Below are 60948 nucleotides of genomic sequence, written 5' to 3'. Positions count from 1 at the left end.
CAATTGGTTAGTTGTAAATTAAAGCTGGGATCTAATCTGTTGCCATCCAGACAAATAATTCCAGGGTGGGTTTTGTTTTGTTTTTCATAATAAGCCCATTTGCATCTGGGAGCATCAAAAAATCTCTGTGGACCAGCTATAAAAAGGCAATGGTTTTACAAAGTGAAATTGTGACTTTGTTTGAGGAAGAAATGCAAATTCTGGATGTGAAAAAATATTTAAGCAAGAAAATGGATGGAGCATTTTTTAATGTGGAAATTGAAAACTTTCAATTTGACATTTTATTGAAAACAATTTCTATACATTATATTTAGCAGTTGATACAGCCTTTCATGCTTCTGAGGTCGCTAAAATGAGGACAAATTACTGGGGACAATAAGCTGACTTTGTACAGGGGTCAGAGGTAACGTCGTAAAGCATTGTGGAGTAGTATATACATCTAAGTGGAATTGCTATTTCTACATAGGTTCTCCAGAGAATGGATCCTCTTATGGTAAGTAAATCCACTGTTATCAGCAAAGGTCTTTCCACACTCCATACATTTATACGGCTTCTCCCGTGTGGATCCTGTGATGGGAAGTAAGTGAACTGCTTCGAGCAAAGGTCTTTCCACACTCCATGCATTTATACGGCTTCTCCCCTGTGTGGATTCTCTTATGGGAAGTAAGTACACTGCTATCAGCAAAGGTCTTTCCACACTCCATGCATTTATATGGCTTTTCCCCTGTGTGGATCCATTTATGGGAAGTAAGTGCACTGCTTCGAGCAAAGGTCTTTCCACACTCCATGCATTTATACGGCTTCTCCCCTGTGTGGATCCTCTTATGGGAAATAAATCCACTCCTATCAGCAAAGGCCTTTCCACACTCCATGCATTTATATGGCTTTTCCCCTGTGTGGATCCATTTATGGGAAGTAAGTGCACTGCTTCGAGCAAAGGTCTTTCCACACTCCAAGCATTTATACGGCTTCTGCCCTGTGTGGATCCAATGATGGGAAATCAATCCAGTCCTATCAGCAAAGGTCTTTCCACACTCCAAGCATTTATACGGCTTCTCCCCAGTGTGGATCCTCTGATGGGAAATAAGATTACTTCTTTGAGCAAAGGTCTTTCCACACTCCATGCATTCATATGGCTTCTCCCCTGTGTGGATCCACTTATGGGAAGTAAGTGCACTACTTTGAAAAAAGGTCTTTCCACACTCCATGCATTTATACGGCTTCTCCCCTGTGTGGATCCTCTTATGGGAATTAAGTGCACTACTTTGAAAAAAGGTCTTTCCACACTCCATGCATTTATACGGCTTCTCCCCTGTGTGGATCCTCTTATGGGAATTAAGTGCACTGCTATGAGCAAAGGTCTTTCCACACTCCAAGCAGTTATACGGCTTCTCCCCTGTGTGGATCCTCTTATGGGAAGTAAGTCCACTGCTATCAGCAAAGGTATTTCCACACTCCATGCATTTATACGGCTTCTCCCCTGTGTGGACCCACTTATGGGAAGTAAGTGCACTGCTATGAGCAAAGGTCTTTCCACACTCCAAGCATTTATACGGCTTCTCCCCCGTGTGGATCCTCTTATGGGAAGTAAGTCCACTGCTATGAGCAAAGGTCTTTCCACACTCCATGCATTTATACGGCTTCTCCCCTGTGTGGATCCTCTTATGGGAAATAAGATGACTTCCTTGAGCAAAGGTCTTTCCACACTCCATGCATTTATACGGCTTCTCCCCTGTGTGGACCCACTTATGAGAAGTAAGGGCACTGCTTCGAGCAAAGGTCTTTCCACACTCCATGCATTTATACGGCTTCTCCCCTGTGTGGATCCTCTTATGGGAAATAAATCCACTCCTATCAGCAAAGGCCTTTCCACACTCCATGCATTTATATGGCTTTTCCCCTGTGTGGATCCATTTATGGGAAGTAAGTGCACTGCTTCGAGCAAAGGTCTTTCCACACTCCAAGCATTTATACGGCTTCTCCCCTGTGTGGACCCTCTTATGGGAAATAAATCCACTCCTATTAGTAAAGGTCTTTCCACACTCCAAGCATTTATATGGCTTCTCCCCTGTGTGAATCCTCTTATGGGAAGTAAGTGCACTGCTTCGAGCAAAGGTCTTTCCACACTCCAAGCATTTATACGGCTTCTCCCCTGTGTGGACCCTCTTATGGGAAATAAATCCACTCCTATTAGTAAAGTTCTTTTCACACTCCAAGCATTTATATGGCTTCTCCCCTGTGTGGATCTTCTTATGGGAAGTAAGTTGATTTCTTCGAGCAAAGTTCTTCCCACATTCCAAGCATTTATATGGCTTCTCCCCTGTGTGGATCCTCTTATGGGAAATAAGATAACTTCCTTGAGCAAAGGTCTTTCCACACTCCAAGCATTTATACGGCTTCTCCCCTGTATGTATCTTCGTATGGGCAATAAGTGCACTGATATAAGCAAAGGTCTTTCCACACTCTATGCATTCATACGGATTCTCCCCTGTGTGGATCCTTTTGTGGATAGTAAGTTTCTCCCTTGTTCTAAAACATTTTCCACATTTCAAACATTTATATGGCTCCCCTTTTGTATCAATCGCTTTTTGAGATGTAAGGTAGTTATTTCCAAGAGAAAGAATGGATGTCCCATTGTGCTTTTGTCCATTGTGTCTTCTTATAGCATCTTCTCCTTTGTTTTGGGTGAAGTAGCTTTCATTTACTTGTATTTTAGCTTTAACTAACTTCACACTTTTCCCAATATATTTTTTCTTCATTTTCTCTTTTCGGGCAAGAATGTTTTGCATCGGAGCATCAGTGGAAGATGAGCTTTCTTGATTCCAATTCTTTGACTGGTTTCTCTCAGGGCTTTCAAATTTCATTCCAATTCCAAACTTCTCCACTCCATCTTTATCATTGATCAGTTGGAACAGTTCACAGGAATCTTGATTCTGCTGCCAGTTATGATCTTCAAAACAAAAGGGAAATGAAAATGAAAATGAAGTTAGAGAAAACCATCAAAATGTAGAAAGTCACGTGAATTTCCTTCTGAATTTGTCCAACATTCCATTGGGTTGTATGTTTGCATAATAATAATAATAATAATAATAATAATAATAATAATAATAATGATAATGATAATGATAATAATTAGTAATAATTTATTAGTTTTGTAGGAAAGATCAAAAGTAACATGAGAAAATATTATTTTACTGAAAGAGTAGTAGATCCTTGGAAGAAACTTCCATCAGATGTGCTTGGTAAATCCTCAGTAACTGAATTTAAACATGCCTGGAATAAACATATATCCATCCTAAGATAAAATACAAAAAGTAGTATAAGGGCAGACTAGATGGATCATGAGGTCTTTTTCTGCCGTCAGTCTTCTATGTTTCTATGACTGCATGCTCACAGTGTTGTGATATAGACATTATGATTTCTATACTCAGGAGTTATGAAAGCTTTGAAAATATTTAGATATCTCTTTCTTTATAATCTATCTATCCATCCATCTATCTATCTGCAAATCTCACTCAGAATCAGTTTTGAATTAAAGAATGGAATAGAAAAACAAAAGGGACCTTGGAGGTCTTCTAGTCCACCCCCCCGATTAGGCAGGAAAGCCTTCCACCACTTCAGTCAAATGGTTATCCTACATTATCTTAAAAACTTCCAGTGTTGGAGCACTCACAAGTTCTGGAGGCAAGCTGTTCCACTGATTAATTGTTTCAACTGTCAGGAAATTTCTCCTTAGTTCTAAGTTGCTTTTCTCCTTGATTAGTTTCCACCCGTGGCTTCTTGTCCTGCCCTCAGGTGCTTTGCAGAATAGTTTGACTCCCTCTTCTTTGTGGCAGCCCCTGAGATATTGGAAAACTGCCATCACTCTGGATGTGGTACAGGAGTCAGTTCGCAGAGAGCGGAGATCTAAATTACTTTAGGGATAGATCACACGAGATTAGTAGTGCAAGATCTCAGGCTACTAATATCATGTGATCTCACACCTTCAGGCATTGAAGAACTTTAAGAACTGAGGACTGCACGAGATCCAGGGCAAAAGTCTTTGAAGATAAAGAGGCCTTCTCTCTCTTGGCCAACATTTTGCCCTGGATCTTGTGCAGGCCTTGGGTAGCCGGGAACAGAGGCCTAGAGCATTATAGTGCGATATCACGTGAGATCAATAGTGCTACATTTTCTACTACTGACATCACATATCTCTCAATACTTTAGGCTTCTTCTTTCTGCAAATGCACCCAAGTAGGCAAAGGAACCGATGGAAAGTTCTGTTCTCACACAGGTTTGGACGTTTGAGACAAATGACAACACACTCCTCTCACATGAACTCCAGAGGACACACAAAAGCACACCTCGTTCTTTTCAGATTCCACAGATAAATTCAAATAGAAATGGAAAAATATAGATGTGAAATGGCACATAAATCATCTAAGCAAAGAGACATTGACTCTTTCCTTCCTTGGAGCACCAGAAGGCCAGATCCTTTCCTTCTCCTTCCCAGGAGACGATGTCTCATAATATTGGTTTTTTAAATAAAAAACTAACTATATTCTGTCTTCTTGAACTCTGATTGGTGTCATACTCTTACCCAGAAAGACCACGTTCCTATGGTTTTCCAGCATGACTTCCGAATGCAGCGCTTTCTGGTCAGGATTCAGCTGAGACCATTCCTCCTCAGAGAAAGACACAGCCACCTCCTCGAAGGACACAGGACTCACCTGAACACGTGGAAAAGAACAGAACGGGAGGATTCACAAGATCTGTTTATCTTCATCATTCATTGAGACAAGAGGATAGAAGGGGAACTCATCACATTTATAGACAAGACCAAATTGACAGGTATAACAAGACTCCAGGATATAAGATCGAGATATAGAAGGATCAACAGATATGGGCCCCATCTGACAAAGCAAAATCAACAGTGAAAAATGTAACCACGTTCATTTAGGAAAGAAAACCCAAATGCATTCGCATAAAAGAGGTGATACCTGGCTTAATAGTAGTAAGTGCAACAGGGATCTTGGAGTCCTAGTGGACAAACACTTAAATATGTGTCAGCAAATAATGTACAGTTGCCACCAAAAATCCCAAAACCCAACAAAATCAGAGGCGGCATTAAGAGGGATAGAATCAAGATGACATGAAGTGTTAGTACCACTTTATAATGCCTTGATAAGACCACACTTGGAATATTGACTCCACTACTGGTTGCCAGATGTAAGAAAGATCTCGAGACTCTAGAAAGAGTGCAGACAAGAGCAACAAAAATTACTACTGGACCAGAGGTCAAAGCATTGCTGTTTTACCGTTGCTGGAATTGAGTATGTCTACTTTCATGAAAAGAAGGACCAGGGAGTGACATGATAGCAGTGTCCCAAGAAACAATGGATGGAAATTTTTGAAGGAGAGAATCAACCCACAAGTAAAGGGAAATTTCCTGATGGGGAGAACAATTAATCAGTGGAATGACTTGCCTCCAGAAATTGTGGTTGCTCCAAAAGTGGAGGTGTTTATGAAGGAATTGGACAGCCATTTATCTGAAATGTTATAGGGCTTCCTGTCTGAGCAGGGGGTTGGACCAGAAGACCTCCAAGATCCCTACCAACTGTTACTCTGTTTCATTGTTCCCAAATTACGAAAAGCAAAGATATGCAGCAAATTAAATGGTTGTGCATCACAGAAATCCTAGGTTTAGGTGAGAGAATGGGCAAATATGAAACTTGCAAATTCAAGAAGGCGATTTACAACAAACACAAGACAAACATGAAAGACAAGGGCCAATTAGAAGGACAAAAGCTGAAGCAAGAAAATAAAAGCGACAAAAACCCACACATTTTATCACAAGAAAATGATATCCCCATATTCTCAAGTAATATTAATGGGTTGAACTCAGACAGAAAAAGAAAAAAGATTTTCCACAAACTTCTAAATCACAACTGGTCTTGACGAACTCTTTACTTCCTCAGCATCAGTTTAAAAAAGAGGAATTGCCATATATGTTAAAACCCAATACAGACCAAAACGTATCTATGAAGACACCGACGGTCAAATATTAATGGTGCAGATTATTAGAAACGAACAACTAACAATAATAGGAATCTACGCACCTACCATCAACCAATCGATATTTTTCTCACAACTACACAAAAAAATAATGGAAAGGAATTTAACAAATTTCATTATTATAGGCGACTTTAATGCGATAAAAAATAAAAACAAAGGCCACAATAATAAACAGCAACGACTAAGGAAAACTCTCCCAACTACATTCGAAGACTTAACATATGAATTTGCACTTAAAGACATATGGAGAACACACCACCCAGAGAAATCACAATACACCTTTTATTCACATCCACAGAAATCATGGTCACCTATCGATATGGCTTGGTCTAATTCTTATATCATTAATCAAATAAAAGAAATATGGATTTTACCTGGTTCTTGGGCCGACCACAACCCCATACTACTAACTGTTAACAACCAGAATAACATAATACGCCAAAGGTGGACTATGAACCAATCCACCATAAATGAAAAACAATTTAAAACCCACCTAGAAAATGAACTACCAACCTTTATAAAGACCAATAATGAAGGAGATACATCTCTTCAGATAATTTGGGATACAATGAAAGCCTATATACGTGGAATATATATTTCTTACTCAGCCTATAACAATAAACAAAGAAAACAGAAGCTCAACAATCTTAACACAAAACTCCAAGATGCAGAAACAATTCTCCAACAGCATCCGGATGACATAACAACCCTTATTAAAATAAAATCTATAAAACATGAAATAAACCTAGAAACCCAACAACAACTTACTGCTAAAATTAAAAGATTAAAACAAATAAATTTTGAATCCGCAAACAAACCCGGCCGCTGGCTGGCTTTTAAACTGGCACAACAAAAGGCGGAAAAAACAATAGAATCCCTTTACAATAATCTAGGTTCCTTGAAAACAAACACAGAGGAAACGAAAACCATAATAAAACACTTCTATCAGGAACTATATAATTCAGATACAACAGAGAACTCTGCAATTAGGGAATATCTACTTCAAAATGAAACATTAGAGCTAACAGACAAAGAAAGCACCAAATTAAATAAGACTATTACCCTCACAGAAATCAAATTGGCCATTGCAAAACAACACAACAACAAAACCCCAGGACCTGATGGAATCCCCTCGGAATTTTATAAACACCACCAGGACTTATTAGAACCCCTTATGTTAAAAGTATACAAAGAAGCCTTACTTCAAGGCAACCTTCCCAAAACATGGTCCGAAGCTTACATCACTAGCATTCCGAAAGAAAATAAAGATAAAAAATACCTAGAAAATTACCGAACAATCTCTTTACTAAATACAGACTATAAAATATTTTCGACAATACAGTGATCCCCCGGGTATTGCGACCCCGGGTATTGCGAAATGGCTATACTGTATTGCGATTTTGCAACCCGGAAGTAACAACACCATCTGCGCATGCGTGCCCTTTTTTTCTATGGGCACGCATGCGTAGATGGCGCCGGGGAGATCAGCTGCTGGGCGGCTCGCCCGCTCTTCCCTCGCCCACGCCGTTCGCTGTGGCCGCTTCCCAGCTGAGCTGGGCAGCGGCCACAGCGAACGGCTTGTCCGCAAGCCCCCGAGCGCAGCCGGCCTGGGGGGCTTGGGGGCTTGCCCCCGAGCCCCCCAGGCCGGCTGCGAAGTTTTAAAACACCCCCGCCGCTTCGCAGCTGTCTCCTGAAGTCGAACGCTAACTTCCGCGTTCGACTTCAGGAGACAGCTGCGAATCGGCGGGGGTGTTTTAAAACTTCGCAGCCGGCCTGGGGGGCTCGGGGGCAAGCCCCCGAGCCCCCCAGGCCGGCTGCGAAGTTTTAAAACACCCGCGCCTGTCTCCTGAAGTCGAACGCGGAAGTTAGCGTTCGACTTCAGGAGACAGCTGCGAAGCGGCAGGGGTGTTTTAAAACTTTGCAGCCGGCATGGGCGGCTTCCTAGCAGCCCCCCAAACCCGGGTTGGGGGTCCGGGGGGGTGCTGGCAAGCCGCCCATGCCGGCGGCGACGTTTTAAAACGAACCCCAATCTTCGGCTCCTCGCTAGCGCTGCGGGAGTAAAAACACCATCTGGGCATGCGCAGATGGTGTTTTTACTTCCGCAGCGCTACTTCGCGAAAACCCGCTCGTTGCGGGGGGTCCTGGAACTGAACCCTCGCAACGAGCGGGGGATCACTGTAATTGCAGAACGTTTTTAAAAGATTCTAAATAATATTATTCAGTCAGACCAGAAGGGATTTCTACCGGCAAGGAATATTAGTAATAACACTCGGACCATACTTAACACCGTAGAATATTACAATAAAAACCCCGACAAACCAATGGCCCTTATATTTATAGATCTAAAAAAGGCTTTTGATTCTTTATATTGGGAATCTTTAATAGCACAAATAGAACATATGGAATTTGGCAATAATTTCCTTAATTTAATTAAATCCATTTATTCACACCAATCAGCTAAAATACTCTTCAACAAATCTATTACAGAAGAAATAACAGTAATGAGAGGTGTACGTCAGGGATGTCCTCTGGCACCTCTAATATGCATACTTGCCATGGCAACATTACTAAAAAATATAAGAAATAATAGACAAATACACGGAATCGAAATAAAAAAAGAACACTTCAAACTTCAAGCCTTTGCAGACGACATGGTATTCATAATTCAAGATCCACTCGAATCAGCTCATATCTTATTGGACAAACTTCACAGATTTGGGGAAATAACTGGTCTCAAAATTAATGTAGATAAAACCAAAATTATAATCAAAAACATGACAGAAAAACAAAATTCCCTACTAGAACAAGCTCTTAATCTAAAAATTGTGGAAAAAATTAAATACCTGGGCATCTTAATTTCAGCAAATAACGACACCATAAAAAAAAAGACAATTATGACAAATTTATACAAGACAAATAAAAAGATCTAGCTAGATAGACAAACCTAAAATTATCTTTAATGGGCAAGATTGCCGCAATTAAATCAAATATCCTTCCTAGATATTTATATTTATTTCAAGTAGCCCCCACTAAACTAAACCAATCATTCTTTGAACAACTCCATAAACTAATTCGAAAATTCATTTGGACAAAAAAGAAGGCTAAAATAAAACTAAAAAACCTCCAAGACCATAGGTCTAGAGGTGGTTTTGGCCTACCCAATTTCTATCTATACTATCAAGCCACGATTATGACCAAAATCAAAGATTGGATAACTCTCCAAAATACAAGAGTGCTCACATTGGAAGGATTTCACATACAGTCAGGATGGCATCCATTTTTAAAGATGGAACCAAACAAAATACCAAAACACTTTAAAAATCACTATATAAGAAATACTCTAATATCAATATGGCACCAAATTTAAAAAAAAATACTACTTAGCAATTCCGAAATGGCTATCCCCAAATGAATTTTATACCTATTCGACTGCCTTTTCCACTCCAAAAATAATAACCTACTCTAACCTACTTGATTCCAACGACAACATCTTAACTAGACAACAGATACAAGAAAATGGAATACACATAAATTGGTTCACATACACTCAGATAAACGCTAAATACAAATACCGTAAAAACACTTTTGGGTTTCAAAATACCAACCCCCTTGATTTAATAATATTTGGACCCAACATAAAAATAATTTCCAAACTCTACACCTACCTACTAAAACAAGACACCATAGAAGAAATAGTCAAAGGATGTATGATAGCATGGACACAAAACTTTGGATATACAGTAATATCTCGTCTTACAAACCTAATTGGTTCCGGAAGTAGGTTCGTAAGGCGAAAAGTTCGTAAGACGAAACATTGTTTCCCATAGGACACAATGTAAAAGCGATTAATCCATGCAAAAAGAAAAAAAAATCGCAAAATGATGCTCCTCCAGGCGCCGCCGCCTGGCTGTCACCTTTTAAAACAGCCGGGGGGCTTCTCGGCGTTCCCCCGAACCCGAAATTTTCGGGTTCGGGAGGCCGCCAAGAAGCGCCGCTGCCCAGCTGTCACCTTCTGAAACAGCTAGGGGGCTTCTCGGTATTCTCCCGAACGCCGAACCCAGAAGATCGGGTTCGGGTTCCGGAGGCCACCGAGAAGCTCTACCGCCCGGCTGTCACCTTTTGAAACAGACGGGGGGGCTTCTAGGCGTTCTCCTGAACGCCGAACCTGGACGTTCGAGTTCGTGTTCCGGAGGCCACCGAGAAGCACCCAGCTGTTTGAGAAGGTTACAGCCGGGCGGCGGTGCTCGGCGGAGCGCCGTTTTTACGATCAGCGGCGGCGTTTTCGGCCAATCTGGAGGCTAGAAAGGAGGTGGGGAATCCCAATAGGGAATTCCATGGGCGGAGCTTTGATGTCACGAAGACGTCCAACCAGTCAGATGTCTTCGGGACATCAAAGCTGCGTCCATGGAATTCCCCATTGGGATTCCCCACCTGCTTTCTAGCCTCCACATTGGCCGAAAACGCTGCCGCAGATCGCAAAAACAGTGCTCCGCCGAGCGCCGCCGCCCGGCTGTAACCTTCTGAAACAGCCGGGCACTTCTCGTTGACCTCCAGAACCCGAACCTGAACTTCTGGGTTCGGCGTTCAGGAGAACGCCGAGAAGCCTCCTGGCTGTTTTAAAAGGTGACAGCCGGGCGGCGGCGCCCCGAGGAGTGCCATTTTGCAATCTACGGTGGGTTCGTAAGCCGAAAAAAGTTCGTAAGAAGAGGCAAAAAGTTTCGGAACCCTGGGTTCGTATCACGAGGGGTTCGTATCACGAGGTACCACTGTACAATAAACCTTACAGAATGGGAAAAAATATTCACAATTAATTATAAACTGACACCTGCGATATCCTACAAAGAAAACCTAAACAAAATTATTTACAGATGGCATCTTCCACAAGCCAGACTGTCAAAAATGTACCCAAATATATCACCCCTATGTTGGAAGTGCAAAAAGAAACAAGGAACCTATTATCACCTGTACATATGCCAAAAAAATGTGGACAGAAATTAAAAGAATAATAGACCAAGTCATATCGATAAAGATTACAACCAAACCCAAACTGTTTCTCCTAGGTGTCCTCAGACAGAAAGCTACCAAAGAAGACAGATATCTTATCGTACAAATATTGACTGCCGCCAGACTAACATACGCCCAACAACGGAAAGAAAAAAACATCCCAACAACTTTAACTAATATTAGCAAAATCATGGAATGTGCTGAACTATCCAAAATGACAATGGAAATACAAAATAGGAATGAATCCGAGTTCTACAAGGCCTGGCAGAAGTGGTAGAGATGGCTATCCAGCACTAATCACAATAAAACAGAAACCAACTGAAAACTCCTTACTCTGCACCAAAGGAAACATAGACCAAATACATAGATGTTCTGTCTGAGTTCAATTCCTCTGATACCTATCTATAAATTACTAACAATGTAACATACAACTATCCTCAATATACACACCCACAGTCAGCACCTTCAGTGCCTTTCACTAAAGTAATCCCACTTCTGGATCAACTGATCTATTGCCCTCTCTGTCTTTGATTGATCTAGTAGTCTGACCCATTGACTGAAAGGAAGAAAACAGAGAGAAAATTCCATGGGAAAATAATTTCTCAGCTTTTGCAAGGCGGGAATGTTTGATCTCCTAATCAAGGCGCAAATCAGAGGACTGGAAATTATTTTGTATTTGTTTTGTATATATTTATTCTTATTTCTTGAAGGACTTTTTAAAAATTGCTTCTTTTAAACTCAAAGTTGGAAGAATACCTAGCAGAACAAGATAACCAGAGGAAGCTATGCTGGCTAAAAGGAACTTGAACCTGCTGTTCTTCTCTCCATGTTGTGGAAAAAGACAAAAATAATCTCGACCAAACAAGGGGGGGAAATATAAGGAGAGAGCACTCTGCATACCCGCTTCACTTCCTGAAAGGAGAATAGAAATCTAATAGCTTTTCCCTTTCTTACTTGATTTGGAGGTTCAACCGTTGTTTGATCACCGTCATAATAACCAGAAAAATTGATTCTTTGTCTCTCTGTAACGAATAATTTCAAAATGCATAATTAACAAAATAGGAGGAGAAGAGAGAGAGGTAGGACAGATGGGTAATTGGAGCATCTTCCATTACCTTCTGTGGTGTCCTGACGTGGATCTTCCGAAGGGATCCTCCAGGAAATTGGTTCCTGAAGGGGATTTGATGGATTCCTCTTTCCCTCAGGATCTCTCATCTCCACAGTGCAGCACTTCAAATAAGAGGAAGGAAAAAATTAGCAGAATTAATGTACATCACACAACACAAAGCTGATTCCCAGATTCACAACACAACATCAAAGCCCCCAATATCCATCTTTGAGATTGAGAGAGAAAATGGAACAAAGTCCTACAAAAATTGGAGAATGCCACATGTGATGAACACCAGAGAAGTTTGGGAAGGAGGGGTGAAGAATTCAACCACATTCTCTACTGTTTTCTGAGCTCCCTAAAGTGTCTCACCTGCTCCTTCTGCTCCTCTGCCTGGCTCAGGAGGAGGCCTTCCACCAGGGCCACCGCCTGGGAGCTGGTCTCTGCTCCACACTCCCGCACCCAGCCCTCCATCTCTGGGGGCAGAAGGGACAAGAGCCGCTCCATAACCACCAGGTCCAGCATCTGGGCTTTGGTGTGTTTCTCTGGTCTCAGCCATTGCCTGCAAAAGTCATGGAGTCGACTGCAAAGTCCTCGGGGACCCTCAGCCTCCCATGATTGGATGGCGTTCCAGGGCTGAACTTCTGAAGGAAGGATGGATTCTTCCTCCACGATCTTCTGCGCGGGTTTTGTCCAGAGCTTCCCCCCCTTCCCAGGCTGAGCGGCTGCAGGGCCCTTTCCCCTTCCCCCCTTTGCAACAGGTGGGGTCTCCATCCTTTCTCTGTCCTGCAGAGCAACTCCAAAGGGGTCCAAGGACTCTTGTGGATCTCCAGACGCCTTTTCCTTCACGGGACCATTTCTGGGAACACAGGACGGATCCCTCCAGGTGATTCCGCTCTTTTTTTCTTCCCCCAGGAGAAAATGTGGCCTTGCAAAGACCACAAATGGCTTCCGGTTTCTGTCTCTGAGATGGAAGGAAAAACAAAGGCCCAGAATGAGAATGTAGAATTCAGCCCCTGAGCGACCTTCACCCAACCTGCCCGGAGCCCCAAGAGGCTCATCCCGGCGCAGGGCCCAGGTCCCCCGAGCAGGGCCGGGAAGGAGGCAGCTGCAGAGGCCGCCCCGCTTCTCTCCCCCTCCGGAGACAGGATCGGGCCCTCGGGGAGCCTGGGGCGAATCCCGCCTCCTCCCCTCCCCCCGCTTCTTCCGCTTCCCCTGCAGGGAGAGGGCGGCATGGGAACATGGGGACCGGGAAGGCCCCCCCTCACCTGGAACACGTCTGGAGGTTTTCCGGCCGGGCTCTAGGTCTCACGCGGCACCACGGTTGAAGGAGAGCGAGTGGGGCGTCCTAGAGTGGCAAGGCTCAGTGATGTCACTTCCTTCTCAGCCTCCTCTGCAAAAAACCCCGTGACGTTCGCCCTCCGGTGGGCCAATGGGGAGTTTCTTTCCCTTTGCAGACATCGCCCCCTGGTGGATTTGGGGAAAAGTGCCAGGATGGGAGGAATGGCGGGAAAGAGACGCGCCTGACAATTCAATCTCAGCTCTGTTTCTTTTGAAGACTTTCAATGTGAAGAGAGTGAATTTAATGGCTGGAGAAGGAAAGTGCACAAAGGTCCCAAACATCCCTTTGTGGCTGAGGGAGGGCGGGCTCCTGCCTGAGGGGATCTGCGCTGTGATTGGTTGCTGGGGGTGGGAAGGGGGCGTGGCCCTTTCCCCCGCCTTTTTCCTCTGGGCGCTGTTTGAGATTTACCTCAGGAGGCTCCCGACTGTCTTCTCTGCTGCGAACGTTCTTTTATCTTGATATAAAAGGGCAGATTTTTCTCAGTGTCTCCCTCTTCCTTTGGACAGCAGCCGCGCGTTTCCTCCACATGGACCTTTTTTCCTTCTTTCCTGCGGGGAGGAAGGATAAACTCCCTGGAATCGAGGCCAAGAGACTGGGAGCAGGGGGCCCAGTGGGAGCCCGAGAGATGGGGGCACAGGAGGTTTTGTCTCCCCCTCTGCCCATAAAGGGTACCATACAAGGAGGGAAGGCAGCACCCTGGAAGTGGAGCCTGGCTTAGGGGACGGGTCTCTCCAGAGAGGAACTGGGGTTCTTGGACCATGGTCCACAACACCCATGTGGGGGCTTTTGGCAGGGGACGAGCTGCCCCACACGAGGACCCAGAAGGTCAGCTGTGAGAACCGACCACCTCTCCTCATCCAAAGGGCTTGAAAGTGAAGCCGAAGTGAGAGGGAGACGAAGGGGAATCAACCCCATTGGAAGAAAAAAGTGCACAAAACAGCAGATGTAGAGACCAAATATGGGGTCAGTCAAAGGGGACTCTGATGCACCAATACAAGGAATAAACTGGGTGAATCCCGGAGAAAATCTGTGGAGGGAGCTGCAGGTTCGAGGTGCCAAAGGTCAGCCGAGAAACCTTCATGACTTCCAGAGGACTCATCATTTCTTTCTCAGGGGGTAAAATACTCTCCCCCTCCCCCACTGTATGTAAAGAGGTTACAACAAATGCACAACATGCTGGTGTGAACAAATATACTTCTAATGTTTCTGCTTATATTCAAAATATGAAGGTTAGGGTCTGTCTGTCTGTCCGTCCATCCATCCATCCATCCATCCATCTATCTATCCTCTCACTGTCTCTCCCTCCTAAACTCTCTCAAATGTGTATAGCCCTCCAACTGACAACAAGTGACTCTGGGTCGCAATCAGCAAAGCTAAAAATGGATATTTACATGAAAGTATTAGAAAAACATTCAAAACAATTTTTAAAAACTTTTAAAAGAAGGAATATTAGGCAAAGAGTCACTTTTTTCAGTGCCATTGAAACTTCAAGCAGTCGTTTCAGGAACCATTATAAGTCAAGGACTCTTTCCAGTGGTTCACAGGACAAAGGGGCTGCCCCACCTGGAGACTCAGCCATGGGGTGGAGGAGAAGAGTCCCTGAGCTGCCCTGATGAAGAATGGAGGCTTGTTGTCTGCTGCATCCTGGCCAGTTCCTCAGTTCCGCTTCGGAGGAGCCCAACGCTTCAGGCTGGGGAAGTGAAGCCCAAGTGCCTCTTCAGCTGTTGTGGGTTGCAGAAAGAAGAGCTGCTCTCTGTGTGTGTGTGTGTGTGTGTGTGTGTGTGTGTGTGTGTGTGTGTGTGAGTGTTAGTGGGTGTGTGTAGTGTGGGTGTCAGGAAGAACAGAGAGAAAATCAAAATCTTGCAGGGGGAAAGCCAGGAAATCCCTCCGGAGATTCCCCCCTGAAGAGGGGGAGGGCCTGGGGAGAGGATCCGGCTGGGTGAGGAGGGATTTCCGCAGATCCTCTCCGCCTCCTCCTGCCCGGACTGCCAGCGGAGGGTTTTATTTATTCATTCATTCATTTGTCCAATACACAGATACATAGGAAGGAAAATAGACATGTAGTAATACATATACAGTATAAGGGTAAAGTGAACTTAGAGGAGAGGATATATGAAAGGAAGAAAATATATATGATAAGTGAGAGAAAGGAAAGACAATTGGACAGGGGACGAAAGGCACACCAGTGCACTTATGTACGCCGGTTTTCCTGGCTTCCCTTCGGGGTGGGGGGAGGGGTGACCCTCGAGTCCTGTCAGGCTGTGGGGCGGCGCCTCCCCCCTTGGCACCCGGGGCAGCTGCTGGGGGCTCCCTCCTTCCAGGCTGAGCGGGTGGGGGGAGCCCAGAAGGATCCTTCCAGCTCTGGATCCACTCGGCCCTTCGGGAGTCTCCGCAGCTCCAGCCTGGGCGCCCTCTGAGACACTGGGGGAACCCAACTGCCCCTCCAGGCGCGCTGAGAAAGGGAAAGTGGGGGAGGATTATGGAGCCAGCATGAAAGAGCCCCGTAGAATGCAGCCCCCCAAGACTGAGAACCTCCCCACTCCCCCTCCCTCCGCTCCTCCCTCGGTTTCGGACTACAGTATCTCCTTTATTGGGCCAAGTCAAGTGAGACTCTGCCCGGAGACCGATGATGCTGAAGAAGGGAGAATCCTCATTGGTCCTCCTCTTCCTCCTGGACACGCCCAATGCCGAAGTCGGAGGAAAACTCCCCCCCCCCCCCCAATCCAGACCCACCGATTCCGCCTGTGGGGCTGGGAGCCTCCGGGTCTCTCGCCTCTCTCGGAGAGGCAACCTCCATGGCTTTGGTGGGGGTCGCCCTGGTGCTGCTGGTGGGGGCGCTGGCCCGGATCCCAGGGAGCGGAGGGGGGAAGGAGAGCCCCGGTAAGGAGGGGGATGAAGGAGTTGTGGGGAGGGGGAGGTTGGGAAGGACCCCAGCAGTGGGGGGCGGAGAGAAAGCTTAGGGGTCTCCAGAGCCTCTAGCAGCCTCGATCTCCGCGTGGTCTCCTCCCCCTTCCTCCCCAACTGAGGCATTTTGGCTATTTTCAAAACTTCCGTTTTTCTCCTGAATCTCAAAATTGAGGCTTTGGGGGTCAGGCAAGAGGGGAGCTTCGGCCCCTTCTTGGGGAGACCCTGAATTTGGAGAGGAGGCCAAGACCCCCCCCCATAACGCCCCCCACTTCTCTATGGGGAGGTGGAAGGGAGGGAGGAGGATCTGGGGGGCTCTGAATTGCTCCTCCCAAACTGACCCCCCTTTGTGAGGGGGACTAGAGACCCTTTGACAGGCTGGGGGGGCTGCAGGTGGTCTTTTGGGGGAGGGGGAGGGGAAACCGGTGGGTTCCCTAGAATCCTCCAAAGGCTGGAAGTTGGGCTGAAGTTGGGTGATCCAGGGAAGTTGGGGGTTGAAGGGCTGGGAGACTCCAGGAGGGTGAGTCTATATGTCCTTCTTGTGCCTCCGCCCCCCCATGGAAGAGTGAGAGAGGGAGGTGTGTTTTCCCAGCCCCTCCCTCATCCTTCATGCCGCTTTCGATCCAGCCTCCCCAGCAGAGAGTCGATCTCCCGGACCCGTTGGGCTTCTGCCTGACTTTTTCCCCACCTTCCTCCCCTCCCCCTCTTTCTCTCCTCCCCTCCCCCTTTCTTCCCTCCCCCCTCTGCAGACCCACACACACCACAAGTCTCCCTCCCTCTCTAGGGCTGAGAGGGTTCCCTTTCCCTCCTTCAGAGGGCGTCCCCCACCAGTCTCTCCTCCCCTTCTTCCGTGGGACTGTCCTCCTCCTCCACCAGAGGATGAGAACGATGGGCCCTGGAGTCCCTCCTGACGGCCTTCCTCCTCCTCTTCCTCCCCCTTCACAGCCCATTTCCTGGTCCAGGGGAAGTCCGAGTGCCGCTTCCTCAACGGGACGCAGCGGGTGAGATACCTGGAGAGGTTCTTCTACGACCGGCAGGAGTTCGTCAGCTTCGACAGCGACCGCGGGGAGTTTGAGGCCGTCACGGAGTTCGGGAAGGCGAATGCAGACGCGTGGAACAGAAACAAGCAGCACCTGCAGACGTACACGAAGGCTGCTGTGGATCGCTTCTGCCGGCACAATTACGGGGTTGCCCAGAGCATTTCTATGGTTGGCCGGAGAGGTGAGTCTGGGGGAGAGAGATTTTGGGGAGGGGATCCTGCCCCCCTTCCCTTCCCTTTCCAAGGGGGATCCAGGCCTCTGAGAGGAATCTCCAAAGTGAATCCACGGAAACCACTTGTGGTCTCCTTTCTCTGCCTTTTTCTTCTTCATTCCGAGTCATTTCCACCCCAATAAAGAAGCAACTAAGTAAAATAAATCAATGGATAAACTTAAATAAGCAAATTAAACCTATACATAAATAAATAAAAACTGAATAAATGATAACTGAAATAAAAAAGAATAAAATAACTTAAATTAATTTAATTTAAAATAATAAATGAAATAAATAATAAAAAAATCAACTAAAATCAGTCAATAATAAAATAATAATCTAAATAAAGAATAGAATAAATAATAAACTAAATAATTACAATAAATAAAGTATAAACAATAATAAATCAATAAATATCTAATATAATAAATAATTGATCAATAAAAATAAATAAATAACAATAAATAAATAAATAAAAATATGATGGGGGAACATAAAATTCACTTTGTACTCCTGCTGTTTAAATCAAGAGGTCTCTTATTTGTCTGATGAATTGAATTCCTAGGTACGCGGAGGGAGAAAGTTGTGTCCCTCAGTAGGTATTTAAAAAGAAAGAAAGAAATGATCTTTTTCCCATCCAATTAAAACCTCCAGCAACTCCCATCTGGCCTGATTGGAACCTCAAAATCTTCACACCGCAGTCTTGAAAATAAGGAGGTTTGGGATGGGCTATAAAAATAAAAATGTAAAAATGCCAAATTGCAGCTTTTGAATTTCCAGATTTAAAATCTGATCCTTCCGTTTTCTTGTTAAAAGACTTTTCTCATCCACAATTTGCATTTCCTGTTTTTTTTTTTTTAAAGGCTGTTTTCACTTTGTAAAGCCACTGCATTTTTTTTAGCAATTCTCACAAAGGCCTTTAAGGTTCCCAGATGCAAATGGGATCAGCCTGAAAAATGCAACAACCCTCACCTGAAATGCTGCTATTGGTCTGCAATCTGACCAGATCCCAGGTTGGAAGGACAGATCACCATTTCAAAAGTGGTTGTTCTTAAGCAGGACAGAATTTACTGTTAATCAGAAAATCTCTCAAAAGAAAAGAAAATGGTTTTCAAAGGACTCTGGGCTGGAATTATTATTATTATTATTATTATTTATTAAATAGAAACATAGAAACATAGAAGTCTGACGGCAGAAAAAGACCTCATGGTCCATCTAGTCTGCCCTTATACTATTTTCTCTATTTGTATGCCACCCCTCTCCGTAGATTTGGGGCGGCTCACAACAACAATAAAACAATCTACAACAAATCTAATAATTTTAAAGTCACTAAAAAAACCCTATTAAAAAGCAAAAACATACACACAAACATACCATGCATAAACTGTATAGGCCTCGGGGGAGATGTCTCAATTCCCCCATGCCTGATGGCAGAGGTGGGTTTTAAGAAGTTTACGAAATGCAAGGAGGGTGGGGGCAATTCTAATCTACGAGGGGAGGTGGTTCCAGAGGGTCAGGGGCTCTTCCTCTGGGTCCTGCCAAACGACATTGTTTAGTCAACGGGACACGGAGAAGGCCAACTCTCTGGGACCTAACCGGTCACTGGGATTCGTGCGGCAGAAGGCGGTCCCTGAGATATTCTGGTCGGATGCCATAAAGGGCTTTATAGGTCATAACCAACACTTTGAATTGTGACCGGAAACTGATCGACAACCAATGCAGACTGTGGAGTGTTGGTGTAACATGGGCGTAGCTAGGGAATCCCATGATTGCTCTCGCAGCTACATTCTGCACGATCTGAAGTTTCCGAACATTCTTCATTCTTCCCCATGTAGAGAGCATTACAGTAGTCAAACCTCGAGGTGATGAGGAAATGAGTGACTGTGAGCAGTGACTCCCGGTCCAGATAGGGCTGCAACTGGTGCACCAGGCGAACCTGGGCAAAAGTCCCCCTCGCCACAGCTGAAAGATGGTTCTCAAGTGTGAGCTGTGGATTGAGGAGGACACCCAAGTTGCGGACCCTCTCTGAGGGGGTCAATAATTCCCCCCCATGTAATGGACGGACAGATGGAATTGTCCCTGGGAGGCAAAACCCACAGCCACTCCATCTTATAGGTTTGAGTTTGAGTCTGTTGACACCCATCCAGACCCCAACAGCCTCTAGGCACTGGCACATCACATCCACTGCTTCGTTGACTGGACATGGAGTGGAGATGTATAACTCGGTATCATCCGCATACTGATGATACCTCACCCCATGCCCCTGGATGATCTCACCAGGGGTCTATTGTGAGCCCTCTTGGGGGCTCATCCAGACTGAACCCCCCTACCCCCAATTAATCCATCCAGCGGTTTTACCAGTTGGAGCATATGCTGAAGGAGATCAAGAGGAATCCACTCCAAGGCTCTGCTGAGGTTGGGGCACTCGCCTGACCTTCTGAACCTCCAACTCTTCCCTCTTTCCCTTTCCCCAAAAGATCCCCTCTGGATCCCTTATCTTTCCTTCCCTTCTCTCGTCTCTTCCCCTCTTCTCCCTTCTTGCTTCTTCTAGCTTTCTTTCTGCCATTTTGGTTGATCATCTTCATGGCTGCGTAGAGGAATTTGGCTCTGCCCTCTCCTCCCCTCCACAACATCTGCATTCTGCATGAAGCCACTGGGTGAGGCCATCCAACACCAGGGCTGGAGGTCTCCTCCATAAGCTGATGTCATTAGTTTACATCTCCACCTCTGGGGACACGGGTGATGCTGAGGCTGTGGTGGTGGAATCAATGGGGGATCAGAGGCTTCGGCTGAACCCTGGCAAGACCAAAGGGCTTTGGGTCCATGGAGCCCCAACATGGGGGGACTTTAACCAACTTCCTTCTGGGTGGAGTTGCATTGTCCCAGAGACCCAGCTGGCAATTCTGGAGATTCTCCTGGATTCCTGAAGAGCATCTGGCAGTCACAGTTTGGAGAGTGTTCGTAAGGCTTTGGGTCAGTCGTGGTCACTTTGGCAAATAAATTTAATAAATAGATAAATTTACTAAACAAATGAACAAATGTTGGGGTAATACACCAAAATGAAAAGTCTGGTTTCATTTTCAACAACATCCCAGGAATCCTCTGACTCGTGCTGCGTCTGTCCTTTCCATCTTCTACATTATTTCTTTCCACGTCCACCACATCTGGCAGAAGGTTCCTTCCATCTCTGGGTGTTTCCAGCATTTATCCCTGTCAGACTTGGCTATTTCTGGAATTCTTCTTTGGAGACTGCAACTGATCCCAATCACAAAGGATTTAGGAGAGGGTCTTCGGAGAGGGGCAGCATACAAATCTAATAAATTATTATTATTACAGTATTATTATTATTATTATTATTATTATTATTATTATTCCCCCCCTTTCAGGATCCCTTTTAATTTCCTGCTGCAATCTACTTTGGAAGATGACTCAAAACACAAAATACTTTTTTCAGGCATGAAAAGGGATCTTGGCCTGAACCAACCAACTGGGTCTTTTGTTCTGGGCCCTCCTCTGTCTCTCTCTCTTCTTTTTTTTTATAATTTTTTTTATTGATTTTCTTAAAATAGACAGACACACATACAAACATTAAACATATAGTGGGGGTGCATTTCCCCCGCTTCTTTTGAAAGTATACATTCAAATACAGAAAAAGAATACATAATTGAATATATGTTAAATGTTAAAAGGTCTAGTAATTTTGAATTAAAGTTTTACAAATCTTAAGTACAATACAGTATAGATATTAGATAAAATTCTTAAAATATTGCTTATACGTAGACTAATATACCATAGTCATCAAAAAACACCTTTAATGTAGTTTTAAATACTATAGTATTATACCATAATCATCAAACAAAACATTTAAACTGATTTCCACTACTATACGTATATAACTCAGATTTCTTAATATGTTACTTATACATGAACTACTATATCTTAATCATCAAACAATACGTTTAAACTAATATTAATATTGTTATCACCTAGGTAAAAACAAATACAAAGGATCAACTAGAAATGAATTTATAAATCTTATGTTTTCTTATCTATCCATTTATAAACATTGTTCCATGTTTTATAAAACTTAGTATCTTCTTGATCATTTAATCGTCTTGTCATCATGTCCATTTCAGCGCAATCTAATATTTTAACTATGACTTCTTCTTCTTTGGGGATTTCTTCCCCCTTCCAGTTTTGCGCATACAGTGGAACCCCGACTTACGAGCCTAATTGGTTCCGGAAGGAGGCTCGTAAGTCGGAACGCTCGTATGACGAAACATTGTTTCCCATAGGAAACAATGTAAAGTCAAGTAATCCGTGCAACAACAAAAAAACCGCTGCCGCCGAACGCGGAAGTTAGCGTTCGGCTTCGGCGCGGGTCTTTTAAAATGTCACAGCCAGCCTGGGGGGCTCGGGGGGCTTCCCCCGAGCCCCCCAGGCTGGCTGTGACATTTTAAAAGACCCGCGCCGCTTTGCAGCTGTCTTTTGAAACGGAACGCGGAAGTGAGCGTTCCGTTTCAAAAGACAGCTGCAAAGCGGCGCGGGTCTTTTAAAATGTCACAGCCAGCCTGGGGGGCTCGGGGGAAGCCCCCCGAGCCCCCCAGGCTGGCTGTGACATTTTACGAGCGCCAAGGAGCTGTGTCCTGTTAGCGTTCGGCTTCAGGAGACAGCTCCTTGGCGCTCGTATCCCGAATGTGAGCTCGGAAGGCGAACAAAAATGTCGCTCCCCTCCGAGCTCGCATCTCGAGTAGCTCGTAAGTAGAGCTGCTCGCATGTCGGGGTTCCACTGTATATTATTCTAGCCGCAGTTAATATGTGTATAATTAAATAAAGAATTTCTTTCTTGTAAGTCTGATTAGTAATACCTAATAGGTAGAATTCCGGGGTATTTTCTATATCTTGCTTTACTATTTCTTTTAATATTTTCTCTATCATCTTCCAATATATTTTAGCTTTACCACATGTCCACCATTGATGGTAATAGGTCCCTATTTCCTTCTTGCATTTCCAGCATAATGGGGATGTTTTGGGAAACATTTTTGCTATCCTATTTGGCGGGAGATGCCATCTATAGAACATTTTAATTTGGTTCTCTTTTAATGAGACTGATTTGGTCATTTTCCAGTTGTTAATCCAAACTTTCTCCCATGTGTCTATGTCTATTTCCTTGCCAATGTTTCTGCACCATCTTATCATAGTATCTTTTAAGGTCAGCTCTATGTTTTTATGAGCAATAAGGAATTTGTATATTTTCCCTATCATTTTTATTGGATTAGTAGTAATTAAATTACTTAACAAATTTTTACTTTTATTAAAAATATAAAGAGTTTTATCCTTCTGGTATCTAGATCGAATCTGGGCATAATGCCACCAGTCTATTATTATCCCTTCATCTTGTAATTTAGTCCTAGATTTTAACTTCATCTGGTCGTTTAGTAATTCTTTATATCTATAGGATATTTTCTTGTCTTTTATGGACTTTGGATGAGTTATTGCTTCTAGGGGGGCAAGCCATTCTGGAATATTTAAGAAGTGATTTTTCTTTATGTCTTTCCAAACCTCTAGTAGGTACTTCCTTAATGTATGTCTTTTAAAATATGAGTGGTTTTTTTCTGCCATACCATAAAAATGCATGCCATCCAAGCATGAGATCATGTCCTTCTAAATTTAATATTCTTTTGTTCTCTAGAGTTATCCAATCTCTAACCCATGTTAATGCAGCAGCCTGATAATATAATTTCCAATTTGGAAGGCCAAATCCTCCTCTTTCTTTGATATCTTCTAGGCAATTTATTTTTATCCTTGCTTTTTTCCCTTGCCATATAAATTTTTTAACTAAATTTGTCAAAGTTTTAAAAAAGATTCCCCCTGGGTTTATTGGGATTACCTGGAAAAGAAATAAGACCTTAGGTAGAATGTTCATCTTAATTGTTGCTATTCTTCCTAGAAATGATATTTTTAGGTTATTCCACATTGCTAAATCTTTTTTAATTTCTGTTAATAATTTTGTGTAATTATCATTTTTTAATGTTATTGTTTTCGCTGTTAGGTTTATTCCTAGGTATTTTACTTTTTTAACAATCTTTATTCCAGAGATGCTTTCTAATTTGGTTTCTTGTATTTTATTCATATTTTTAGTTAAAAAATGTGTTTTGTTTTTATTTATCTTTAAACCTGCTACTTTTCCATATTGTTCAATAGCTTGCAGTAATATGGGGACTGTTGTTATCGGTTCTTCAATTATAAACGTTAAGTCATCTGCGAAAGCTTGGACTTTATAAGTTTCGTCTCCTACAGTTAGGCCTTTTATTTTAGAATCTGCTCTTATTTTGATTAGTAGAGTTTCAAGAATCATAATAAATAACAATGGTGATATAGGGCAGCCTTGGCGAACTCCCTTATTTATATCAAGTGTTGGTAATTGATTATTGTTCAATATTATATTAGTTGTTTGTTTTGTATATATAGTATCTATTAAATTAACAAATTTTGGACCAAATCTCATTTTGTTTAATTGCATTTTTATAAATATCCAATTAACGTTATCAAAGGCCTTTTGGGCGTCTAGAAACATTAACGATGCTGTCTTACCTGGATATTGTTCATAGTACTCTAATGTGTTTATGACTGTTCTAAGATTATTTTTAATTTGTCTCCCTGGTAGAAACCCATTTTGATCTTGGTGTATTATTCCATTTAAGACTCTTTTGAGTCTATCTGCATAGATAGCAATAAATATCTTGTAATCTACATTTAATAATGATATAGGCCTATAATTTTTAATTTTTTCTGGGTCTGTGCCCGGTTTGTGTATTAAAGTTGTTAGTGATTCTGACCAGGATTTAGGAATTTTGCCCTCAAGTCTACATAAATTAAAAGTTTCTAACATATAATTTCTTATTGTTTCATTTTCTATCTTATACCATTCTGCCGGTATGGCATCTGGGCCTGTGGCCTTATTGCTTTTCTGTTTTTTAATTGTTATTAGTTCTTCTATTGTTATTGGTCCATCCATGGTGGCCTGTTGGTCTTCTGTTATTTGTGGTAATTTTGAGGCTTGTAAATAATTAAAGACTTCATCCTCGCTAACATTATCTTTAGCATATAGATCTTTATAAAAGTTATACACAATGTCTGCCTTTCCTTCTGTATCTTATTTTATTGTACCATCTTTGTCTTCTAGTTTTTTAATTAATTTTGATTGACTCTGTTTTCTAAGTTTATACGCTAACCATCTGCCTGGTTTGTTTGCGTATTCAAAATAGTGTTGCTTTGCTCTTTTAATTTTTTCAGTTAATTGGTTTTGTTCTATGATTCTAATTTTATGTTTAATTACATTTATTTCTGTTTTTAAGTCTCTATTCTTGAAATGTTGCTGCGATAAAAGATTCTAGTTGTTTTAATTCATTTATTAATTGTACATAGTTTAATTTGTTTTCCTTGTTATATTTTGCTGTGTAGGAGATTGTTAATCCTCTAATGTAAGCTTTGACTGTATCCCATAAATTCTGTGAAGTGGTGTCTGAAGTTTTATTGATTTCGAAAAATATTTTAAATTCTTTTTCGATCCAATCCTTATATTTCTTATCATTTAAAATGTTTCTGTTCATCCGCCAGTTATTCTGTTTGTTATTCATTCTCATAGAGACCACTATTGGATTGTGATCAGCCCATGTATTAACGTCTATCTCTATCTCTCTTATTTGTTCTGCAACCATTTTTGGTGCCCATACCATATCTATTCTTGTCCAAATTTTGTGGGGGTTCGAGTAGAAGGTATATTGTCTCTTATGAGGGTGTCTTTCCCTCCAGATATCATTTAACAATAGTTCCGTTTTCATTTTTTGAAAAGTACTAGGTAGCAGATTCCTTCTTGTTTTTTTACTTTTTTTACTTTTATTGTTACCTCCCCCCCTGAATGATCTAGTTGTCTATTCGCAATAGCGTTAAAATCACCTATTATTAATACATTTTCAATAGCTAGTTCTACTATTGTTTGGTGTAAATTTTTGTAAAATGTCGTTTGATCTTCATTAGGGGCATAAGGAGTCTTCGGAGAGGGGCGGCATACAAATCTAAGTAATAAATAAATAAATAAATAAATAAATAAAATAAATAGAAACAACAACTAGAGGTCTAGGTTCAATATCCACTTGTACAATCAATATTCTACCCTCATTATCCTTAAATATTTGTTTGGAATTTATAGAATTCTCAACATACATCACTACACCTCTCTTTTTTTGATCTGCTAATGCAGCATACATTTTTCCAATTTTGGGATTCAAGAGTAATTTTTGGTTATTTTTTTTAATATGCACTTCTTGTAATATTACAATTTGAGCATTTTGATTTCTGATTTTAGAAAAAATTTGTTTCCTTTTCCTTGGTTCGTTAAGTCCATTGACATTTACAGAAAAGATTTTTAAATCTTTACTTATTGTCATTTAGTAGGTTTTTTGGTTTCTCGCTGCGGTTGGACTCTTCTGGCACCTTGGTCCTGCTCTATTACCTGAGCAGTAGCCCCCAGGTCTTCTTCTTGTTGGATTGCTGGTTTTTCCCCTGATTGCTGTTGCACTGGTTGTTGGACCACTTGTTGCTTGGTTGTATAGTCTAGGTGGCTGATGCCACTGTTTTCAAAAAAGTACATAGCTTGTTCTACATTTTCCAATTTGTATCTTGTGGAGCGCCATGTCAGAGAAAGGCCTTGTGGAATAAGCCAGCGGTAAGTTATATTTTCTTTGATCAAAATCCTAGTTAGAAAGTGGTAGTCTCTTCTGCTTTCTCTGACACTTCTTGGAACTTGTTTTAGTATTTTTATTTCAACTCCTTGATGTTGGAGTTTGGAGTTTCTTGACCAATGGAGTATGTCATCTCGCAGAGCTTTTCTTGTGAATCTGATGTGTATCTCTCTCGGGAGGTTGTGGCGACGAATGTAACTATTCGAAGTTCTGTAAACTTCATCGATTTCTTTCAGTAGTGCTGTGGGATCCTCTTGAAGTATTCCTCCAATAGTTTCCGCCATAGTCATTTTTAAATCTTCATCTTTTTCTTCTTTTATATTCTGAAATCTTAGTCCATACGAAGCACGTTGCATCTCCAACTGAGTGATTGATTCATCATATCTTCTGTTTCTTGCATCAGCTCTTCCTTCAAGGTAGTCCATTCTTTTTTCAGTTTTGTCAGATTTCTCTTCAACTTTTTTTACTCGGTCATCACTTTCTTGTAATGTTTGTTGGATCTCCTTTATCTGGTCTTTCATCTCCCCCATATCAGCTTTCAATTGAAGCATCTCCGTTTTAAATTCTGCCAGCTCTGCTTTTATAGCTTCTCTTTGTTGTGTTGCGTCTTCTTTTATAGCCTCTTTTTTCAGGCGTGAAAAGGGATCTTGGCCTGAACTAACCAACTGGTCTTCTGTTCTGGGCCCTCCTCTGTCTCTCATGTGCCTCCTTCTCCTTCCTCCCTCCAGCCAAGCCCACCGTCACCATCTCCCCCACCAAGATGGACCCAACTTCCCCCAACACCATCCTCCTCTGCACAATGACCGGCTTTTACCCCGTGGAGATCGAGGTCCAGTGGCTGAAAAATGGGCGGCAGGAGGAGGATGTGGCCTTTGGGGAGGAGCTCCAGAATGGAGACTGGACCTACCAGCTCCACGTGATGCTGGAGACCCAGCCCCAGTGGGGGGATGTCTACACTTGCAAGGTGGAGCACGCCAGCTTGGAGGCCCGCATCACCATCCAGTGGGGTAAGCCCACTCCCCTCCCCCCCTCCTGGTCTGGGGACCCCATCCTGCCCTGAGAAGGGGGAGTGACCCTCTCTGTGGTGGGGGGAGCCAGAATGGACCCTCCTGGGGGAAGGTGGGCCCGATCCTCTTGCTCAGGTGAGGCTCCTTCTCCTTCCCCAGAGCCCCGTTCCTCCCGCTCTGCCAGGGCCAAAATCTGGACGGGGATTATGGGGGCCATGATAGGAGTGTCCTTCATGGCTGTGGGGCTCTTCTCCTACGTGAAGGCCAAGAAAGGTGAGTCTGGGGGACTGGAAGAGAGGTTGTGGGGAGGGGACCATCTAGGGGAGGCCTCTCATCAAGCTTAGCAGGTGGCCAAGAGAGTCCCCTTGAGAAATAATTTTGAGAACTTCTGTTCTTGGAGTGTTTATTAAATGAAGATTGTCCAACCTATTATGGGATATCGATGGGGAGGGGGTCCCTCTGAGTCCTCCAGCCCATGAAGGGTCCTGATTGGCTCTTTTTCCTCTTCCAGCAATTCCCATCCAACCACCTGCAGGTGAGTTTCTCCTCTTCTTCCTTCATCTGACTTCCCTTTTAAAAATCCTTTGAGCCTTCCATTTTTGGGGAAACAAATGTTTCTAAACGAATCAAACGCCCTGAAACTCTCCCTGCACGGCCTCACTCCTCCAGTGGAATGAAAGTGTTCAAATTTCAGCCAAATTTTCTTTACACAAAACTCCACAATGGGGTGCCATGAAACACCAACACACACACACACAGAGAAAATACTAAAATCTCCTCCAGGTTTTGGGGTCCTGCAAAAGGGAAGAGGAGGGGAGGATTCCTGTCTTTGGGGGAGGGAGCACCGGAGGGTTCTATATTGCCCTTACTGACCCCCTCTTTTCCTTGTGACATTTAACACAATTTGTGACCCAGGGACACAACTCCCCCCTTTGCTGCTTCCCCCACCTTCCGAAACCTCTGCAGGGAGGGAGGGAAGGATGGATGGAGGCCGACCCTTTGATTGACTCTCTAATTAACAGGAACAGAGTTGGAAGGAACCTTGGAGGTCATCTAGTCCAACCTCCTGCTCACCCAGGAGACCTATACTAGGGATTTGACCTGCAAAACTGCCGACCTTTCTGATCGAGTGCCGACCTATCTGACTCGGCTCCTAAAACTTCGACTACCTCAAACTTTCAAGGCCTTTGGAGGGGGAAAGCCAGTCGGTGACCAGAGCCAAACGTCTCAATCTTTATCAGGGGCAGAAGCCGCCATGGGGGTGTTGTGGACCATGGCCATGAATCCCAATTGAGAGAGAGAGAGAAAGAGAGAACCGTCCCCAAAGCAAGGTGTGATGTTCCTATAATAGGCAGAGACCTTGTAGCTCGAGTACGTTTACTGCAGCACCCGGCTGAAACGCTCAGGATGCCTTTGAGCTATGTAGAGTACAAGGAACAGCAAGACGGGAGCCGCATGGCTTCTTTTAAAGGGAGACTTGCCAGAGGTTTGACAGCGCTTTCAATTTGCCGGGTCGCATCTTAGCCAATCCACGACCGGCATGCAAATTTGTGAGTGTCGCTCCGTACACAACACAAGGCTGGATATCCAAGGTGCTGCCTTCCCTCCTTGGATGGTTCCCTTCATTGGGAGAGCGAAAGAGAAAACCCCCTGTGCCCCCATCTCTGTGGCTCCCACTGGGCCCCCCTGCTCCGAGTCTCTTGGCATTTATATCTACTTAAGTGACCTTGGACTCCTTTGCACATCAAAAAAAATCTGAACTGAAGCCATGTTTTGGTGAAACCTGAAGACAACATTTCGTGGAATGCTTCCTGTATGCTTCAACACACAAAAGAGCCTAAAATGAAACAATTTTTTAAAAAAAGGTTGTGAGGGAGGGAAGCAACCCAGTGTCGTAATTACAGAAACTCTTTTGAGTGGAATGTTATTCTGGCTAGAGAGACAAAAGAAAATGTCTGGCAGATGTCAATCAGTGTGTAGGTTTACTGGATGGATGGGTTTTTTGTTTTGTTTTTTTAGATGCAAACATTTTTAAAAGTGACTTATTTATTTATTTATTTATTTAATTTATTTATTGGATTTTTATGCCGCCCCTCTCCGCAGACTCGGGGCAGCTAACAACAGTGATAAAAAACAGCATGTAACAATCCAATACTAAACAACTAAAAACCCCTTATTATAAAAACCAAACATACATACAAACATACCATGCGTAAATTGTAAAGGCCTAGGGGGAAAGAATATCTCAGTTCCCCATGCCTGACGGCAGAGGTGGATTTTAAGAAGCTTACGAAAGGCAAAGAGGGTGGGGGCAATTCTAATCTCTGGGGGGAGTTGGTTCCAAAGGGCAGGGGGCTGCCACAGAGAAGGCTCTTCCCCTGGGTCCTGCCAAGCGACATTGTTTAGTTGACGGGACCTGGAGAAGGCCAACTCTGTGTGACCTAACTGGTCGCTTCGATTCATGCGGCAGAAGGCGGTCCCTGAGATAATCTGGTCCGGTGCCATGAAGGGCTTTATAGGTCAAAAACAACACTTTGAATTGTGACCGGAAACTGATCGGCAACCAATGCAGACTGCGGAGTGTTGGTGTAACATGGGCATATTTGAGAAAGCCCATGAATGCCCTCACAGCAGCATTTTGCATGATCTGAAGTTTCCGAACACTTTTCAAAGGTAGCCCCATGTACAAAGCATTACATTAGTCGAACCTCGAGGTGATGATGGCATGAGTGTGAGCAGTGACTCCTGGTCCAAATAGGGCCGCAACTGGTGAACCAGGCGAACCTGAGCAAACGCCCCCCTCACCACAGCCGAAAGATGTTTTTTCTAGTGTGAGCTGTGGATCGAGCAGGACGCCCAAGTTGCAGACCCTCTCTGGGGGGGTCAATAATCCCCCCCCCAGGGTAATGGACGGACAGATGGAATTGTCTTTGGGAGGCAAAACCCACAGCCACTCCGTCTTATCAGGGTTGAGTTTGAGTCTGTTGACACCCATCCAGACCCCAACAGCCTCCAGGCACCGGCACAACACTTCCACTGCTTCGCTAACTGGACATGGGGTGGAGATGTAAAGCTGGGTATCATCCGCATATTGATGATACCTCACCCCATGCCCTTGGATGATCTCAACCAGCGGTTTCATGTAGATGTTAAATAGCAGGGGGGAAAGGACTGACCCCTGAGGCACCCTACAAGGGAGTAACCTAGAGGTCAACCTCTGACCCCCCACTAACACCGACTGCCACCAACCGGATAGGTAGGAGGAGAACCACTGAAGAACAGTGCCTCCCACTCCCAATCCCTCCAGCCGGTGCAGGATACCATGGTCGATGGTATTGAACGCCGCTGAGAGGTCAAGAAGCACCATGACAGAGGACAAGCCCCTGTCCTGCGCCCGCCAGAGATCATCCATCAGCGTGACCAAAGCAGTTTCCGTGCTGTAGCCGGGCCTGAATCCTGACTGTTGAGGGCTTAGATAATCAGCTTCTTCCAAGGACCGTTGGAGTTGGAGCGCCACCACCTTCTCAACAACCTTCCCCATAAAGGGAAGGTTGGAGACTGGGCAATAGTTGTTGAGAATGGCTGGGTCCAGGGAAGGCCTCTTTAGGAGGGGATGCGGAGAGGGGCGGCATACAAATCTAAATAATAAATAAAATAAATAAATCCGGAAAGGACCCCCCCCCCCCAAAGAAGCGTTGACAATCTCCTGGACCCAGCTCCGTGTCTCCTCCCTGCTGGCCGAAACCAGCCAGGAGGGACACAGATCTAGAAGGCAGGTGGCAGAACTCACAGCTCCAATGGCCTTGTCCACTTCATCAGGTGTCACCAGATCAAACTCTTCCCAGACAGGTGGACAAGTACGTGCCCCAGTCACCTCGACTGACTTGTCAGTCAACTCTGTTTTCCAATTGGAGTCGAGGTCCGCTCGGATCCGAACGATTTTATCCGCGAAAAACGTGTGAAAATCCTCGGCACTACTCTGCAAGGGCTCCCCAACTCCCCCATGATTAAGAAGGGAGCGGGTCACTCTAAACAAAGCGGCCGGGCGGGATTCCGCTGATGCAATCAAGGCGGCATGGTACATGCATCTTGCCGCCTTGAGCGCCACTTTGTAGGTCTTAATAAAAGCTCTTACAAGTGTTCGATCGGATTCAGATTTACTCTTCCTCCATCGTTTCTCTAGACGTCTTTTCTGGCGTTTCAACTCCCGGAGCTCCTCGTTGAACAATGGAGCTCTACGGGGTCTAATGCCACAGAGAGGTCGCAATGGCGCAATTTGGTCAAGAGCCTCTCCTGCCGCCTTGTTCCAGGCCTCAAGCACCCTCTGAAAGCCCTCAGGGTCCATCAGGCGTCTGAGGCAGGGGAGGATTGGAGCCAGGAAATCAAGCCGCAGTAGAAAATTTATACGATTTCTCCCGTGTGTGGATCCTCCTATGGGAAGTAAGCTGACTTTTGCGACCAAAGGTCTTTCCACACTCCATGCATTTATACATCTTCTCCCCTGGTGTGAATCCTCTGATGGGAAACAAAGCTATCCTTTCGAGCAAAGGTCTTTGCACACTGCATGCATTTATAAGGCTTCTCCCCTGTGTGGATCCTCTGATGGGAAACAAAGCTATCCTTTCGAGCAAAGGTCTTTCCACACTGCATGCATTTATACGGCTTCTCCCGTGTGGATCCTCTGATGGGAAATAAGATGACTTTTGCGAGCAAAGGTCTTTCCACACTCCATGCATTTAAATGGCTTCTCCCCTGTGTGGATCCTCTGATGGGAAGTAAATGCACTACTTTGAACAAAGGTCTTTCCACAATCCAAGCATTTATACGGCTTCTCCCCTGTGTGGACCCAGTGATGGGAAGTAAGTGCACTACTTTGAACAAAGGTCTTTCCACAATCCAAGCATTTATACGGCTTCTCCCCTGTGTGGATCCTCTTATGGGAAGTAAGTTGACTTCTTCGAGCAAAGGTCTTTCCACACTCCATGCATTTATAAGGCTTCTCCCCTGTGTGGATCCTCTTATGGGAAGTAAGTTGACTTCTTCGAGCAAAGGTCTTTCCACACTCCATGCATTTATACGGCTTCTCCCCTGTGTGGATCCTCTTATGGGAAATAAATCCACCCCTATTAGCAAAGGTCTTTCCACACTCCAAGCATTTATATGGCTTCTCCCCTGTGTGGATCCTCTTATGGGAAATAAGTTGAGTGCTTCGAGCAAAGGTCTTTCCACACGCCAAGCATTTATACGGCTTCTCCCCTGTGTGGATCCTCTTATGGGAAGTAAGTGTACTGCTATGAGCAAAGGTCTTTCCACACTCCATGCATTTATATGGCTTCTCTCCTGTGTGGATCCTCTTATGGGAAATAAGATGACTTCTCTGAGCAAAGGTCTTTCCACACTCCATGCATTTATACGGCATCTCCCCTGTGTGGATCCTCTTATGGGAAGTAAGTTGACTTCTGTGAGCAAAGGTCTTTCCACACTCCCTGCATTTATACGGCTTCTCCCCTGTGGGGATCCTTTCGGGTATAGTAAGTTGCCACATTCTGCTAAAACATTTTCCAGATTTCAAACATTTATATGGCTCCCCTTTTGTATTAATCGCTTTTTGAGATGTAAGGTAGTTACTTTCAAGAGAAAGAATGGATGTCCCATTGTAATTTTGTCCATTGTGTCTTCTTATAGCATCTTCCCCTTTGTTTTGGGTGAAATAGTTTTCATTTACTTGTATTTTAGCTTTAGCTAACTTCACACTTTTTCCAATATATTTTTTCTTCATTTTCTCTTGTCGGGCAAGAATGTCTTGCATCGGAGCATCAGTGGAAGATGAGCTTTCCTGATTCCAATTTTTTGACTGGTTTCTCTCAGGGATTTCGAATTTCATTCCAATTCCAAACTTCTCCATTCCATCTTTATCATTGATCAGTTGGAACAGTTCACAGGGATCTTGATTCTGCTGCCAGTTATGACCTTCAAAGCAAAAGGGAAATGAAAATGTTGACAAAGTTAGGGAAAACCATCAAAATGTAGAAAGTCACGTGAATTTCCTTCTGAATTTGTCCAAAATTCCATTACGTTGTATCTTTGCATTAGAATAATAATAATAGTAATAATAATAATAATAATTAATAATAATAATAATTAATAATAATAATAATTTATTAGTTTTGTATGCTGCCCTTCTCAGAAGGTTCTGATGAGGGGAAAGATCATAGTTGGGGGGAAAGATCAAAAGCAACATTAGAAAATATTATTTGACTGAAAGAGTAGTAGATCCTTGGAACAAACTTCCAGCAGACGTGGTTGGTAAATCCACAGTAACTGAATTTAAACATGCCTGGGATAAACATATATCCATTGTAAGATAAAATACAGAAAATAGTATAAGGGCAGACTAAATGGATCATGAGGTCTTTTTTCTGCCATCAGTCTTCTATGTTTCTATGACTGCATGCTCACAGTGTTGTGATATAGACATTATGATTTCTATATTCATGAGTTATGAAAGCTTTGAAAATATCTAGATATCTCTTTCTTTATAATCTATCTATCTATCCATCCATCCATCTATCTGCAAATCTCACTCAGTCAGTTTTGAATTAAAGAATGGAATAGAAAAACAAAAGGGACCTTGGAGGTCTTCTAGTCCACCCCCCCGATTAGGCAGGAAAGCCTTCCACCACTTCAGTCAAATGGTTATCCTACATCTTCTTAAAAACCTGCAGTGTTGGAGCATTCACAAGTTCTGGAGGCAAGCTGTTCCACTGATCAATTGTTTCAACTGTCAGGAAATTTCTCCTTAGTTCTAAGTGGCTTTTCTCCTTGATTAGTTTCCACCCGTGGCTTCTTGTCCCGCCCTCAGGTGCTTTGGAGAAGAGTTTGACTCCCTCTTCTTTGTGGCAGCCCCTGAGATATAGGAAAACTGCCATCACTCTGGATGTGGTACAGGAGTCAGTTCGCAGAGAGCGGAGGTCTAAAGTACTTTAGGGATAGATCACACGAGACCAGTAGTGCAAGATCCCAGGCTACTAATATCATGTGATCTCACACCTTCAGGCATTGAAGAACTTTAAGAACTGAGGACTGCACGAGATCCAGGGCAAAAATCTTTGGAGACGAAGGGACCTTCCATCTCTCGGCCAACATTTTGCCCTGGATCTTGTGCAGGCCTTGGGTAGCCGGGAAGAGAGGCCTAGAGCATTATAGTGCGATATCACGTGAGATCAATAGTGCTACGTTTTCTACTACTGACTTCACATATCTCTCAATACTTTAGGCTTCTTCTTTCTGCAAATGCACCCAAGAAGGCAAAGGAACCAATGGAAAGTTCTGTTCTCACACAAGTTTGGAGGTTTGAGACAAATGACAACACACTCCTCTCACATGACCTCCAGAGGACACACAAAAGCACACCTCGTTCTTTTTACACACCCCAACATATAAGTTTAAATAGAAATGGAAAAATACAGATATGAAATGGCACATAAAGCATCTAAGCAACGAGACATTGACACTTTCCTTCCTTGGAGCACCAGAAGGCCAGATCCTTTCCTTCTCCCTCCCAGGAGATGATGTCTCATTATATAGGTAGTTTAAATAAAGAAATAACTATAATCTCTCCTCTTGAACTCTGATTGGTGTCACACTCTTACCCAGAAAGACCACGTTCCTATGGTTTTCCAGCATGACTTCCGAATGCAGCGCTTTCTGGTCAGGATCCAGCTGAGACCATTCCTCCTCAGAGAAAGACACAGCCACCTCCTCGAAGGACACAGGACTCACCTGAACACAGGGAAAAGAACAGAACGGGAGGATTCATAACATCTGTTTATCTTCATAATTCATTTAGACAAGAGGATAGAAGGGGAACGCATCACATTTGTAGACAAGACCAAATCAACAGGTATAACAACACTCCCGGATATAAGATCGAGATATAGAAGGATCAACAGATATGGGCCCCATCTGACAAAGCAAAATCAACAGTGAGAAATGTAACCACGTTCATTTAGGAAAGAAAACCCAAATGCATTCACATAGAAGAGGTGATACCTGGCTTAATAGTAGTAAGTGCAACAGGGATCTTGGAGTCCTAGTGGACAAACACTTAAATATGAGTGAGCAAATAATGTACAGTTGCCACCAAAAAACCCAAAACCCAACAAAATCAGAGGCGGCATTAAGAGGGATAGAATCAAGATGACATGAAGTGTTAGTACCACTTTATAATGCCTTGATAAGACCACACTTGGAATATTGACTCCACTACTGGTTGCCAGATATAAGAAAGATCTAGACACTCTAGAAAGAGTGCAGACAAGAGCAACAAAAATTACTACTGGACCAGAGGTTAAAGCATTGCTGTTTAACGTTGCTGGAATTGGGTATGTCTACTTTCATGAAAAGAAGGACCAGGGAGTGACATGATAGCAGTGTTCCAAGACACAATGGATAGAAAGTTTTCAAGGAGAGAACCAACCCACAAGTAAAGGGAAATTTCCTGATGGTGAGAACAATTAATAAGTGAAATGATTTGCCTCCAGAAATTGTGGTTGCTCCAAAAGTGGAGGTGTTGATGAAGGAATTGGACAGCCATTTATCTGAAATGTTATAGGGGGTTGGACTAGAAGACCTCCAAGATCCCTACCAACTGTTATTCTGTTTCATTGTTCCTAAATTACTAAAACAAAAATATGCACCAAATTAAATGGTTGTGCATCACAGAAGTCCTAGGTTTAGGTGAGAGAATGGGCAAATATGAAAATTGCAAATTCAAGAAGGCGATTTACAACAAACACAAGACAAGCATGAAAGACAAGGGCCGATTACAAGGGCAAAAGCTGAAGCAAGGAAATAAAAGCGACAAAAACCCACACATTTTATCACAAGAAAATGATATCACCATATTCTCAACTAATATTAATGGGTTAAACTCAGAGAGAAAAAGAAAAAAGATTTTCCACAAACTTCTAAACCACAACTTTCATATAACATGTCTGCAAGAGACACATATTACCAAAAAGGATGCCATGGTTCTACTTCTCCCCGGTCTTGGCGAACTCTTTACTTCCTCAGCATCAGTTAAAAAAAGAGGAATTGCCATATACAGTATGTTAAAACCCAATACAGACCAAAACCTATCTATGAAGACACCAACAGTCAAATATTAATGGTGCAGATAACTATTAGAAACGAACAACTAACAATAATAGTAATCTACGCACCTACCATCTACCAATCGATATTTTTCTCACAACTACACAAAAAAATAATGGAAAGGAATTTAACAAATTTCATTATTATAGGCGACTTTAATGCGATACAAAATGAAAACAAAGACCACAAGAGTAATAAACAGCAACGACTAAGGAAAACTCTCCCAACTACATTCAAAGACTTAACATATGAATTTGCACTTAAAGACATATGGAGAACACACCACCCAGAGAAATCACAATACACCTTTTATTCACATCCACACAAATCATGGTCACATATCGATATGGCTTGGTCTAATTCTTATATCATTAATCAAATAAAAGAAATACAGATTTTACCCGGTTCTTGGACCGACCACAACCCCATACTCCTAACTCTTAACAACCAGAATAACATAATACGCCAAAGATGGACTATGAACCAATCTACCATAAATGAAAAACAATTTAAAACCCACCTAGAAAATGAACTACCAACCTTTATAAAGACCAATAATGAAGGAGAAACATCTCTTCAGATAATTTGGGATACAATGAAAACCTATATGCGTGGAATATATATTTCTTACTCAGCCTATAACAATAAACAAAGAAAACAGAAGCTCAACAATCTTAACACAAAACTCCAAGACGCAGAAACAATTCTCCAACAGCATCAGGACATAACAACCCTTATTAAAATAAAATCTATAAAACATGAAATAAACCTAGAAACCCAACAACAACTTACTGCTAAAATTAAAAGATTAAAACAAATAAATTTTGAATCCGCAAACAAACCCGGCTGCTGGCTGGTTTCACACTGACACAACAAAAAGCGGAAAAAATGATAGAATCCCTTTACAACAATCTAGGTTCCTTGAAAACAAACACGGAGGAAAAGAAAATCATAATAAAACACTTCTATCAGGAACTATATAATTCAGATACAACAGATAACTCTGCAATTAGGGAATATCTACTTCAAAACGAAACATTAGAGCTAACAGACGAAGAAAGCACCAAATTAAATAAGACAATTACCCTCACAGAAATCAAATTGGCCATTGCAAAACAACACAACAAAACCCCGGGACCTGATGGAATCCCCTCGGAATTTTATAAACACTGCCAGGACTTATTAGAACCACTTATGTTAAAAGTATACAACGAAGCCTTACTTCAAGGCAACCTTCCCAAAACATGGTCAGAAGCTTACATCACTATCATTCCGAAAGAAAATAAAGATAAAAAATACCTACTAAATTACTGACCAATCTCTTTACTAAATACAGACTATAAAATATTTTGGACAATAATTGCAGAACGTTTTTAAAAGATTCTAAATAATATTATTCACTCAGACCAGAATGGATTTCTACCGGCAAGGAATATTAGTAATAACAGTCGGACCATACTTAACACCCTAGAATATTACAATAAAAACCCCAACAAACCAATGGCCCTTATATTTATAGATCTAAAAAAGGCTTTTGATTATTTATATTGGGAATATTTCATAGCACAAATAGAACATGTGAAATTTGGCAATAATTTCCTTAATTTAATTAAATCCATTTATTCACACCAATCAGCTAAAATACTCTTCAACAAATCTATTACAGAAGAAATAACCGTAACGAGAGGTGTACGTCAGGGATGTCCTCGGGCACCTCTAATATTCATACTTGCCATGGAAACATTACTTACAAATATATGAAATAATAGACAAATACACGGAATCGAAATAAAAAAAGAACGCTTCAAACTTCAAGCCTTTGCAGACGACATGGTATTCATAATTCAAGATCCACTCAAATCAGCTCATATCTTATTGGACGAACTTCACAGATTTGGGAAAATAACTGGTCTCAAAATTAATGTAGATAAAACCAAAATTATAACCAAAAACATGACAGAAAAACAAAATTCCCTACTAGAACAAGCTCTTAATCTAAAAATTGTGGAAAAAATTAAATACCCAGGCATCTTAATTTCAGCAAATAATGACACCATAAAAAAAGACAACTATGACAAACTTGCACAAGACATACAAAAAGATCTAGCTAGATGGACAAACCTAAAATTATCTTTAATGGGCAAGATTGCCGCAATTAAATCAAATATCCTTCCTAGATATTTATATTTATTTCAAGTAGCCCCCACTAAACTAAACCAATCATTCTTTGAACATCTCCATAAACTCATTCGAAAATTCATTTGGACAAAACAGAAGGCAAGAATAAAACCAAAAAACTTACAAGACCATAGGTCTAGAGGTGGTTTTGGACTACCCAATTTCTATCTACAGTGATCCCCCGATCATTGCGAGGGTTCCGTTCCAGGACCCCTCGCAATGATCGGTTTTTCGCGAAGTAGCGCTGCGGAAGTAAAAACAACATCTGCGCATGTGCAGATGGTGTTTTTACTTCCGCAGCGCTAGCGAGGAGCCGAAGATTGGGGGCGGCGCGGGTGTTTTAAAACTTCCCCGACATGGGGGGCTCGCTAGCACCCCCCGAACCCCCAACCCGGGTTTGGGGGGGTGCTAGCGAGCCCCCCATGTCGGCGGGGAAGTTTTAAAACACCCGCGCGGCTTTCCAATGAGTCCCGAAGACAAAACGTCAAACTTCCGCGTTTGTCTTCGGGACTCATTGGAAAGCCGCGCGGGTGTTTTAAAACTTCCCCGCCGACATGGGGGGCTCGCTAGCACCCCCCGAACCCCCAACTCGGGTTTGGGGGGGTGCTAGCGAGCCCCCCATGTCAGCGGGGAAGTTTTAAAACACCCGCACGGCTTTCCAATGAGTCCCGAAGAAAAACGCGGAAGTTTGACGTTTGTCTTCAGGACTCATTGGAAAGTGGCGCGGCTGTTTTAAAACGCCCACCCCGTTGCTCTTATAGCTTCCCAGCTGGGAAGCGGCCCCCGCGCGCGCGCCGCCCGGCCTCCCCCCGCCCACCCCGTTGCTCTTATAGCTTCCCAGCTGGGAAGCGGCCCCCGCGCGCGCGCCGCCCGGCCTCCCCCCGCCCACCCCGTTGCTCTTATACCTTCCCAGCTGGGAAGCGGCCCCCGCGCGCGCGCCGCCCGGCCTCCCCCCGCCCACCCCGTTGCTCTTATTGCTTCCCAGCTGGGAAGCGGCCCCCGCGCGCGCGCCGCCCGGCCTCCCCCCGCCCACCCCGTTGCTCTTATAGCTTCCCAGCTGGGAAGCGGCCCCCGCGCCGCCCGCCCTCCCCCCGCCCACCCCGTTGCTCTTATAGCTTCCCAGCTGGGAAGCGGCCCCCGCGCGCGCGCCGCCTGGCCTCCCCCCGCCCACCCCGTTGCTCTTATTGCTTCCCAGCTGGGAAGCGGCCCCCGCGCGCGCGCCGCCTGGCCTCCCCCCGCCCACCCCGTTGCTCTTATTGCTTCCCAGCTGGGAAGCGGCCCCCGCGCGCGCGCCGCCCGGCCTCCCCCCGCCCACCCCGTTGCTCTTATAGCTTCCCAGCTGGGAAGCGGGCCCCGCGCGCGCGCCGCCTGGCCTCCCCCCGCCCACCCCGTTGCTCTTATAGCTTCCCAGCTGGGAAGCGGCCCACGCGCACCCGCCCACGCCCCGCCGCTTACCGGGGCAAGACCCAGGGAAGCCACCCAGCAGCTGATCTGCCCGGCGGGGAAACTCCACCATCTACGCATGCGTGGCCATAGAAAAAAAAGGGCACGCATGCGCAGATGGTGTTGTTTACTTCCGGGTTGAAAAATCGCAATGTAGCCCGTTCGCAATGATCGGGGTCGCGATACCCGGGGGATCACTGTATACTATCAAGCCACGATTATGACCAAAATCAAAGATTGGATAACTCTCCAAAATACAAGACTGCTCACATTGGAAGGATTTGACATACAGTCAGGATGGCATCCATTTTTAATGATGGAACCAAACAAAATACCAAAACACTTTAAAAATCACTATATAAGAAATACTCTAATATCAATATGGCACCAAATTAAAAAAACCCTATTACTTAGCAATTCCAAAATGGCTATCCCCGAATGAATTTTATACCTATTCGACTGCCATTTCCACTCCAAAAATAATAACCTACTTTAACCTACTTGATTCCAACGACAACATCTTAACTAGACAACAGATTCAAGAAAATGGAATACACAGGAAGAAAACAGAGAGAAAATTCCATGGGAAAATCATTTCTCAGCTTTTGCTAGGCGGGAATGTTTGATCTCCTAAACAAGGCGCAAATCAGAGGACTGGAAATTTGTTTTGTATTTCTTTTCTATATGCTGTATTCATTCTTATTTCTTGAAGGACTTTTTAAAAATTGCTTCTTTTAAACTCTAAAGTTGGAAGAATACCTTGCAGAACAAGATAACCAGAGGAAGCTATGCTGGCTAAAAGGAAATTGAACCTGCTGTTCTGCTCTCCATGTTGTGGAAAAAGACAAAAATAGTCCGGGCCAAACAAGGGGGGGAAATAGAAGGAGAGAGCACTTTGCACACCCGCTTCACTTCCTGAGAGGAGAATAGAAATCTAATAGCTTTTCCATTTCTTACTTGATTTGAAGGTTCAACCGCTGTTTGATCTCCATCACAATAACCAGAAAGATTCATTCTTTGTCTCTCTGTAAGGAATAAATAATTTCAAAATGCATAATTAACAAAATAGGAGGAGAAGAGAGAGAGAGGTAGGACAGATGGGTATCGGAGGATCTTCCATTACCTTCTGTGGTGACCTGACTTGGATCTTCCGAAGGGATCCTCCAGGAAATTGGTTCCTGAGGGGGATTTGATGGATTCCTCTTTCCCTCAGGATCTCTCATCTCCACAGTGCAGCACTTCAAACAGGAGGAAGGGAAAAAGAAGCAGAATTAATGTACATCACACAACAAAAAGCAGATTGCTAGATTCACAACACAACATCAAATCCCCCAATATCCACCCGTGAGATTTAGTGAAAGAACGGAACAATGTCCTACAGAAATTGGAGAACTGCCACATGTGATGAACGCCAGAGAGGTTTGGGAAGGAGGGGTGAAGTATTCAACCACATTCTCTACCGTTTTCTGAGCTCCCTAAAGTGTCTCACCTGCAACTGGACCTGCTCCTTCTGCTCCTCCGCCTGGCTCAGGAGGAGGCCTTCCACCAGGGCCACCGCCTGGGAGCTGGTCTCTGCTCCACACTCCCGCACCCAGCCCTCCATTTCTGGGGGCAGAAGGGACAGGAACTGCTCCAAGACCACCAGGTCTACCATCTGGGCTTTGGTGTGTTTCTCCGGCCTCAGGCATGGCCTGCTCAACTTGTGGAGTCGGCTGCAAAGTGCTCGGGGATCCTCAGCCGCCCATGATTTGATGGGAGTTCCAGGGCTGAACTTCTGAAGGAACGATGGAGTCTTCCTCCACGATCTTCCGCCCGGGTCTTGTCCAGAGCTTCCCCCACTTCCCAGGCTGAGCGGCTGCAGGGTCTTTCCCACTTCCCTCCTCTGCAAAAGGTGGGGTCTCCATCCTTTCTCTGTCCTGCAGAGCAACTCCAAAGGGGTCCAAGGACTTTTGTGGGTCTCCAGACGCCTTTTCCTTCACGGGACCATTTCTGGGAACACAGGACGGATCCATCCAGGTGATTCCGTTTTATTTTTCTTCCCCCAGGAGAAAATGTGGCCTTGCAAAGACCACAAATGGCTTCCGGTTTCTGTCTCTGAGATGGAAGGAAAAACAAAGGCCCAGAATGAGAAGATGGAATTCAGCCCCTGAGCGACCTTCACCCAACCTGCCCGGAGCCCCAAGAGGCTTATCCCAGCGCAGGGCCGAGGTCCCCAGAGCAGGGCCGTGAAGGAGGCAGCTGCAGAGGCCGCCCCACTTCTCTCCCCCTCCGGAGACAGGATCGGGCCCTCGGGGAGCCTGGGGCGAATCCCGCCTCCTCCCCTCCCCCGCTTCTTCCGCTTCCCCTGCAGGGAGAGGGCGGCAGGGGAACATGGGGACCGGGAAGCCCCCCCATCACCTGGGACACGTCTGGAGGTTTTCCCGCCGCTCTCGGTCTCACGCGGCACCAGGGTTGAAGGAGAGCGAGTGGGGCGTCCTAGAGCGGCAAGGCTCAATGATGTCACTTCCTTCTCAGCCTCCTATGCAAAAACCCCCGTGACGTTCGCCCTCCGGTGGGCCAAAGGGGAGTTTCTTTCCCTTTGCAGACATCGCCCTCTGGTGGATTTGGGGAAAGGTGCCAGGATGGGAGGAATGGCGGGAAAGAGACGCGCCTGACAATTCAAACTCAGCTCTGTTTGTTTTGAAGACTTTCAATGTGAAGAGAGTGAATTTAATGGCTGGAGAAGGAAAGTGCACAAAGGTCCCAAACACCCCGTGGTGGCTGAGGGAGGGCGGGCTCCTGCCTGAGGGGATCTGCGCTCTGATTGGTTGCTGGGGGTGGGAAGGGGGCGTGGCCCTTTCCCCCGCCTTTTTCCTCTGGGCGCTGTTTGAGATTTACCTCAGGAGGCTCCCGACTGTCTTCTCTGCTGCGAACGTTCTTTTATCTTGATATAAAAGGGCAGATTTTTCTCAGTGTCTCCCTCTTCCTTTGGACAGCAGCCGTGTGTTTCCTCCACATGGACCTTTTTTCCTTCTTTCCTGCGGGGAGGAAGGATAAACACCCTGGAATCGAGGCCAAGAGACTGGGAGCAGGGGGCCCAGTGGGAGCCCGAGAGATGGGGGCACAGGAGGTTTTGTCTCCCCCTCTGCCCATAAAGGGTACCATACAAGGAGGGAAGGCAGCACCCTGGAAGTGGAGCCTGGCTTAGGGGACGGGTCTCTCCAGAGAGGAACTGGGGTTCTTGGACCATGGTTCACAACACCCATGTGGGGGCTTCTGGCAGGGGATGAGCTGCCCCACACGAGGACCCAGAAGGTCAGCTGTGAGAACCGACCACCTCTCCTCATCCAAAGGGCTTGAAAGTGATGCCGAAGTGAGAGGGAGACGAAGGGGAATCAACCCCATTGGAAGAAAAAAGTGCACAAAACAGCAGATGTAGAAACCAAATATGGGGTCAGTCAAAGGGGACTCTGATGCACCAATACAAGGAATAAACCGGGTGAATCCAGGAGAAAATCTGTGGAGGGAGCTGCAGGTTCGAGGTGCCAAAGGTCAGCCGAGAAACCTTCATGACTTCCAGAGGACTCATCATTTCTTTCTCAGGGAGTAAAATACTCTCCCCCTCCCCCACTGTATGTAAAGAGGTTACAACAAATGCACAACATGCTGGTGTGAACAAATATACTTCTAATGTTTCTGCTTATATTCAAAATATGAAGGTTAGGGTCTATCTGTCTGTCCGTCCATCCATCCATCCATCCATCTGTCCTCTCTCTGTCTCTCCCCCCTAAACTCTCTCAAATGTGTATAGCCCTCCAACTGACAACAAATGACTCTGGGTCGCAATCAGCAATCAGCAAAGCTAAAAATGGGTATTTACATGAAAGTATTAAAAAAACATTCAAAACAATTTTTAAAAACTTTTAAAAGAAGGAATATTAGGCAAAGAGTCACTTTTTTCAGTGCCATTGAAACTTCAAGCAGTCGTTTCAGAAACCATTATAAGTCAAGGACTCCTTCCAGTGGTTCACAGTACTGTACAAAGGGACTGCCCCACCTGGAGACTCAGCCATGGGGCGGAGGAGGAGAGTCCCTGAGCTGCCCTGATGAAGAATCCAGGCTTGTTGCCTGCTGGATCCCTGCCAGTTCCTCAGTTTCGCTTCGGAGGAGCCCAAAGCTTCAGGCTGGGGAAGCGAAGCCCAAGGGCCTCTGCAGCTGTTGGGGCTTGCAGAAGGAAGAGCTGCTGTATGTGTGTGTTTGTGTGTGGTGTGGGGGTGTCAGGGAGAACTGAGAGAAAATCAAAATCTTGTAGGGGGAAACATGAAAAGAGCCTAAACGTTCTGCTTTGATCAGGTGAGCGATGGGCGTCCCATCAGAGTCTCTGGGACCCATTTTGTGTGTCTGGGTGTGTGCAAACGCACAATTAAATAATCAAGTAGAATCTGAATTTTATAAAATTTGGGAAAAAGTGTATAAATGGTGGAATTTGAGAAAAAAAAGATAATTGAAAATAAAAAAAGAAAAACAAAGTATGAAACAGTAAAATGTATATTTTTGAATACAACTTATAATGAAATTCAATGAATAACACTATTTCTAATAACCGAGTTTAACAATTTAATCATAATTATATAATCAATAGAAAATATTTGAAAATTTAGGTTTATTTTTCTTTGCATTAATTAGTATTGTATACAAACAGATATTTCATCGATAAGTTCACTTTTCTGTATTGATCTAAAATAGAATTAGCTTTTTATTTTTGTATTAGGAAGACTTCTATAAAGGAGGAGCAATGGTAGCTCTTATATATGTTAAATGTTGTTAGTTCTGTCTGTCTTATACTTTTAAAAAATTCAATAAAAATTATACAAAAAAACCAAACACACAATTTTGGGGCAGGTTCGGACTCTGCCTCCTCCTTCAGCCTCCCATGCCCTCACCTAGCTGAGAGAGATCCGCCTGGTCAGCCTGAGGATGGGAGACCACCAGGAGGCATCTGGGCTACTGCATAGGCTGAAACTCCTCCAAGACAAGGAGTGGGAAGCTTCAGACCCTCCTCGAACTCACCTCCTTCAAAAGATTCACTTCCCATTCCTCTTTTAGCCTTGCCTGATTTTCCTGAAGCTCCCCTCCCTCCCCCCTTGCTCAGTTCCTGCTGTTTGGAAGACCTCGTGGGAGCCGAATTCTCCTTGTCTAGAGAGAGGGGAGGTTAAGAGTGGAGCAGAAACAAGGGGTTCTAACCTTCCTTCATCCTTGCCCCCACCTCCAAATACAGAAGCCCTTTAGCCTTTCCCGCTTTCCTGAGACTCAGGGCACAAGGGAAATAATTCATGTTCATGCCACAGTATAGATTCTTAGGACTTGGAAGTCCCAGGGCTGATTTGTCCACCCATAAAGTCCGCTTTACTCTCAGGATCCGTGCAGTCAAAATGTTGAGTTTCCTGGCAAAGAAACGGCAGGAATGGAGAATCTGGCTCCTTCATAATACAAAATGGTATCTAATCTACCAGGCAAACTCTGCACACAGCCAGGAGTTTAATTCTGAGATCGGTCGGTAAAAAGATTGATGAGGCTGGCTCGGTAGGCCGCTTAGAGAAGGCTGTAAAACCAAAGTGGTATATAAGGCTAAGTGCCATTTCTATCTAGGGAGAGTGGATGAGGATGATGGGGAGGGGGGCGCAAAAGGGAGTCCACGTTCCCCTCCGGAACCGGCATGAAGGAGCCCCCTAGAATGCAGCCCCCCAAGACTGACAACCTCCCCCTTTCCCCGCTCTTCTCTCGACTTCGGACTAGCTCCTGTATCGGGCGAAGTCAAGGGAGACTCTGCCCGGAGACCGATGACGCTGCAGAGGGTAGAGTTTCCATTGGTCCGTCTGCTCCTTCTGGACACGCCCATTGCCGAAGTCCGAGGAAAACTCCTCCCACCCCATCCAGACCCCCCTGATTCGGCCTCTGGGGCTGGGAGCCTCCGCGTCTCTCTCCTCCCTTGCCGGGGCCGCCTCCATGGCTTTGGTGGGGGTCCCCCTGGTGCAGCTGGTGGGGGCACTGGCCCGGATCCCCGGAAGCGAAGGGGGAAAGGAGACCCCCGGTAAATAGGGGGCTGGGCGGGGGAGGAGGGGGTTGGGGGCAGGAGGGGGCTGGGAAGGACCCTACGAGTGGGGGAGGGGGAAGAAAGCTTATTGGTCTCCAGAGCCTCCAACAGCCTCGATCTCTGCGTGGTCTCCTCCCCCTTTCTCCCCACATGCTCCCCCAGGAGGATGGAGAGGGACCCCCGTTCAGCGAGTGTATCCGAGGGGGGGGAGTCGCAGCCGGGGGGCCCTTGCCCCCCCCAGCGTCTGGGTCGGAGGGGGCTGCAGGGAAAGAGGAAGGGAAGCGAAAGCGAAAGAGGGAAACTGAGGCATTTTCAGTCCTGAATCCACAAAAGGAAAAAGACGCATTTGAGCAAAAAGAATTTGGCTTAAAAAAAAAAAACTTCAGTTTTTCTTCTGAATCTCAAAACTGAGGCTTTGGGGGTCAGACAAGAGGGGAGCTTCGGTCCCTTCAGAGGGAGACCCTGAATTTTGGGAGAAGGCCAAGAACCCCCCCACCCCCATAACCCCCTCCCCACTGCTCTATGGGGGCCTGGAAGGGAGGGGGAGGATCTGGGGGGCTCTGAGTCTCTCCTCCCAAACTGGCCCCTCTTTGTAAGGGGGGCTGGAGACCCTCCCTTTGAGAGGCTCTTGGGGGATTTCAGGGGGGCTTTTGGGGGAGGGGGAAAAGGTGGGATCCCAGAGAATCCTTTTAGGGACAAGAAGAAAAATTGGGGTGGCCCAGGGAACCGTGGGAGTTGAAGGGCTGGAAGATCCCAGAAGGTCAGGCTAGATGTACTTATTGTTCCCCCTCCCCATTCTCCCCTACCCCCCATGGAAGAGCGAGAGGGAGGTATCCATGTTAGCTTCCCTCCAGTCTAAAAAGTTATTTCAACCCCTCCCCCTCCTTCAGGTCGCTTTTGATCCAGATTTATTTATTTATTTATTTATTTAGTTAGTTAGTTACTTACTTACTTACCTATTTGCTTGCTTGCTTGCTTGCTTGCCTGCCTGCCTGCCTGCCTGCCTGCCTGCCTGCCTACCTACCTACCTACCTACCTACCTACTTACTTACTTAAACTTCTCTGCCACCCAATCCCGAAGAACTCTGGGTGGCTTACAGCAGTATAAAATTATAATTAACAACAATAAGAAAAAGAAGTCAAGGGAAAAAAATTCTAAAATCATCATTAAAACTAAGATAATTTAATAGCATACATACTAATCGTTCATACCAATTGATAGTGGTTGATTTAGGGCCTCCAGGCCTGCCAGCATAGCCAGGTCTTCGTGGCTTTACGGAAAGCCTGAAGGGGGGACGTACGGACCTGGGGGGGAGAGTTGGCTCCATAAAGTCGGGGCAGTAACAGAGAAGGCCCTCCCCCGTGGCCCCACCAGCCTGCATTGTTTGGCTGACGGAACCTGGAGGAGGCCGACTCTGTGTACTCTAATTGGTGGAAGGAGACGGTCCCGTAAATAGTCTGGCCCTGAGCCATATAGGGAGATTAGATCTCCTGGACCAGTTGGGATTCTGCCTGCCTTTTCCGACCTTCCGCCCCTGCCTCTCTTCCCTCCCCCTCTTTCTTTCTTGCCCTCCCCTTCTTTCTTTCTTCCTTCCCCCCTCTGCAGAGTGCAGATCCCCCAATAGCAAGTCTCCCTCCCTCTCTAGGGCTGGGAGAGTTCCCTTTCCCTCCTCCAGGGGACCCTCCTCCTCTTCTACCAGTGGCTGTAAACAATGGGCCCTGGAGTCCCTCCTAATGGCCTTCCTCCTCTTCCTCCCTCCCTGCAGCCCATTTCCTGGCCCAGGAGAAGGGCGAGTGCCACTTCCTCAACGGGACGCAGCAGGTGAGGCTCCTGTGGAGGTACATTTATGACCGGCAGGAGATTGTCCGCTTCGACAGCGACTGCGGGGAGTTCAAGGCCATCACAGAGTTTGGGAAGGCGACTGCGGACGCGTGGAATAGAGACAAGTTAGCCCTGCGGTACCGGAAGGCTGCTGTGGATTCCTTCTGCCGGAACAACTACAAGACTGCCCAGAGCGCTTCTGTGGTGGGCCAGAGAGGTGAGTCTGAGGGGGGGGGAGATTTGGGGGAGGGGATCCCGGGGTCCCTTTCCTTCCTTTTATTTCAAAGGCCTGGATGATTATAACTCAGTGATGGTAAAAATTAATTACAAGGTCAATTAATTAAACCCTTATTTAAAAGGGGGATTCAGGCCTCTGAAAGGAATGTTTAAAGAGAATCCATGGAAGCAAATTGTGGTGTCCTTTCTCTGCCATTTAAGTAAGAATATATATATTCTAGAACTTCCGGTTTTGGCATCACACTGATAGCTGGGTAGCCTTCGGTATCTCTGGGTTTGCTGTGGCTTTCCGTGGTTTTTTCGGCGGCTTTAGGGCGATCACAAACCTGTAGAGCCAGTGATATTAGAGAGGAATTTCCAGCGCACCCCCCGAATAGCGAGGATCACCTCTTGCCGATACATGGAAAAAACGATCATTTCAATCGGCCTAAAGACGTGACGCTCCGACTTCACTGAGGAAGCTGTAAGGAAGATGACGAGAAGGCTTTATTGGAAAGTGAGTTTTTTCCGGACTATTTTCAAATCAGTGTTATATGTTGATGGTATTAGATGGCTTTAGAGTGAAACCCCAGCTGGGAGTGTTAATCGGCTGATCGGATCTGATTGCCAGAACGACTGAGAAGGCGGCGACTGAATGACAGATGGTGGCATAAGAAAACAGAACTAGGCGCTCAGAGAGGGACATACTATTTGGATATATACAAAACACCATTGAAGTCCCTGGAAATTGATTGTTTTGACAGATTGACAACAACTTGGCAGAAAAACAGCAGCGGGAGAAAGTTTTTGTTAGAAGTCGTGAGGGTGAGCGGAAGTTCGCGAGAGAGGCAGGTCGTGAGCGGAGCGAGTCGGTGATAGACTACAAAACCGGAGAACAGAATATTCATTTTTCTTTGCTTTTCTCTCTTCCCCCTTCTTTTCCCCTTGCTCTTTTCCCTGGTCTTCGTCGCGATGACATCTATGGTGTTGATCTTTGATTTAAATTGACTAATAAACTTTCCCATATACTTGGAACGGAACGGAACCTTTGAACTTTGCTTACTAACATCCCATTACTTGACTGAGGACTGTGGACTCTAATCAACATTGGATATGGAGACTCTCTGGGTTTGCATGAAAAACAAAGACGGTTCTGTCATTAGACTTGGGGTGATCTATAGGCCTCCAGGGCAATCTGAGGAATATGACAACAAGATGGTGGATGAAATTACCCAAATGGCACTAAAGGGAGATATTGTGGTTATGGGTGATTTCAACATGCCTGATGTTGACTGGAATATCCCCAGTGCCCTTACATGCAAAAGTAAGAATATGGTAGAGGCCTTTACAGGAGCAGCTCTGGCACAGCTGGTTAAGACACCGACTAGAGGGGAGAATATTCTAGATTTCGTCTTTACGAATGGGAATTGGGTTTCAGAGGTTAAGGTGGGAGAAAATTTAAGTTGCAGTGACCATCTATGTTTGTGGTTTGATGTAAAAACTGATTGTGAGCAGTCCTATACTGCAACCAAAGTATTGGATTTCAGAAAAACAAATTTTAATGCAATAGGGGAATATTTAAATAATGGATTAAAGGGGAGGGATAAAATGGCAGGAGCGAGAACCCAGTGGACTGTATTTAAAAAGACCATCTTAAAAGCCACAGGACTGTATGTAAGTCAAATAATTAAAGGTAAAAGGAAGAAGAAACCGCTATGGTTTAGCAATGATGTAAGAGCTGTAGTCAATGCAAAAAAGGCTGCCTGTAGGAGGTATAAAGAGTCTGGAAGTATAGCTGATAGAGAGGTGTATAAAATGAGACAGAAGGAGGCGAAACAGATAATATATGCTGCTAAAGCCTCAAAAGAGGAAGAAATTGCCAAATCTGTAAAGAAGGGGGATAAAACCTTCTTCAGATATATTAGTGATAGGAAGAAGAAAAACTGCAGCATCACGAAGCTTAGTACCAGGAATAATACATGCATTGATGGAAATAAGGAGATCGCTGACCATTTCAATAGCTACTTCTGTTCAGTTTTCTCAAAAGACACCTTACAATATACTATAGATGGATATAGCATTGCTTCCAGCTGTACGGATTCAGCTCCAGTGATCTTAGAAGCCGATGTCTTAGAAGAACTTGAACGATTAAAGATAAATAAGGCAATGGGTCCAGATGGCATCCACCCCAGAATTCTTAAAGAACTCAGATTTGTCATTGCTACCCCCGACTGATTTGTTTAACCAATCCCTGTTAACAGGAGATGTTCCTGAGGATTGGAGAATGGCCAGTGTTGTGCCTATCCACAAGAAGGGCGGTAGAGAAGAAGCTGGTAACTGCGCGCGAGTTAGCTTGACATCAGTTATAGTTAAAATGATGGAGACTCTACTCAAAAAGAGGATAAATCAGCACCTAAAAAACAATAACTTATTGGACCCAAATCAGCATGGCTTTATTTATTTATTTATTCATTCATTCATTTATTATTAGAGTTGAAAGGGACCTTACAGGTCATCGAGTTCAACCACCTGCCTGAGCAGGAAATCCTACATCACCCCAGCCAAATGGCAGTCCAATCTCCTCTTGAAAGTGTCCAAAGTTGGGGAGTCCACAACCTCCACTGGCAGGCCGTTCCACTGGTTGATCGCTCTCACTGTCAGGAAATTCTTTCTTATCTCCAGGTTGAATCTTTCCTTGGTCAGTTTCCAACCGTTGTTCCTCGTCCGGCCCTCTGATGCCCTGGAAAACAGTGTGTCCCCCTCCTCTCTGTGGCAACCCCTCAAGTACCTGTATACAGCTATCATGTCCCACCTAGCCCTTCTTTTTACTAGACTATCCATGCCCATTTCCAGCAACCTTTCCTCGTATGACCTGGTCTCTAGTCCTTTTATCATTTTAGTTGCTCTTTTCTGCACCCTCTCTAGAGTCTCTATATCTTTTTTGAAGTGTGGTGACCAGAACTGGATGCAATACTCCAGGTGTGGTCTGACCAGGGCCTTATAGAGTGGTATTATTACTTCTCTGGTCTTGGAGTGTATCCCCCTGTTCATGCAGCTTAGGATTGTGTTGGCTTTTTTAGCTGCTGCTGCACATTGCTGGCCCATGTTTAGCTGGTTATCCACTAAGACTCCAAGATCCCTTTCATAGTCACTCATGGTGAGTGTGGTTTTGCCTAATTTTGTATGCATGTTTTGGGGTATTTTTTGCCTAGGTGCAGGATTTTACTCTTCTCTACATTGAACTTCATTTTGTTCATTTCAGCCCACTGTACAAGTCTCTCTAGATCTTTTTGAATTCTGTGTCTATCCTCTGGGGTGTTGGCCACTCCTGCCAGCTTGGTGTCATCTGCGAATTTAATTAATTCTCCCCCTATTCCCTCGTCTAGGTCGTTGATAAATATGTTGAAGAGTACTGGGCCGAGGACTGATCCCTGTGGTACCCCGCTGCCTACCTCTTTCCATGTGGATTTAGTCCCGTTGAGGGCTACTCGTTGGGTGCGATTGGTCAGCCAGTTTTCAATCTATCTTGTTGTGTTACTGTCGATTCCACTCTTTACTTTGGAGAGTAGAAGGTTGTGGTCCACCTTGTCGAATGGTTTGCTAAAGTCTAAGTATATTATGTCCACTGCATTTCTCTGGTCAATTGATTTGGTCACAGTGTCGAAAAATGAAATGAGGTTGGTTTGGCATGATTTGTTTCTGACGAATCCGTGTTGGCTGGTGGTTATTACATTGTTTGATTCAAGGTGGTGGCAGATCTGTTTCTTGATTATCTTTTCCAATATTTTCCCAGGAATAGACTTTAGGCTGATCGGTCTATAGTTTCCTGGGTCTGTTTTTTTGCCTTTTTTGTAAATAGGGACCACGTCGGCTCGTTTCCAATCATCTGATAAGTTTCCTGTGGTCCAGGATTTTTGAAAGATGTGGTACAGAGGTTCAGTGATGACATCAGCTAGCTCCTTTAGGACTCTGGGGTGCAGGCCATCTGGTCCTGGTGATTTGTACTCATTCAGTTCCAATAGGTGGTCTCATACTGTATTTCTATTAGTGTTTTGTTCCAATTTTGATTTCTGCAGCTGTGATACAAGCTCATTGTTTTGTTGTTTCTTTGTGCGTGAAAACAGATGCAAAAAAGGTGTTGAACAGTTCTGCTTTCTCTTTATTGTCCATTACTTCTGTGCCGTCTCCTCTTTCTAACGGACCGACTGCTTCTTTGATTTTTTTTGGGTTGTTTATGTGTTGGAAGAAGCTTTTTTTATTGTCTTGGACCTTTGTTGCTAGGCCTAGTTCATACTGGGCTTTTGCTGTCCTGATTTTTTCTTTGCAGATTCTGGCCGTTTGTTGATATTCTGCCTTGGTTATGTGCCCCTCTTTTACTGAAGGCAAATCATGGCAGACTAATCTCATTGATTTCTTTGACTATGTCACAAAGGTGTTGGATTAAGGTGGTGCCGCGGATATTGCCTATCTGGACTTCAGCAAAGCCTTTGATGTGGTTCCACATAAAGAGCTGATAGATAAATTAGTGAAGATTGGACTTAATCCCTGGATAGTTCAGTGGATTTGCAGCTGGCTGAAGCGTAGACATCAGAGAGTTATTGTTAATGGCGAGTATTCTGAGCAGAGACAGGTTACAAGCGGTGTGCCACAAGGGTCTGTTCTGGGTCCTATTCTTTTTAATATGTTTGTGAGTGACATAGGGGAAGGTTTGGTAGGGAAGGTTTGCCTATTTGCCGATGACTCTAAAGTGTGCAATAGGGTTGATATTCCTGGAGGCATATGAAATATGGTAAATGATTTAGCTTTACTAGATAAATGGTCAAAGCAATGGAAACTGCAGTTTAATATTTCCAAATGTAAAATAATGCACTTGGGGAAAAGGAATCCTCAATCGGAGTATTGTATTGGCAGTTCTGTGTTAGCAAAAACTTCAGAAGAGAAGGATTTAGGGGTAGTGATTTCTGACAGTCTCAAAATGGGTGAACAGTGCAGTCAGGCGGTAGGGAAAGCAAGTAGGATGCTTGGCTGCATAGCTAGAGGTATAACAAGCAGGAAGAGGGAGATTGTGATCCCGCTATACAGAGTGCTGGTGAGACCACATTTGGAATACTGTGTTCAGTTCTGGAGACCTCACCTACAAAAAGATATTGACAAAATTGAATGGGTCCAAAGATGGGCTACAAGAATGGTGGAAGGTCTTAAGCATAAAACGTATCAGGAAAGACTTCATGAACTCAATCTGTATAGTCTGGAGGACAGAAGGAAAAGGGGGGACATGATCGAAACATTTAAATATGTTAAAGGGTTAAATAAGGTCCAGGAGGGAAGTGTTTTAATAGGAAAGTGAACACAAGAACAAGGGGGCACAATCTGAGGTTAGTTGGGGGAAAGATCAAAAGCAACATGAGAAAATATGATTTGACGAAAAGAGTAGTAGATGCTTGGAACAAACTTCCAGCAGACGTGGTAGATAAATCCACAGTAACTGAATTTAAACATGCCTGGGATAAACATAGATCCATCCTACAATAAAATACAAAAAACAGTATAAGAGCAGACTAGATGGACCATGAGGTCTTTTTCTGCCGTCAGCCTTCTATGCTTCTTTTGCACAAGCCAGAAATGGTGAGGTTAAAAAAAAGGGGGAGAGAAAAGAAAAAGAAATAACATTTGGGACTACTTTGGCTGTGACTAAGATTCAAGAACTTTCTTCAATCAAGCACAATAATAGCTTGTTTCTCTCCTGATTAATTAATTAATACACTGATTGCTGGAAGACTATACAAAAATATATAAGACTATATAATTAATATTGAATTGAATTAATTTATATTGATTTAAAGTCAAAAGCTAACAATTTAAACAGTTTATATTCATCTTTTCCTCTCTCTTCTTTTCTCGCCTTACCATTGCAACACAAAGGATTTAGAAGAGGGGCTTCAGAGAGGGGCGGCATACCAATCTAATTAATAATAATAATAATTATTATTATTTATTATTATTATTCCCCCCCCCCTTTTGATTTCCTGCTGCAATTTATTTTGGAAGATGATTCAAAACACAAAATACTTTTTTCAGTCGTGAAAAGGGATCTTGGCCTGAACCAACCAACTGGGTCTTCTGTTCTGGGCCCTCCTGTGTCTCTCATGTGCCTCCTTCTCCTCCCTCCAGCCAAGCCCACCGTCACAATCTCCCGCCCCAGCGGGGGGATGTCTACACTTGCAAGGTGGAGCACGCCAGCCTGGAGGCCCCCATCACCGTCCAGTGGGGTATTCCCCTCCCCTCCCACCTCTCCTGGCCTGGGGACCCCATCCTGCCCTGAGAAGGGAGCGACCCTCTATGTGGTGGGGAGAGCCATAATGGACCCTCCTGGGGGAAGGTGGGCCTTATCGTCCTGCTCAGGTGAGGCTCCTTCTCCTTCCCCAGAGCCCCGTTCCTCCCGTTCTGCCAGGGCCAAAATCTGGATGGGGATTATGGGGGCTGTGATAGGAGTGGCCTTCCTGGCTGTGGGGTTCTTCTCCTACCTGAAGGCCAAGAAAGGTGAGTCTGGGGGGCTGGAGGAAGGGTTGTGGGGAGGGGACCATCTAGGAGAGGCCTCTCATCAAGCTTAGCGGGTGGCCAAGAGGGTCCCCTTGAGAAATATTTTGGGGAACTTCTGTTCTGGGAGGGGCTATTATAGGGAGATTGTGCAACCTATTATGGGTTATCGGAGGGGAAGGAGTCGCTCTGAGTCCTCCAGCCCATGAAGGGTCCTGATTGGCTCTTTTTCTCCTTCCAGCAATTCCCATCCAACCACCTGCAGGTGAGTTTCTCCTCTTCCTCCCTCATTTCAGCCCCTCCTATAAATTATCAATATTTTTGTTTAATTTCTCAATTCTTCCTTTGTTTAAAGAAAACATGCCTGAACAATATCTCTTTGCTGTGGATACAGAAAAATTTTGGGAGTTTGGGCAGCTTTTCCTTACAGAGACCTGAAAAAGTATTGCAATCAAAAACAAAAACACAGACAAATGCTTAAAATCTTACCCATAATTTTTCCATGTTTTGGGAAAATGCAAAAGGGAAGGGACAGAGGGGGGCCATTCCTTCCCTCTCCTCCCTCGGGGAAGGAGCACCCCAGCATTTTGGAAGCAAGCCGCCACTTCTGTTAGGCTCACACGTTCCTGAGGATATTCAGGCATGGGGACAAATTCCAGCCCTGTGGCTGTTTTAAAAGAGGCGAGTCCCACACTACTATGCACTGTGGGATTGGAGGCCACTTCAGCCAATGGCAGGAGATCTGCCCAGCTGAACTGCTGATAATTAACATAGCATCTTCTCTGGTATTGTTCTATCATTGAGTTTGCTCGTTCTACAGCTCCATCCGTCCTCAGATGGAAGGTGGAGCTAAGCCCTTGAGATGCCCCTTCTTCACTGAATGGACCCTGTTGTATCTTGAAATGGCTACCTTGTAGCTCTGTAAATAGTCTGTTCCTTGTTAAAGCGCTGTCGGAGCCAGAATCAGGAAGTCGCTCCTGATTGGCTCAGACGCGGCTGCTCTTGCTTTGGCGGGAACCGCAAATGTATAAAAGGAGCGGTTTCTCCCAAGCAGAGCAGACGGTACGAGCTGAAAGTCACTTTCCTTGCTGAGCTGAAATAAAGTACCGTTCTCACCTAAACCCCGTCTCTGGGTTTACTTCACTGGCGACGACGGACGAAAGAAACCACGCGTGCAGCATGAACAACATCCAGATCGGCCGGGCTCCTGAATTCTTCAATCCCGAGAAAACTTCCTGGGACGACTACCTAGCCACCTTCGAGATCTTCCTCGAGGCAGCGGGAATACGGGACGCCGACGCCGATCGAAGACGGGCCATCTTCCTAAACTACTGCGGTCCAGAAATCCGCGCCCTCGCCCAGACTCTCACCGACCCGCAGCCAGCAAGAACCGTCGCTTGGGACGTCCTACAAGCCAAGCTCGCGAGCCACTTCAAGCCAACAAAACCAGCCATGGTTTTCCGGCACCAGTTCTCCAGAATGGCTCAGAACGAAACGGAATCGATCAACCAATTTGCAACGCGGCTTCGAACGGTGCTTGCGAAATGCAAGTTTGACAACCCGGAAGCTCGCCTCACCGATGCCTTAGTCTTCGGCATGAGAAACGCCTCGGTCAGGAACAAACTCCTCACCGAAGATGAACCGACTCTACAAACAGTTATTAAACTGGCACAAACCGCAGAGGTCGCCGACGCCGCTGCTAAAGAGCTGAAGGAACACGAAAGGCGAGAAGTCATCGCCAAGATAGTCTCCTCGTTTTCCCGCGCCGAGGGACCAGAAGACCTCAGCCCACCAGCTCGCAACGAGGACAGCTGTTTCCTGCTGCAAGACCAGCCGAGACAACACAGAGTTCCTCACCCCGCAGCCCCCTGCGCCGGCTGCCGAGGAAACCATCAGCGCCAACGATGCCCCTTCCGGGATGCCATATGCCGCCGTTGCAACCGACGCGGCCACATTGCCGAAGCCTGCAGAGCATCTGCACCAGAGGAAACCTTCTCCACGCCGCGCCATCAACGACCCCAGAATCAAACACCCCAACCGCGAGAAAACCGACCTTTCCGTTTTTCGGGACGAAAGAACTACTCAGCCGCTAACCGCGACTACTCAAGAGGTAACACTCAATTTTCCGTGAATAACACGGCAACAAAGAAGGGGGGCAAAATTGTTATCTCACTATTACTTAACAACAAGCCATGTTCTATAGAACTTGACACGGGGTCTAAATACACCATTATGCCGTGGGAAAAGCTTAAATTGTACATGCCTAACCTGTCTAAATCTGAGCTAGTGCAAACCTCGTTGGTAATCAGAGATTTTCAAGGGGGGATAATCTCTGTTCTGGGCAAAGTGAATGTACCTATTGTATTTAAGAATGTTAAATGCACCCTGCCTATGATTGTTGTTACAGGGGCTAAGCACTCTCTCCTGGGGTTGGCTTGGATGGAACCTTTGGGAATTGAAATTTCTGGTATTTGTACTGTTAACTGTGATAGCATGCCTAACTTTCTGCAAGAGTTCCCTGAAGTGTTTAGCCCCACCTTGGGATCGTATAAAGAGCCCCCTATCTCATTTTCTATTGACCCCAAGGTCCCGCCTGTCCGGCTCAAACCTCGCAGGGTACCCCTCCCGCTCCTCCCCAAACTTGACCTGCAGCTGGATAAGCTCATAAGCCAAGGCATCTTAGTCCCTGTGGAACAGGGGCCTTGGGAAACACCCATAGTTACGCCCCTAAAACCAGATGGCTCTTTAAGGGTTTGCGCTGACTATAAATCCACACTAAATAAGGCCCTCCAACATCACCCTTACCCCATCCCAGTGGTACAACAACTCCTGCACTCCCTGGGGGAAGGGAAAAGGTTTGCAAAGATCGATCTTGCCCAGGCTTACCAGCAGTTGCCTGTCGACGAACCAACAGCAAACGCGCAAACAATTGTGACCCACAGGGGTGCTTTTAAATGTACCAGATTGCAGTTTGGAGTAAGCATAGCCCCAGGGATATTCCAGAGCATAATGGAACGACTGTTATCAGGGATTAATGGGGCCATTCCATATTTTGATGACATCTTAATTGCAGGGGAAAACCAAGAGCAACTCAACAAAAGGATAAGGGAAGTACTTAAGAGAATTCAGGATAAAGGGCTAAGAATTAAGCCTCATAAATGCGTCTGGGGAACCAACAGTGTAGAATTCCTAGGCTATAAGATTGACAAAGAGGGCATCCACCCCACAACTGAGAAACTGAGAGCCATTAGAGAAGCCCCAGAGCCACAAAATAAGACTGAATGGCAAGCTTTTCTAGGCCTTCTTAACTTTTACTCCGTTTTTTTAAAGCAGAAGGCAACAGCAGCAGAGCCTCTATACCGTTTACTCCAGAAGGAAACCCCTTGGACTTGGGGGAGAACTGAACACGAAGCCTTTGTACAAATAAAACAATTACTAACTTCTAAAAGTGTGGTAGTCCGTTCCCTGTATGGCGTGGGAGGAGTCTTAGCTCACGTTTTACCGAATAATACAGAGGCCCCAATTGCTTTCTTTTCCAGAACAATGACCAGCACAGAAAGAAACTATAGCCAATTAGATAAAGAGGCTCTAGCTTTAGTGGCAGGGGTGAAGAAGTTTCATAATTACCTTTTTGGAAGGAGTTTCGAATTGGTTACAGACCACAAGCCCTTACTAGGCCTCTCAGCCCCCAACAAGCCTACTCCTCCATTTATGTCCCCAAGACTAATCAGATGGGCCCTTTTCCTCTCAGGGTACCAGTACGAACTCACCCATAAGGGGGGGAAAACCATCAACCACGCAGATGGTCTCAGTAGGTGCCCCATGGCAGAGTTAGTGGAGGACCCTGCCCCTTCTGCGGATGTATTAATGATAGAACTCGAGGATAACCCACTAACTACTGCAAAAGAGGTAGCTGCACACACGCAGCAAGATCCAATCCTTAAACAAGTGGTAAACTGTGTACTTAAGGGATGGCAAAATGACTCTGTAAAACCTGAATTGTGTGACTTCAAAACCAAGAGGCTAGAGTTGTCATATGTAAAAGGTTGTCTGTTGTGGGGGGATAGAGTGATCATTCCTAAAAGCCTAAGGGTAAAAGTACTTGAAATGTTACATGTGGGCCATTCTGGGATTGTCAGGATGAAAGGCCTAGCCAGAGGGCACTTATGGTGGCCAGGTTTGGATGCTGATATTGAAAACTGGGTAGCCAAATGTGACCCATGCCAAGAATCACGACCTAACCCCCCCAAAACAACTCCAGCAGAGTGGGAGCAACCTGCCGGGCCATGGTCCAGGGTCCATATTGATTTTGCAGGTCCAGTGGGGTCACAATACTTCTTAATAGTAGTGGATGCATTTTCCAAATGGGTGGAAATCATAGCAATGAACAACATAACCACAAGTGCCACCATCAAGGTGCTGTGCAGGCTGTTTGCTACCCATGGTTGCCCTGATATCCTAGTGTCTGACAATGGGCCACAATTAACGGCCAGGCAGTTTGAATTGTTCTTGGACAGTCTTGGAGTAAGACACGCACTCATCTCGCCTTACTCGCCCTGGGCTAATGGTTTAGCAGAACGCTACGTTCGCGTGGCAAAGGAGGCTTTGCGCAGATCAGGCCCAGGAGATGTGCAACAAAATTTGGACCAGTTCTTGCTAACCCAGCACATTACCCCAAACTCTCACACGCACATAAGCCCTGCTGAGTTACTAATGGGAAGGAAACTAAGGTCCCCACTAGATATATTACACCCAAGGTTTTGTAAAAATAACCAAATGTATGTAAACCCGGAAAGACAAATGTATTTGGGTCAAAATGTATTTGTGAAAAATTTTGATGGAGGTGCAAACTGGATAAAAGGAATTATTGTTAAACAAACGGCTCCTAAAACATATCTTGTAAAACTAGAGGATGGTCGAATGTGGAAGCGGCACATTGACCACGTAAGGAAACGCATGGGAAGTTCCCTGGAGCAAACCGCTGACACAGACTCTCCCACCTCTACAGACTTTAACACGCCACCCGATGCAATAGACATTCAAAGGAACTTATCGGGTCGGAGAGACTCCTACAGCGATGCCGAATCATCTTCCTCCTCCGAAGTACGCGTTGTGCCTCCCAGGCCGAGTCAGCAGGCCGGAGCCCAGATCAGGCCCCAGCCGCGCCAGGAGAGCAACAGCGAGCCGACCTCCACCGTCAGTAGCGAGGACACAACTGAACTGCGCAGGTCGGAGCGAGCCTCGCGGAGACCCAGCAGATTGGACGACTTCGTCACGTGGCTATCCTGACGGATGTATCCAAACTAAGGAGGGAGGGGTGTTGTATCTTGAAATGGCTACCTTGTAGCTCTGTAAATAGTCTGTTCCTTGTTAAAGCGCTGTCGGAGCCAGAATCAGGAAGTCGCTCCTGATTGGCTCAGACGCGGCTGTTCTTGCTTTGGCGGGAACCGCAAATGTATAAAAGGAGCGGTTTCTCCCAAGCAGAGCAGACGGTACGAGCTGAAAGTCACTTTCCTTGCTGAGCTGAAATAAAGTACCGTTCTCACCTAAACCCCGTCTCTGGGTTTACTTCAGACCCCCTCCAAAACTTGACAGGCTGTTCTTTCTGACCCTCCCCCCCTTCTCCTTGTGACAGTTCATACAATTTCTGGCCATGTGACCCCAGGCTCCCACCTTTCCTGCCCCCCTCCATCTTAGCCCCATCTTCCTGGTTCATATGAAGAATCCAAGTCTTTTGCTCCCTGGAATGGGCGGATTCTCTCTCTGTCTTTCTCTGCCTGTGGGGGCTGAAAGGGAAGAAAAATATGTTATTTACAGTAAAAGTTTCTCTTTATATTCTGATTTTCTTCCCCTTCTCTTTTTCTGCAGCACTCGTGAATTAATCCTGCTGTGAACCTTCGCTATAATTCTGCATCATTTCTACGCTTGGTTGCCAATAGTTACAGGGAGGGGTCTTGGGTAATGGGGGGGGAGTATGCAGGAGGCCCTGTGAAGTGGAATAAGTTTTGTCTTCCTTGAAACCAGGTGACCTGAAGGAGACCATTAGAAGTTACAGAATGTCAGGTGGGTTGAAGATGCCTCCACCTGATGGTCATGGACACTAGGG

General features: G+C 45.0%; 2 protein-coding genes and 2 pseudogenes across 2 annotated transcripts; 2 read left to right on the top strand and 2 right to left on the bottom strand.

The window, feature by feature from the left end:
• Window positions 1–231: 231 nt before the first annotated feature.
• On the bottom strand, window positions 232–13485 carry LOC139162878 (zinc finger protein 107-like; annotated as a pseudogene).
• Window positions 13486–16306: 2821 nt separating this feature from the next.
• Window positions 16307–28094, top strand: LOC139158621 (DLA class II histocompatibility antigen, DR-1 beta chain-like). Its single transcript, XM_070735942.1, has 6 exons — window positions 16307–16391; window positions 17361–17636; window positions 27139–27417; window positions 27577–27690; window positions 27929–27952; window positions 28087–28094. Exons 1-6 carry the CDS (start codon window positions 16307–16309, stop codon window positions 28092–28094), a joined length of 786 nt encoding a protein of 261 aa, XP_070592043.1.
• Window positions 28095–30892: 2798 nt separating this feature from the next.
• Window positions 30893–33361, bottom strand: LOC139162920 (zinc finger protein 420-like; annotated as a pseudogene).
• A 12750-nt stretch (window positions 33362–46111) lies between these two features.
• On the top strand, window positions 46112–55280 carry LOC139158609 (DLA class II histocompatibility antigen, DR-1 beta chain-like). The gene is made up of 7 exons (XM_070735933.1): window positions 46112–46264; window positions 48034–48306; window positions 52633–52645; window positions 54477–54574; window positions 54732–54845; window positions 55084–55107; window positions 55198–55280. The coding sequence occupies exons 1-7, from the start codon at window positions 46180–46182 to the stop codon at window positions 55278–55280; spliced, it is 690 nt and encodes a 229-aa protein (XP_070592034.1). The 5' UTR covers window positions 46112–46179.
• The last annotated feature ends 5668 nt before the right edge of the window (window positions 55281–60948 follow it).

Source organism: Erythrolamprus reginae, chromosome 2, assembly GCF_031021105.1.
Source record: "Erythrolamprus reginae isolate rEryReg1 chromosome 2, rEryReg1.hap1, whole genome shotgun sequence".
Lineage (NCBI taxonomy): Eukaryota > Metazoa > Chordata > Lepidosauria > Squamata > Dipsadidae > Erythrolamprus > Erythrolamprus reginae.
Note: the sequence above shows the minus strand (reverse complement) of the source record. Positions and strands in the feature narration are given on the sequence as shown.

What these genes read in the sequence shown, in the direction of transcription:
- LOC139158621 (XM_070735942.1), top strand. Translation starts at nt 16,307, where the DNA reads ATGGCTTTGGTGGGGGTCGCCCTGGTGCTGCTGGTGGGGGCGCTGGCC. An exon ending in AGGGGGGAAGGAGAGCCCCG is followed by an intron (nt 16,392 to 17,360) that starts GTAAGGAGGGGG and finishes CCCCCTTCACAG; the next exon opens with CCCATTTCCTGGTCCAGGGG. An exon ending in TTCTATGGTTGGCCGGAGAG is followed by an intron (nt 17,637 to 27,138) that starts GTGAGTCTGGGG and finishes TCCTCCCTCCAG; the next exon opens with CCAAGCCCACCGTCACCATC.
- LOC139158609 (XM_070735933.1), top strand. Translation starts at nt 46,180, where the DNA reads ATGGCTTTGGTGGGGGTCCCCCTGGTGCAGCTGGTGGGGGCACTGGCC. An exon ending in CCCCATCACCGTCCAGTGGG is followed by an intron (nt 54,575 to 54,731) that starts GTATTCCCCTCC and finishes CTCCTTCCCCAG; the next exon opens with AGCCCCGTTCCTCCCGTTCT. An exon ending in TCCCATCCAACCACCTGCAG is followed by an intron (nt 55,108 to 55,197) that starts GTGAGTTTCTCC and finishes CTTTGTTTAAAG; the next exon opens with AAAACATGCCTGAACAATAT.